Here is a 72,089-nt window from a genome sequence, read left to right on the forward strand (position 1 = left end):
TAATAATTGTGGTTATCAGGATAATAATAAATTAATTCAATAATTTTCTAGACATAATTTACGCAATAAGTGTAACAATTAATTTTGAGACGATATTTTATACGTCGACCTCTTCTGAACACGGTAAATTTTCATTCATTCATAATTTTTTTTCAAAGAAATAATTGACTTTTGTTTTTAAATGCGTAAAAAGACCTCCTTACTTTTCAAAATATCGAAAGCACAATGAAATTACAAAAGAAAACGTGAAAAGTCAATAAAAATGTATTTTTCTGGATCTGGCGTTGACTTTCACAGACTTTTGCTTACGCCACTAGAGCGGGAAAAAATAAGTTGATTTAAAAAAAAGCATCCCGGTAGCTGTTTTCTAAGTGCCACAAGCCATTTGTTAAGTAAGAATTTTGAGAAGTCCATGGGCACTATGACGTCACAGCGCTCCCCTCTCCTGGCTACCGTTCAGCCGCGCGAATCACGTTGTCTTTAACGAACGTTTATTTGGTCACTTCTTGGCTTATCTCGGCTCCTATTGGTCGGATCGAGATGCTTTTTTTTCTTAATTCATGTTTTTCAAGCACTATTTGATGCAATTGGTTTAAAATCTGTATATTAAAAAATTAAACTTCAAAATCTGAAATTTGCATAGACGTGAGATAATGTAATTACCTTTCGAACCATTTTTACAAAATTTAGATATCTTGACTTGAGCAGAAAATATAAGTGTTTGCGTTTTCGACTTTATAATTTTGCAATGGGCCGCCATTTTGAAATTCGGGGTCCGAATTGCGGATATTTGTTGAGCACCCCAACGGTTAACTTTTCCTGTAGTTTCATCCAATTTCAACCAAATTTGTTCTTTTTATTTAATTCCGAAAAGTTTGCACATTTTTTTTTCACTGTCAATTTTGCAATGTAAAAAATTGTTTGCCAGTTTTCGCAAAAGCCTATCTTTGTAGCAAATTTCCTCAGGAAGAAAATTTATAAATATACCTCATGTCGATTAGAGGCTTATTTTCGGAAATATGTGTAGATACCTAAGCGAAAAACTGAAAAAAGAACAATTATTTTTTTCGTTTGTTATAAGCAATATGACGCTCGACCTCTACAAATACACAAATTTAGGCTTTTATTCGGTGTATTTTTTACTTAATTTTAAGTCCATAAAATTCGAGATAGGCCCGATTTTTGAAAAAAAACCTATTTCGCCCGGATTATACCTATCTAACTAAAATAATATATGCGACTTCCTCAATTACTAGGGATAGTTTATGTGTGGCATGACCAAGACTGAATAAATCTACATTATATTTGTAAATGTTGTGGTATATTAATACTTTCACTTAAACTAGGAAAGTAAGGCTCTCATCTTGAAGAAAACTATACAGGGTGAGTCAAAATTCACTCCCCAGCGGCCGGATATATATTCTAAAATAAAAAATAAAAAAAATGTAGAATACTCTCGAAAGCGAGCCGTTTTTGAATAAATTATTAATTTTAGTTCAATAAATGCGCAATTTGCGACTGACTAATCAAGTTGGCCAGACAAAACTCTTGTTGACACGGAGTTACTTGACAGTGACATATAATATATATTTGACTTTTAGTATTTGTTTAGTTCAAAATGGCAGTGTTTGCTTTTACCAACAGAGAATACGTCAATATGATTAAAGCTTTAGGAGCTTGTAACAATAACGCCTGTGCTGCCGAGCGTTTGTACAGGGAACAATTTCCGAATCGCCATCATCCCGATCACAAAACAATCCAAAATGTAGAAATACGTACTGTGGAAACAGGATGCGTAGCTCCAAAAGGTTCTTTGTATCAGCAAAGACGTTGGTTTGTAAATGTTTGTGTATGTATTTACGGGAAAAGGATCATAGGTCCATATTTTTTGCCAAGAACACTGAATGGTGAAAATTACAGTAATTTTTGCGAGAACATTTTGCCAGGTTTGTTAGAAGATATTCCTCTACAACAACGTGCAACTATGTGGTTTCAGCATGATGGAGCCCCCGCACATGCCACATTACAAGTACAACATATTTTGAACCGCCGTTTTCCTAATAAATGGATTGGACGGGGTGGACCAACACCATGGCCACCCCGGAGGATGATGTTATTTGCAGGATTCATGAAGCAGTAGCGGAAATAAATTAAGCTAATTTCTGTTCTCTTGCCAGGAGTTTCTACCACAGATTGCAGAAGTGTATTAACGAAAATGGTAATATTTTTGAAGGTTAGCCAAAGCCAGAAGGATGTTCGTTTTTGCTATTCTTTATTTTGTATAGATTTAAATGGATTTTAATGGTGTTATTATTAAACAAAAAAATTATAAATTAGAATTTTTCTATACAAAATATTCCGAAAACGGCTGTGCTTTCGAGATTTTCGCATTCTACATTTTTGTTTTATTTTTTATTTTAGAATATATATCCGGTCGCTGGGGAGTGAATTTTGACTCACCCTGTATATAAGGCTTGCAAATATATTCTTTTATATCCCTTACTAATAATATTTCAAAAGTCATTAAGCAGTGGTAAATTTCCAAAATAATTTAAAATGGCAAGGGTAACGCCTATACACAAAAAGGATGATAAGAATTTGGTAAAAAATTACAGGCCCATTAGGTACTGTTTTAAACTGTGTGGCAACACTTTTTGAATTTGTAATTTATGAAAAGATATATAGTTTTACAAAAAATCTGATCGTGCCTCAACAACAAGGTTTTTTCCGTTGCAGGTCAGTAGAAACTAATTTAGTTTTGTTAATAAAATTTATATTGCTTTCAATGAGGGAAAACAGGTTGACACTGTATACACGGATTTTGCTAAAGCCTTTGATCGGGTAAATCATAACATATTACTATCCAAACTACATGCGCTTGATTTAAGTGACCATTTAGTAATTTTCTTCTCTNGTTTTGTTAATAAAATTTATATTGCTTTCAATGAGGGAAAACAGGTTGACACTGTATACACGGATTTTGCTAAAGCCTTTGATCGGGTAAATCATAACATATTACTATCCAAACTACATGCGCTTGATTTAAGTGACCATTTAGTAATTTTCTTCTCTTCGTGTCTACGGAACCGAAAACAATTTGGTTGTTATCACAGTACTGATTTTGAAACATATCTAGCTAGATCTGGTGTACCACAAGGTTCGAATTTAGGACTGTTACTTTTTTTAATTTTTATAAATGATTTACCACAGAGTATAACATCTGACTGTCTCATGTATGCAGATGATTTAAAACTCTTTACTGAAATCAATGATTTTTCAAAATTACAAAATGATATAAACGTAATTTATGACTGGTCCGTAGAAAACAAATTGCCCTTCAATTTAGATAAATGTAAAGTCATGACGTTTAGTAAAGCACGTACGCCTGAACATTATGTTTATACAAGGAATGACAATATTTTGTCTAGAATTTGTGACTTTAAAGATCTAGGAATTAACTTTCAACCTAATTTGAGTTTTAAAAACCATTTGAATGAATTAACTAATGCTTCATATACATTTTTGGGTTTCATTAAGTAAAAGAGTAACAGTAGACTTTAAAAATATTAATTCTATTTCATATTTATTTAATACTCTTATTCGTAGTCGTTTAGAATATGTATCTATTATTTGGAACCCTTCAAAACAGTATCCTAGGGATGCTCTTGAAAAAATCCAAAACAAATTTATAAAGTATCTTTAATACAAAATATATCATATTACTCCCGGATTTGCTTCCTATGAGCCATTGCGAAAACAGTTTAAGATCTGTAAGTTAGAAAATAGGAGAATTACACGAAAATTAATATTTTTACATAAAGTGCTGAATGGAGGTTATGACGCTCCTTATCTATTGTCACAAATAAATTTAAATATACGTGACCACCGTATACGTCCAACACAATTAATTTTTTATGTCAGTTCTAGTACTCTTATTAGTGATATGTGTAATATTTTCAATAGACACAGAAATAGCATATCTATAGACAATTTTGATACTACATTAATAATAGCTGTTTTACATTGACAATTTATTGATCAATTAATTCATGAAGTCGCTTCATCAAGAAATTGGACAAGTGTAATGCACCAAATCAGCTGTCAAATAACTTCATGAATTTATTCATCACGTTCTTGACGAATTAGAGCATGTTCTAGTTTTCGTCAATTTCTTCGTGAAGTTCGGAAGTACCAACATAACAGATTTCCAGCCTCAGATCAGTAATGAGGTTATCTTATTGGAATATGTAAATAATTGTGTGGCGTCGTACTAGTTTTGCATTGTTTTTACAGGTTTGTTACTTACAAACACTAATATTTATATAATATGTGTCAAAACGGTACCGCTGTTGTATCACTACAATTATGAGTGGAAAGGTGACATTTTTGAAATTTATTTGCTTCTTTGATTCGTTGGTAGAACTGATTCATGCGTCAAAAAACTTGACAAAGTCTGTAGCAGTGTAAAACCACACTGTTTACCAATAAATTCGTGAATTAATTCATGAAGAACTTCGTCAATTTATTCATCAATAAATTGTCAATGTAAAACAGCTATAACATTTAATAGAGTTATCCGTAATATAGATTTTACTTGAAATTGATTGTCCTGGTTCTATTTGCCTGGCTGCTCCCTTGCTGCAGTTTATTTTGAATTTTATTTTGTATTTTATTTTGTATTAGATAAGTTAGATATGTGCATGTATAAACAATTCTTTTCTTTTTCTAGAAACAGGTAATTAGGTTGCTTCTAATCTGTTTGTTTCTTATTCAAAATAAATAAATAAATAAAATTATTCGTTTTTTAATAAAACGCTGGTGCTATCGGCTACCCGCTTCCGGCAAATTTGAAAAGGCACTAATAATTCGAACCACGGAAATTTGTTTTGTCGAGATAAAACGTCGAGGACTGATTTGTTCATTTTCAATGATCTCCAAAATGTTTTTCTTCGATTTATGGAGAAATTAAACCGAAACGTGCCCAAGTGTTATTATTTACGGACTCAGCTCTCATCTCTCGGGCATATCTGTTAATAGTGGAAAATGTTTCCACACGAGTAGAATATTATCTCAGATACTCCTCCAGATTTCTTCTACAGTTCCCTCCACGAAGCAGTATGATAACTAGCTCGTTAACTTCTAGCCATTTCCAAAATTTTTACGCCATTAGAATAATATGTTTACCTATTTTTTATTATTAATAATATTGAACACGTCGTACCTTACCTAATCTCGTTTTCTTGATAACTATAAGTGTGTCTTCCTTAATCAACCCCATCCACACCCCAGTGAGTTCGTTGTTAGGTTACAATTTCTATTCTTATTTTCTCATCAAGATAATTTAAGAATCAGAGGTTTCTTTGATAATAAACAATAACTGCAGTCAGCCGACAGAATTGATGCTAATTCCTCACCGTTCATTTGCTAATTCATCGGTGACCATTTTTGCTGTGCATTTTGAATACATATTATTCTACACTACTTTTGTTTGTTAAAATTTACTATTTCGCCCATTTGTAAAGATTTTTTATATATAAATATGGATACTTAGCTATTTAAATCATTGTGAAGAAAAATACAAGAGAGAGACGATTAGAATTTCTTCATTGAACTTTATAGTTTTATAGTTCAATACAAGAAATCGAGTATTCGATTACACATCCTTGGATTATTTATTGTTTTAAATAAAAATTAAATGAAGATATTTGCTTAAATTGGTAAATATGTAGGTACTTCCACAAAAAGTGTATGGTTTAGTATCTTTGTAATAACTATATCATTGGTTTTCTAAACTGTAAAGGACAGTGCCGTTAATGGTGCAAACGCATCCCATCTTGCTGTATGGTTTGCCACAGATTTGGCATGTAACTAATTTGACAATAGGTACTCTAGCGTTAGGTTTTAATTAAAGTACAGTGAAGCTTCTTTTCTTACGACATCTTTTTGGAAGATTCCTTCCCGGTTATTTTTGCATGAAGTTTATCCAAATTCAGCTTGTCAGGCTTTCCAAAAAAAAAAAAAAGAAGTCGAAAAGAAGTTACCATATAAGTATAAATAGCTCCCTCTAGAAGCTTCAAACATTTTAATTTACCAACCAAAAAGTTCTTAACTATCAATTCTCATATCAGTTACTCCAGAACAAGAAATCGAAGTAAAATGTGTAAATTGGGACATTCTCACTGAAAAGTCATGATAATGATTAAAATAAAAGATTGAGTAAATCACTATTTCATGATATGAATGATTAGAATTGCAAATATAATATTTCATACATCATCAATAACAAACCAATTCCTAAAAATCGCCACTGTCTTTTAACTAGTACTATTAGATTAATTTCAAAGTATTAAAAACTGAAAAAGACAAATTTCACTGTCATTTTATTCGATTCACAATCAGTAAAATCTACAGTAAACCACCATATCTAAATAAATATGTACATAGGTATTACTTAATTCTGAAAATCACAGTATCGTTGTTTTTATATCTACTACTACCAGATTAGATCATTTTACATTTTCACTTTTAAAATGATTTCCATGAACTTTATTTTCGTCCTGATTAAATTAATAGTAACATTTAATAGAGTGCTTAAGGCATCATTAATTTTAGAGTACTGATTATAATTAATTTGTAAAAAGAAGAATGAATGACGCATTATCACTTGTATTGTTAAAAAACAATTTTATTTCCAGAAGTTGGGAATGTCAGTAAAAAGTTATTAGAATTGTATTATAATATATAATTTAAAATTTCATTGAATTAATTGGAAACCTGGAAAATTAAAATAATTTTTGTAAATAACACTATAAGAATGTCTTGTATTTAAAGTAAACAAAATAATGTTGCTCCAAACCTAGAGAAATAAAAAACAAATCATGTTCAACAAAAATTTCAACCGGGACAAAAGAAATTCGACATCACTGCTTTTCAAACCACAGAGCCGTATCCTTAATTAGACTACACTAATTTTTTAGTATCGATTGTTGGTATCACTTTGTATTAAATCTCAAAGTTCAATGTTGCAAAGTAAATTTTATGCACACCTATGAATCAAACAATTTTAATTTTATTTCAACATAGCGGTCTTAATAGGCATGATACAATTGTCTAATTGTATCTACTAATGGTAGACATATAAAATTGCCTCTTTTACTATTCCATGTACTTATAAATCTACTTAACAAGTTAACAAGTGAGGCAACTTAACGCAATTCATTCAGTTTTCTAACAAATTATAGATTTAGCATTCGAATAGAAGAAAAATGTCTAAAATATACAGGATGTGGGGTGTATAATCTATAAGAATTAAACTACAGCTTCTTAACGATATTTGTAATAGAAAAGTCTTATACGAAAAAGTTCTATTTTGCGTTTTTTTTTTTCGTAAATTAAAGTTCAATTGTGGATAAAAATATTTTCTGTGGAACGGTCCTGTCCGTGTGCTATACAATTAGTTACGTGCTGTAGACTAGCCTCGTGAACAAATCATCGTTGAAAGATAGAAAGATACTTCTCAATTTTTGCGGAATTTTTCAATGCAAAAGTAGAAACTAGGAAAAATAAATATTAAAAAAAAACTGGCATTTTCTTATTATAATAATTAATAGTAATTACTATCTTAAACGCATTGTTGTTATTGCAAGAGTTCACAAACAAAACCACATCCGTAAGCATCTGTAGTTGCCAACTGCGTGCACTAAACAAACTCCATTAAAATATGGAACAAAATTAAATAAAACTTACCATTTCTAGAGAAAATGTTGAAATTGATCCCCATTAGCGCGGATACAGGCATGACACCGACGCACCCAATTTTAACGAATATTTTCCCAAATTCCAGGTATTCCCCTAATTGTATCAGCAGCTTCAAGTTTACGGTTTCACAATTGTTACACAATTGGAGTATTGTAAATCAAAGACTTCAAGTGACTCCACAGATAAAAGTCCATTTCAGTCAGATCGGGTGACCGAGGTGATCATGTCACAGGACCAAAGCGTCCAATCCATCGCTGAGGAAACATTTCATTCAAAAGTGTCGGTACTGTGTGGAGGAGCTCCATCTTGAAGATAAAACATGCGGGCCCGAACTTGTAATGCCACATCGTGCAATAATTCAGGCTATCGGTTCTCCAAAAAGTCAGCATTATGTTGGTTCATCGGCCGATATGTGCATATTATGGAAATTCTCTTCATCATGGGTAAATGTCGCCTCATCTGTTACACAAACATAAGCAGAAAAGTGTACTTGATTGGCACATTGCCGTAAAAACCATCTGCAAAACCGAATTCGTTGATCACAATCCGGGGATAAAATCTGTTGAACTGGTTGCAGATGAAGATGCGATGTACAGTACGAGATGAGGTACCTACTTCCTGTGAGAGTCGTCGAGTACTAATTGTGGGATCTTCGTCAATATTTTCCAACACTGCATCTTCAACATTAAGGTTCACTTGCGGACCACGTTCTTCTCCTCGAGGAATAACATTTCCCGTATCTCGCAGCAGCTGAACGCACTGTATGATTGAATTTGCATATGGGGGGGTGACGTTGTGGCCATCGTTCCCGCTACAACCTAGTCGCCGCGAGCGCATTTTCTCCGGCTGCACCATACACTAACACCATATCGACACATTGTTTTCTCGGTTCATTTTCAAACTAGTTTATGCACAAACTAAAAAATTAAGCAAAGTAAAAAATAAGAATCTCGTTTTTAATGTAATCGGCACGCTATTCTTATTTTTTACTTCTTTATAAAAATTACACTGCCACTATCGTGGAATTACGAAATAAAAACTTTTGTCTGGAATCTTTCATTTTTTAACACTGATGATGGACGATATTTACTAATCAAGTGAATAATGAATTCAATACAAATACAAAATCAGTTGACTGCACAAATTTTTTAACAATGTAACCAAACCTTCTTTTAATATTAGGTACTAGTACTAGATTATACCGACATAAATTATAAGGTTGCATCTCGGGTCGCATAAAAACATTTCCAAAGTTTTTAATAAATAACATATTTTCTATTACAAATATCATTAGGAAGCTGTAGTTTAATTTTTATAGATTATTCACGCCACACCCTGTATAATTTGTAAAAAGTATGTTGTACCTACCTCACGATTCTGCTTCAGCACTAGACTATTTCTTATATGTAATAATATTTTAAACAAAGTATAATAACCAGCAGAGAAGTCTTTAGAGTATTTTATTGTAATAATAATTGTATACAAACTACAAATGAATATGATTTAAAGTTCAAGTAATTCGATATTTCCAGATAACATTAATTTTATTTTAGTTTTTCATTTTCACAGAAGTAAATATCGAAATTAGTTCGAATATTCACGATCGACTATAAAATATTATTTGAACTTCCGTGTACTAAAATCTTATCAACATTGGGCAACGCAATCATAATCAGTAAATCGATATCAATCAGATGAAAAGTTGTATAAATATGTACTCATCACCCCATAGTTCATATGTTCTGACAACAGTAGTGTACATAGCACAGATTATCTAATAATTTTTTCAAACCTTCTCAAATAAAATCGTTCGCCTTCAATAATGAACAAAATGAAGACTGCCATATATGTGATATCACTTTTTTAGTAAGTTTTACTTATTCAGTACAATACCTATACATATAATTGTTATTGTGTCGCATTATAGTATAAAAATAATTTATGAAACTAACAGGCAGTTATTTTTCCTACATTTAAGCGAAATGTAGCAGATATTTTTCGTACATATTGTACAATCCTATTTTAAATATGTTTTTTTCACTCCTGCGGTTATAGAAAAATTCCCATTCGTGTAAAAAAAAATCTATAAAGAAATTGATTTTAAAATTACCAGCATTTTGCTTCAAAATTGTTGCTTTACTGGTTCCTTTGAGCGTATACTATTTTTTCAGCATTGTGAATGCTGACAAGGCCAGACAATTTCCCGAGAAATTTTCGTTCGGTGTAGAATCATCGGCTTATCAAATTGAAGGTGCCTGGAATGAAGACGGAAAATCAGAGAACATATGGGATCACTGGATTCACAGTGACCCATCACACATAAGGAATAATGATACTGCCGACGACGCTTGTGGTATCTACAATAATGATATAAACGACGCGGTTTATGTAGAGATGTCACCTTTTCAGCATTACCGATTTCCTATACCATGGAGCAGGTGAGTTCAAACTTTTGGAACTTTTACTAACTCAACTAAATTCAAAACCATTATATTTATTTTAAACATATACCTTAGCTTTAAGTTATTCATCTAAAAGCAAAGGCGGAACACTTTGAAAATACTTATGTATATCTACATCCTATTTATCTAGTAAATCCTACAATTCCTCTTTAAAATAACTATTGGAATGGCCACTGTTTACATTTTATATATTTTACTTTAAATGTGATTTCTCTATTATCGAACCTGAACTTTTAAATGCCTACCACAGAATTATTATTAAACTTAATGCAAATTTTTATTTCATTCTTCCGAAGTTCGTTTACATGTATTTTCTTATTAGATGTTGTATGACATAATTGAACAGGTTGCATCTTTGATCCTTCAAATGATTGCAGGTTAGATTGCTAGATTAACTCAAACATTTACGGTCGGATTATCAAATGAAATTTCAATTTCCCAACACCAAATGTCAAATGCATGTCGAGATACTGGTTAACCCTTTGTGGCCTGAATTATCTCGTGTTTTTTAAAAGTATATTTTTTTAAGATCTTTAATTATTATTTAACTATTGGAAAGGGTATACAAAACTTATATATTATACAAAAAATAGTTTTTATTATATAGAAAAAACACAAAGATGTGCTTCCACTATGGAACCACAAGGAACATAAGTATATACATCATTTTTTTTGGAATGTGTAAAAACAGTACGATTTATCAGTTAAACAAAGTCAAATTTCGTCATATGTCGTGGGAATAAAACGGTTATTATTAGTTATTTGTGTTTCATATAAATTTGTTTCAAACACAATTTTTTTCTATGAGCTCCTTTGTAAACAAACAGAAAAATATCAGTTGGTGAATCTGCATGTTCGGGCATATTTGGTCCACTGATTTTTTCTAAAGGATGCGGGGTGTTAGCGTGTGCCGAATTACTAGTCCACTGATGTATGAATGTCGCCAAAAGAAGATCATCCTCACTGTCGTAGTCCAAAACTTTGCTTGTTGGTACTGGCAAATCAGGTCTATTTTCTGACAAATCTACAGTTGAGTTCATAATACACTCATCTGCATCAATTTCATCTTCCGATGGTGCCTCAGAGGTAATGGAGCCCGTATCGGAAGGTATCTCATCCAACATAACAAATGCCTCATCAGAACTCATAAGAAAATTAATTAGTATGTATAGCCTAGTAGTCCCAAATGGAACCACAATATATTTACTAAAAAATAAAAGTTTTAGCAATAAAAAAACATCAACATTTTGACACAAAACTGTACTAAAATGCATATTTAAAAGAATAAGATCATAAACTTACGTGACATGATGTTTTTCCCTAAGAAGAGACTATCTCTAAACACGTGCAAAAACCGTCGTGCGAAACTCACAAGCAACAACTGAGAAACGAATAAACACAGCGCGCGGCATTTGAATTAAGCAGGGAGGAATGAGGTCTAAAGAAGAATATATCATGTAGTTCCACCTAGCACTTACTAGGCCGATTCTACGACAAAGTTTGAACTGTGGTCCCAATAAAGCACCATTAGCCCACAAAGGGTTAAATTGTTTTAATCATTTTCTTATATGAACGATAGTTTGATTCATAAGTTTACATTAACTTTTGAACGAATATTAACAACTTCAACATAATATTTCTACATTATATTTATTTATGTATTAATAGGTATAGATAGAAATAGATAAAATATATGTCTCCAACCTGGAACAAGAAGAACTTTCTTTATTTGCAACGACATACTTTATAAAATATTCCTGGTTGCCCTCAAACCCTTAAAAATGTCTTTAAATTAATTTAAAAGTGACCACGGCAAAATACCTTAATGTTTTGAAATAATAATAACATAAAATAATTAATAAGAAGAATTAACAATCCAGCAGCCTTTCTAGAACGAGGTATTTCACAATCTAGATAAAAACTTCTAGTTTATCTTCATACATATGTGTACACTATATATTCAAATAGAGTCTATATAATATTTTCAAAACAGAAAGAAACTATATTCAAACTTTGAATTATTCTATCTATATCTATTATAGGATACTGCCAAGTGGATTTGCTGATGAAATCAACATGAAAGCTGTTATACATTATCAAAACTTGATTAAAACTTTATCAAGAAACAACGTGACACTAGTAGTTACCCTCTACTACCACGACTTGCCCCAATCCTTGCAAGATATTGGAGGTTGGACAAATCCAGCAATGGCCAAATACTTTGCGGACTATGCTCGAGTTTGTTTTCAGTCCTTCCCCAATGTTGAATATTGGATAACATTTAACGACCCAAGGGCCACCTGTAGAAGAGGATATGGAGAGGGAACTTTTGCACCAGGTATTAATTCGGATGGTGTCGGAGAATATTTGTGCGCCTATACCGTTCTGAAGGCACATGCTGCAGCTTACCATTTATATAAGGAGGAGTTCAAGGACTTGAAAGGTTAGTAAATTGCATGAAACTAGATCAACTTCTTGGTCTTCAGTCATCTGCAGACTTTCTTAAATTGGTTTCCACTCTACACTATAAAATAATTTAAATAATTAACAGAAATACTTAATAGAAAACTTAATTTAGATGAAGTAGAGAAGGGTAGTATCGCTATCTATTGTTAAGTATAGTTACTTTCAATAATAATGATTGTGAAGTCTAAATTATTATTAAGCTTTATAGTTTAATTTACTTCTCATCTGTTGTCGATTATTTTAACGGAAGATAAGTAAAAATCTACAGAATCTTCGTCTCCATTCTCTTGAAATGTCTTTTTCTTTAAATAAAATTAATAACACCTTTCTCTACTGATATAGAATAGCATTTCATTTGAGAGTTATGTATTCGTATTAGTTTTAATCAATTGACCCAAAAATATTTATTTGTCTGTAACTTGTTTAATATTTATCAATTTTCTAATGTTTTCTTGCAATTCATGTTTGACACTCTAAGTATTCTATATTATCTTACATTAGTGAAGATAAAAATAATAATATGTTTCTAACTTATGTATATAACTTCTTTATATTTTTAATTATTAAATATTTTTAATTGTAAAACCTGATTTACATATATCATAGACCTAGCTACATATGTATATTAGGCAGTTGCTGTATACTTGTATTTATTTTATTAACCTCATATTAATATCTCAATATTATAAAATAATAAAATGTTTCTTCCAGGTAAGATGTCAATGGCAATTGATATGCAATGGTCCCAACCGGCTTCAATCAATGACTCAGCTGCTGCAGAAAGAAGAAATGCTTTTGATGTAAATACGTTTTGCTTTTCTTATTTTAAATAAGCGGTTATAAAATTTGTTATAATTATATAGGAATAATGAAGGTATGGCGTGAATATTAAAAACAGCTAAATTTTATTTCAGTTTGGTTTGTACGCCAACCCCATCTATAAAGGAAACTGGCCCCAAGCAGTTATAGATAGGGTTGATTACAGAAGTGAAAAGGAAAATTTCACAAAATCTCGCCTCCCGAAATTCACCGATGATGAAATAGACTACATCAATGGTACGTCCGACTTCATGGCAGTAAATCTATTTTACACACATGTTGTGGAAGATATTGAAGAAGCTGTATTCGGTGATCCCAGTTATACGAAGGATATGAAAGCAAAAGTATATATAAATTATAATTGGCATTTGGCAATCAATGGGCAACCGGTACGTCTATATTTTATCATAAATACATTTGTTTTAATTATCATATTTGCCATAAAGAGTCTTTGTACGATACTAACAAAGGGTAACACATTGTTATTTTTTTACTTTATCTTGTGAACGAATTTCCTTCTGAATTTGACGATATATAATAACTTGATTTATGCCTCAATTTTTGTTAAAAATTTACTAGAAAAGTATCTATGATACTCCTTAATATTAATTTCAGCGCAGGAAAATTGTCAAGTGTAGCATGACTACAGTCAACATAGACATAATAGATAGGCAGGACCATATTTAAGTCAGATTCAGAAGAATATTCCTTATCAGATTAAAAAATAATTGACAGTCTCCTGCAATTAAAGTAGGTCATGAAAAATGGTGACTGTACCAATTTATAGTATCTTTAGAGCCATTAACGCCAATCCTTTGTTTCTTTAAATATGATGTAAAAGATATCATATACTTAACTAAAATTTGTCCCTGTATTATTTCATAGATTGTTCCTTGGAGTGCTAGAAAGACCTTAACTTGGTTAAGTGCATCTTTCAATAATCCTGACATATTCATTACCGGAAATGGTATACCAGACGAAAATACTTCCATGGATAAAACGAGAGTTAGTTATTTTCGGGTAAGAAAAATTATTATTACTTTCTAAATCTTATTTGATACCCATTTAATGATAATCGTTATAACTTCCGGACTGACAGCCATGTCATAGATTTAATTTTTTTACGTTTGAGGAGACATGATTGTCCTTTTCAGAAGAAACTCTGAATCTGAAGATTAAATTCTTTGAGAACACAATTTTCGGTTCCAGAATTCCTTCTAACGAAAGGAGCAAAATATCTTTCGAAGCGTCAAGAAATTTAAACCGACGGCCGGTCAACCAGTGCATTAACAATATAACAATTGTCATGAAATATAAAGTTATATATTGACAATTTTAGGATTATCTCAATGCAATACTTGATGCAATTGAAGAAGATGGAGTAAAAGTCTTTGGATATACAGCTTATAGTTTATTTGACAGTTTTGAATGGACTGATGGATACAGGTAAAATAAAATACTTAATATCACTAAACCTGTTTTTAAAATTCATAATAACAGCAAGTACTTTATATGGAACCTGTTATGTACATGGTATGCTACTTGCCATCAGCGCCAGTGTTTCGTTATAAACTTAAAGACACTATTTTAAATCAGTACCTAGCCATTATTCAGAGGACAATAAAGAATATATAAATCTACTCTTGCGACAAAGTAAATTCAAAATAATGTCATGGCTTGGATTGCGATTCTATATTTCATCCTTTCGATAGTGCATGGATTAAAAAATTGTTTAAAATTTTCAATATACAGGGTGATGCATAAACGGTGACCAAAAATGAAACCTCGTATTCTTTGGTGAATTTTAAAGGGAATCTTTTGTATGATGTTTTCATCTAGGACGCTTCCTTAAAAAGATACAGGGTATTAAACTTAAAAAAAATGTCTTTATTTTTTTTTAACAATTTAAAAAGTGGTAAGAGAAGGACGAAGCGAAAGACTCCCCTTAAAACTCACCAAAAAATAAGAGGTTTCATTTTTGGTTACCGTTTGTGAATAACAAACAATTTGTTTCATGAAGTAAACAAATAGGAAAAATTTATTTATTTAATTCTCTATCCGATACACTTAATATTCTTGCCAAGATCAACCCTTACTTAAAAATACGTCTTTTTGTTTTTAACGAGACGTCAATGGGAATATTATGTGACATACTCTGTATACATCAAAACCACATTAATAAATACATGTCGTGCATTAATATGCCATAAATCTCACGTCAACCGGAAACGAATATTACGTACTGCAGAGGTAGCTACTTTGGATGAAAATAAATTTAGATTGTTACATTAATATTTTCTTCCTTTAAATTTTTTTTTTTTAAATAATTGCGTCACTACTTCTGGGGTAGACAAATATGAATACAGGTTTACTTTTACTTAAGAGATGGAGAAATCTAAGGATACCCAAAACAGATTTGTTTTTTTAACCATATTGGTTTTGTTGGTAGATTCACCTTCGCGAGTGGAATATTGTTATTTACCGACAACCATAATAGGATATTGAAATCTACTCTTGATGATGCATTTTAGCGACATGAAATAGTAAATATGAACGACGTTTCATAAAATACCTGTTTTCCAAAATTTCTTCCGCAAAAAACAAATTACTGTTTTGAATCTTCTTAGAGATCTCCGTGTTATAGGAAATGAATAAATTTATGTTCATTTATGCTTACCCAAAACAAAAAAAAGAAACTATATGATTACATATTAAAGAAAATGAAATACATTTTCTTGAAGGTTCATAACATAAGGAGGCGAAACTATACCAATGTAACATGATTGATTTATTTTTTCACCCAAGCTTCCATTGGAGTACGGCTTATTCGTTTCAGGAAAACCTAAATGTACCTACTTTGTCTCATACCTAGGTATTATTTCAGCTACAAATTTGGTTTCTATTATGAATATGAAAATACTAGTACCAGACTTGATAAAAGTTCTCTAATATTTTACAAAAAGTTGATTAAAACTTACATCATACCCGAGGATGATACGACCACCACCACCACAACAGTTGCAACTACCACTCCTGATTCTGCTACAAACATTGTTTTGTCTCCTATTCTTATATTAGCAGCACTATTTATATTTAATTTATTTTAAATTTTACAATTATTATCGACCATAGTTTGGAGTGCACAAATGTATACAGTCCCTGTTGAATCTAGTCTAGTCGCCTTATAACTAAGCAGAGAGATTCTCATAATACTAGGCGCAAGTAATGAAAACTTAAACAAATGCTTTAATTTGAAATACTTTTGAGTCTGATAGAAGCTGTTTAAGAACTACATATCCTTTAAATATAAAATCTCTCTATAACCTAGTAAATATGTGTTCTTTAAGATTATTTATACTACTTTTTAACAAAAGTCTGAGTCAGATAAATACGTAGATAACTCCCATTCTCGATGTTTTCTACTTGTAAATAAAATTATGAAAGTTGTTACTTAGTGTAAGAATAGTTTAAAGTAGTTTTTTATTTAACTATTTAAGTAAATTAATGTGATAATAAAGAATTAGTTCTTAAGTTGTTACTGTCATTGCTACTATTTAGTACATTTTTTAAATAAAATTGTTTTACTTATTGTTTTGAATTTTATTTCAGACAAACCTTACTCCGAATCTACAATGATACGGACATTGTTAATTAAGTACGTAATCAGTAATATTCACCAACGAATATTATTCTCGAACAATGTTACTCAAATAAGCTGGCAGGTAAAATTCTAATGTTTTTTCAATTAAATTTAATTGGTTCCATTATTTCACCGTGCATTTTCTTGACTACACATAATTTTTTTTAAATAAAAGATCCAAAAAGCACATAATAAAAAATATATTGTTATAGCGAAAAGTGTTGTTAGAAAGCAAATTTTGCCACTACTGTTCAAACTTTACTAACATTGTTGATAAACACTGTTAGCGAGTAAGTCATTATTGCTTGCGTCAGCGTGGACGTGGAGCAAACTGAATTAGTTAGCGAACAATATTTTTAGTTTGGAAATGTTATTGTTTACGCCAATGTGGACCCGGCATTTAGTGTTTGTTAATGTTTCTCTGTAGCTCTGTATTTTCAACTAAATGTGTTTCAGGAATAGTTATCTACTCTCTTCTTGTATTGCATTATTGATACAAAGAAAAGAATTTGGCAATTATTTAGCTATTTTATATGCCAATACAGCTGATTCATTATACTGTAAAAAAAAAACGGTAAGAGCAATAAAGGTTCGGGGTGAATCCATTTACTGAAATCATTGAGTACATTTTCACTCAATATTGGGTATTTTGATCATTTTGCTCATTTGTGATTATACTTAACTAAAACTGAGTACTCAAATAAATTCTTCACGTAAACTCGTATTTGGTGCACTTGTACCTTAATCAGAGTAAATGTCCTCATTACTGAGTGATCCCACCATTTTTATATCTTTGTCTGATCCCATTGTCCCATTAGATTATCTCGTGACCGTGGCGTGGTGGATGGCAGTATGGCGTATGGTATGCTTTGGAGTTGGACAAGTATCGGTTTATCTGGTTATTCTAGTGAAAATTGTATTTATATGCAGTAATAATTACAATAATTAAAGACAATATATTATTATTGTTATATTTATTTTAATTTGTGTATAATATTTTTGTTATGTAGTATAGTATATAATTTTAGTAATGTTTAATGATTAAATATTCGTTTGGGCGCCTTTTGTTGTGTAGAATGTAATTTGTGTGTGTTGAAATTAATTTTTATTGGATGCAGGTTCTCAGTATAAAGTTACGCAATAACAATGACAAATTTCATCGAATTATACTTTTCTTACCTTGGTTTTGCTTATCTCTCCTCTGGTAGCTTTATCTTGCATAAATAACATTTTCAGTGTACACTTTATTACACTGTAGATAAGAATGTTTAGTAATCAATGATACACTGTCCCTCAAAAACACTTATTAAGAATACTAGCATGAGTTCTTATCTCAGAGAAGCGGTTCAATATTATTCAAATTTACTATCACTATAGATTTGAGTAGGAAGCAATGAATGAAGGCAAATTTTTAACGATTTTAACAATGTGACATTTATTAACTATTTATTTTAAAATCCGAACAATGTTTTAAAAAAACACAGAAACTAGATATGTTATGAACTTTTACATGAATAAATAACTGATAAATTTTCTTAACTCTACCTAATTTAATTTTGAAAATATTTGGTTAACCAATTTGTATTGTTTTAAAAGTATTACGAAACAAATTAACTTAAATTAAGAACACAGAAACTTAACTAACCCTTATACTATGCAATGTTCTAAAATATGATTTTAATTTCTATTCACTAATATTGTCTATGGTTTGAAATACAGTTTTTGATTTCACAAAATGTTTTTTTAATTCGAATTTGTAAACACTCTAATTTATGTTTTGGTGAGTATGCTTAGGCAACTGGACTTACATTTTCCATTATCTCAAAGTTGGAATGTCCAATATTCACTCTAACCTCGCTTTTTAGTCGTGGCTGAAACAGCTGTTCTCGTCTCTTGTGGATAGTTTTTTGTGGGTTGGTTGCGTCCTGGTTTTCTACGATGTTATTTGGGGAGCTACAGTATAACATGCACCCCTAACCTGTATCTGGGATCAACTAGTTTCTCTTCCAACTTGTTTACTTCGAAACGATGCTGTGTTGTTTTACGTTAAAAGGCAAATTTTCTGATTTGTCCTTTTTTTATTGGTCACTTGTATCCATGAGATATTGTTTTCTTACTGCGCACTTTCTCTCCAACATATTGCGATGTGATTTTATTTTTAATAAATTACGGCGTAATTTGTATTTTGTAACTGCGTAGTATTTTTTACGTCTCAAAACTAGTTTATAAGAAATTTCTATATGGAATTCTGAATGACAATTTTTATAATAAACTTCTAGCCTATGTGTTTTTCTGATACTATAATATTTGAATTTTCTTTTGTACTAATTTATTTAACGTTCAAAATTTTTAAATTGGCCTTTCTTGTGGCATTTTTCTTGTGCTTTTATGTTTCCACTTTGATCGTAAACTTTATCTTTTTGACATGTTTCTCTATTAAAATGTATTAGTTATATTTTGAATGATAATATTTTAATTTTGATATGATATACCTATGAAATGGGATTTTATTTTACTTTAAAAGTAATTCATGTCTTCATTATAGTCTACGTTATAATTTTATGAATTTTTTCTCTACCATTACTCTATGTCGTATCTTGAAATACAGTGTGTTCATTTCAACATTGTCTCGATTAATATTTGGTTAAATGAACGGATAGTTATATTGTTATCTATAATTACGTATTTGTAACGTACAATATAGTTTATGGCAATCTATTCGTCCGTTTAGTTCACTAATACCTTTAACCGAGACCTAAAATATTGACTCTTAACAGATCTGTGTAGAAACCACTGTGGCAACTTAGTAGTTTATGACTTTAATACAATGATATTTAAATTAAAGAGAATATAAATCAAGTCTGAGTAAAAAATTTCTTAATAATAGTTAAAATTAAATCTTGAGAAAAAGTCAACTCTAAATTGGTTTTATATACCTACTCAAAATAGAGTCAAAAGTCACTCAATTGATAGTTAGTAGTAACTCGGATTTGAGTAAAACTCATTTCTGATGCAATAGAAGTGAAAATTTCACTCAATCGAGTGTGAACAGAAATTGATATATTATTGAGTGAAAGAGTGATATTTTTTTTACAATGTACATAATTTAAAATAGTCCCCATAAAATAAAGTGATAAACTAGGTATGCAAGCAACTCGTCTGATACAATTGTTCGACCCACAATTTTGCGAATTAAAGAAACAACAAAGGATGGGATTTGTTTTATACAGAAGTCGTCAGAATTTAAGTAAAATATTTTTAAAAGCGCTCCAGGTATGTGGATCCGAATATTTAGTTTTTTTTTATTTCGATTATTTATTTATTTATTTTTTTGGAAAGTCTGTTTGGTCAATTCAAAAACTATTCCCTCTCGGTTACTTTTGCAAGAAGTTTATCTAAGATTAACTTATCAGTTTTTATTTTTGTGTTTCTTTTTAATATTTTTGCGTCTTCGTTCATCATGCTACTGTCACAATCTACAATAAAGTACAAAATCAAACAAATAATAACTTAAGTTACTAAGACATGATGACAGATTTTATAAAACTGTTCTATGATGTTCGGAAAGTTTACTATTTCCAAAAAAAACATCTTATTTCTGTATAAAATAAAAAGTTTAGTGGAAAAATATCGACAATTTAATTTTAAGTCTAAACTCACGCAAAAATAGTCGCCGATGTTATGGCGTCTACGTGACGTCACATCTATGTTTGTCAACAGTAAACATAAGTTGGTAATAGTTTGTGTTACAAGATTCATTAGTTAAACAAAAATACAGAGTTACCATAATAGTATATGCATTTTATTTATCCTAAAATTGTACTTTGGTATAATAATGGATACACATTATCTTTCCATAAAGTCCTGTTAAATACACTTGCAGCTGCCATCTGCACATAAAACTTCTGGGTCGGTTTTTCCTTTTCCCACATAATTTTTAAAGGTCTTCATATTCCTGGTACATTTAATTTCAATAATCCTGTCTCTCATATTCCATCAGGCGATCCTGCTATCAGGGAATAGTTTTTGCAAAGCATTATACCACATTTTTGTATCATGGCGGTTTGCTTGTATTCTATAGTTTTACTTTATCAAAAATATTATCAATCTCGCTCATAATATAAAAATAAATACGTTTTTTATAATTCATGAATCACATTTCATTAGATAAATACATAATTTTAGTGATTCTTGGTTACTGTCATTATGCCTAATTGTCAACTGTAGTCATAGTAGAATGAGCATTAACACAGCTGGAAAGAATAAGAACAGAAAAACAACAAAATAGAAGTAGCTTAGCTTAACCTATAAATCAATTACTTATTTTTTGTCCTTCTATGATTCTCTAAAAGACTCTTTTCCAGCTGTGCTCTACAAAATCTGTTTCAAAAAATTTTCAAAGATCCACACTATTCTCTAAACTATAACATTAGGTGCTTGTTTGTATTTTACACTTTATTGCGGGTTATGACAACGACATGACACATAATAGTTTGATTTATTTGGATGAACACAGATACCGAAAAGAGACGGACAATAATGGAAGCTGAAAATTAAACTTGGTTAAAAAAAATCATTTTTGAATTGACCAATCGGGTTTTCCAAAAGAAGTTTCCGAAAAGAAGCTACCTACTTTTAACCTTAGGTGACGTTATCGAAGCAATACATGTAGCGCACACTGACAATAAGAGCTACAGAAACATTCATAAATATATTAATTCACCAACCAGAAAGTTCTTTTTCAATATAATATATCTAAGTAGTGACATTCTGGGGAATTAAAATAAAGAATTGAGGGCATTATTATTTCCTGATGTGAATTATTAAAATCAAAACGATAATATTTCATACATTATCATCATAAACAAACCAATTCCTAAAAACCGTGGCTGTTTTTTAACTTGTACCATTAGATTAGTTCAGAGTATTAAAAAAGTGGCAAAAACAAAATTAACTGTAATTTTCTCCAATGATTAGAATCTACAGTAAACCAATAGATCTAAATAAATAAATCCGTAATTCTGGAAATCACAGTATCAGTATTTGTGTACCTACTTACTTAATATATGATTAGATAGGTAGGTACATTTTCACTTTTAAAATGATTTCCATGAAGTTTATTTAGGTACGTCCTGATTAAATTAATAGAAACTTTTGTTTAAGGCATCATTAATTAATTAGGTACAGTACTGAATATTCTTAATTAGTAAAAATTAAAAGAATGCATAACGTATTATTGTTATAATTTTTTTTCTAGTAATTCAGATTTTTAGTAAAGCATACAAGGTCGAGTTCCAAAGTAAACAAGTCTTTTCAGAAATAGGTATTTCTAGTGAGACCATCTATTGGCAATTACATCCGTCGGAAATGTAGATCCTTTATTGACGTACTGTCAAAATTTCACATTTGGATGAATAGAAGCGGAATTATTGCGTCTGAAGATTGGTTTGTGTCATCGGTACAAAACTAAGCATCGAAGCTTAGCTGATACTAAATTTTGTTTTAAAATTGGTAAAATTTGTATCGAAACGTTTCAGTTGATGAACTAAGTTTATGGTGATGATTGTTTATCTGGTGGCAGAGTTCATAAGTGGTTTACTTAAAAATGGTTGTGAGGACATTTAAATGATGAATATGTTGACCAACCGAAATGCATGTTCAGATTCCACCAAAACTGTGCGTGAATTCATCAAAGATCAACCAAAATCTTCATTGAAATTCATGAAATTGGAATTGAGCATCTCAAAAACATCAATTTATCCCATTTTAACCGCACATTTGGGCTACCGAAAAGTGTGTGCAAGGTTTGTTCCGCACCAGCTGACTGACGATCAAAAATTGCTCAGAATTCAATATTCGAAAGACGAAAAGAGGCGAAAAATGATAAAAACTTGCTTTACAACATTGTGACTAATGATGGAACGTAGTGTTTTCAATATGATCCAGAAACCAAGCGCCAAAGTGTAGAGTGGAAGGCGCCAGATGAGTCAAAACCCAAAAAATCTCGTTTGGAGAAGTCAAAAGTAAATACAATTTTAATTTGCTTTTACGATTTCAAGGGCATTGTCCACAAAGAGTTTTTTCCACCGGGTCAAACCGCTAATGCACAATTCTACATTGGCGTTTTAAAGCATTTGGTGCATCATATTCGGCCAGAATAATACGCTATCTCGTCGATCGACACTTGTGATCGATTTTTGAGTAGAAATGGGACTATATTGAATAAAATACATCCGTTTTACCAAAAAAGCTTTTTGTTGTCCTTATTTATTTAAGTTCTGTTTACTATGGAACGCACTTTGTATATTGGGATTGTTTTATAACGTATAATTAAAATTTCATTGAAATCACTTAAAATATGGAAAATTAAAATAATTCTTGTAAATAACACTATAAGAATATCTTGTATTTAAAGTAAGGTAAATAATATTGCTCCAAAGCTAGAGATGTAACTAACAAACATCATGTTCCCAATCTCAATTTTTAAGACTAATTCAAAAAGGGCAAAGGAAATTCGATCTCTTCATTGCTTTCAGAATCACAAGGAGATATTCATAGCTACAAACTACACTCATTTTTCAGTATAGAATTGATTGTTGGTGTCAGTTTTCATTAGATCTTAAAGTTCGATGCTGTAGCGTAAATTTTGATACTTTTTTATGAGAGTCGCTAAGTAATCCAGAAATACGTCCCAGTACGCACAATTATATGTCTATGAATCATACAATTTTATCTTTATTTCAACATACCAATATTTGCAAGTTTGGCAATTAGATTGTAGATATATTAAACTATTATTTTCCTATTTTATATACTTAGAAATCAAAAACAAGTTAAAGTTTGAACTAGGCGTCATGAAAATGTACAGAAATTTTTTAAGAAAATTGTCAGTTAACGCTATTTGTGAAGGCTGGAAGCAAAGAGTATTATTTTAGATAACATAAAGATAACATTCTACTTCAGACCTTTTGGTACATTTAGAGGATTCAATTCAAATAGTATATTATTCAACGAGCGTATAATGATGGGTATTATTCACGAGGTGAAGTTTACGGCCACGAGCCACAGGCGAGTGGCCTAAATCACCGAGTGAATAATACCCATTATACGGGAGTAGAATACTATACTTTATCCACGACTACTAAATATTTTTGTTGCAGTTTTTTTTGAAATGTTTCGAAAAACATGGTATGTTAAGAAACAGATATACGACTCGCACAAATGAAGTCGCTGATGGCTCAGTGTAGATGCTCTTTCCCTTCCAACCGCGGGTCCCGGGTTCGAATCCGGTCTAGGAAAATTCACTTTTTTAATTATTTTTTTTTATATGTACAGCACTGAATTGAACATATTTAGTGGTTTACACGATAAAATTTTAAAAACGGATTGTTTGTAGCAGAACAATATAATATTATAGCTAAATTAAGGAAGCATCTGACAGTAGTGATTAATGACTCATTAATCACTGCCGTGATTAATGGGTATTATTAAGGTCGAGCAAACAGACGTATAATGGGTACATTATACAATAGTCGTGGATAAACAACTTTATAGATACAAAACAAATGCCAACAATATTTTTCGACCTCGAAAAAACATTGTCACAGCATTTTATAAAAGCTACACATTTATTCAGTACATTCTATACCGATATTGTATCGCGTTATGTTATAAAGATAATAATTGTTGAAACTAATAGACAGTTATTACTATCTTATTCTACTGTTAACCGAAAAATAAACTAATTTGTAACATTAAATAGTTTTTCACATTATAATTTGTAACTGATATTTTTTGTTATTAAAAAAAATATTGTATAATTCCTGTTTGAAATAAGTAGGTACCATAAAAATCGATAAAAATTTGATTTTAAAATTACCAGTATTTTGCTTGAAAATTATTGTTAAATGAGTCACCTTAAGTATATACTATTTTTCAGTATTGTAAATGCTGACAAGACCAGAAATTTTCCCGAGAAATTTTCATTTGATGCAGGATCATCGGCTTATCAAATTGAAGGTGCCTGGAATGAAGACGGAAAATCAGAGAATATATGGGACCACTGGATTCACAGTGACCCATCACATATAAAAAATAATGACACTGCTGACGACGCTTGTAGTATCTACAACAGTGTCATAAACGACGCTATTTACGTAGGTATGTCAACGATTCAGCATTACCGATTTTCTATACCATGGAGCAGGTGAGTTCAATAATAATTTTTACTTTTACCAGCTTTTTACATGAATTAAAAAAAATACTCTCAGAAACGGTACCTAATTTAAATTTTATGCCAAATTTATATCTCATATTAGTCAATTCTGTTAAAAAATATTAATTAAATCTCAGAATTCAAAAATTTTATTTCAAAGAACTTTAACATATGTTGTAGAAAGTATAAGAACTGTTATTAGGAAAATATAAGATGTATTTCTTCACTCTCTCGATAGAACAGGTTAAAATAATGTTCATTCATGATACAAACCTATTTCCTAAATCGCATCGTTTCGGAGATAGAGGGCGTTCAAATAGAATTTTTTTTCCAGCTTTTCCCCCATAACATTTGAAGCACTCATCCGATTTAGGCGAAATTCGGAACACAAACACTCTTTATGATCTTAGATAAGCTTCTTAAGTTTGAACCATCTCTTGGAAATGTATTTTGTGTGCTACCCCCTCCTACATTATTTCAAAACTTATTAATTTCAATAAAACAGCTGCACACCACTTTTGTCTCAATAATTTTACAACTTTTTCGTCACTTGTTTTTTTTTTCGATATTTGGCCTTGTTTCTGAGATATTCAATGAAATCCGAGCCACCTTTTGAGAATAACTTATTTTCATTTGCTTGCACACAAGCTTCAGCGCGGCGTATTCAGAAAAATAGAGATTTTTTTGCTTTTTAGCAATATATCACATACTATAGTTATTTTTACAAACACAGGAGATACGGGGTGTTTTATTATATAAATTATATATGTTTTTCCTTTTTAATATGGCTGGCTATGAAAATACATATAAAACTATAATTCCTACTTTTACTAAACTTATATCTGTTGTAAAAATACAACGTTTATTTTAAATGCATAACATATACTCGTATGATAATATAATACTAACGCAATTTTAGGAAATAGTTGGATAGGAACAAACGGACCGATCAGATGGCCATCTAGGTTACGTGATTTGAGTCCGTTGGTCTTTTTCCTTTGGGGTTTTCTAAAAGACATTATATTTAAAATTCCTTTTTACTCTATCGAGGAACTTCGACGAAATATTGAAAATTCTTTTAATAATATTTCTAAAATACAGTTAATGACTGCTATCCGAAGCGTTGCCAGAAGATACGCGAAATGTGTGACAATTGAGCGATGACAATTTAAACATTTAGATGATGATGTAGGTACTTACTATTGTTTAATTTACGTTTAATATTATAACTTAAGTTGAAGTGGAATAAAAATTTGAAAACTGTCTTTTCTTATTTGTAATATGCATTTTAAATAAACTTCATATTTTTACAATAGATATGAGTTTTGTTAAAGTAAGAATTATAGTTTTGTATGTATTTTCATAGCCAGCCATATTAAAATGTAAAAAAGGATCGAATTTATATATAAAACACCTCGTATCTTCTGTGTTTGTAAAAATAACTATAGCATGTGATATATTGCTGTAAAGCAAAAAAAATCTCCATTTTTTTAGGTCATGACCAGCTACGATTTCCATTAAAAAAAATATAACTTAGGGTCATAACTCTGGAATCTTAAAACCTACTAAAAAATCTAATACCAGCATTCAATTCTACACCAAAGAATTAGTCTTGAGTAGTTTTCTCTTTAACTCTACCTTATTTAACAGCTGAGATACAGACATATTCAAAAGTGTCACAATAACTAGAAACGCCCTGTAACTCAGAAACAAATGAAGATAGAAAATTTCTGATTTGACAATTGAGTTTGCTATGAAAATCGAGCTCGAGAATGTGGTGTCAGATTTATCATATCTTTAGTAGTTTCTGAAATACTATGAAATCGTACCGAAAATGGACCAGCCTGTACAACTGCAATAAAAAAGCAGGATGTTCCATTAAATAATAAATAAACTTTTGGTTCGAACTGCAATAGTCCAAATTTCCTGAAACTTTGTTCTATACCATTTTCCTCTTGACATAAAAGTAAAAAAAGATAAGGACGGTAGAATGTGGTGTCAATTAACCTATACATATATGGTATATTCTGAAAAACAATCGACTTAACTTACATATAATTTACATTTTCAGAATCAAGACTGGATATTTTCAGATAAAATAGATGTAATTCTGAAATTCAAATTAGGGTTTCTAGAATAACATCAACCATTTCTAAAATACATATTGGAAAATTTCATTCCCAACGCGAAAGAAATAAAACTACTATTTCAAAGAAAATTGCTGTTCACCTGGCTTGGAATTATTTACGAAACAGGTTGCATCTGTGATCATTCAAATAATTTCTGATGTTACGTTAATTGCTAGATTAATTCAAACATTTATGGCCGGATTATCACATCAAATTTCCATTTCCCAACGCCTAGGTGTTTTATAAAAGACGGTCAGATTGCTAAATATTTAAAATCATTATCTGGTTGAAATACTGGTTCAAACATTTCGGTTGATTTAATAGTTTTAGTAAATGAAACGATAGCGGTAGTAATAAGTTTACGTTAAATTTTGAACGAACAACTTTAACATAATATTTTTACATTGTAAGTAAAAACAGATATTTCCAAACAGATGTATCCAACTTAATTGTGCCCTGAAGAGGAAAATCTTTTTTAATTACAAATTTATGAGAAAATGCAATCCTTTACAAAAAATCCATATTGTCTTCAAACTCTTTAAAATGTTATTACTTTGTTGATTTTATATATTTATATATTTATTGTAGGATATTACCAAGTGGATTTACAGACGAAATAAACATGAAAGCTATTATTCATTACCAACACTTGATCACATCTTTATCAAGGTTAAACGTGACACCAGTAGTTACCTTCGACTACCACGACTTGCCCCAATCCTTGCAAGATATTGGAAGTTGGACAAATCCAGCAATGGTCAAATACTTTGCGGACTATGCTCGAGTTTGTTTTCAGTTCTTTCCCAGTGTTGAATATTGGATAACATTTAACGACCCAAGAGCTACTTGTAGAAGAGGATACGGAGAAGGAAGTTTTGCACCGTGTATTAATTCAGATGGTAGCGGAGAATATTTGTGCGCCTATACCGTTCTGAAGGCACACGCTGCGGCTTACCATTTATATAAGGAGGAGTTCAAGGAATTGAAAGGTTAGTAAATTGCATTAATCTAGTTCATCTTCTTGGTCTTCAGTCATATGCAGATTTTCTTGACTGTAATTCTTGCATACACTATAAACGGAATAGGTAGGAATACGCATTTGCATTCACATATTTTTATCAAAAATAATACGAATTCTTTAAATAGAAGTATTTAATGGAAAAAATTGTTTTTCCATTAAATTATTTATAAGGTATTATAGAATAGGTCAAGTACTATGAAATACCACATTTATTTATTTTTAGTACTAATTATTACTACACTACAGCATATAACAAAGATAGACTATAAGTATACGTCACAAGATATAATTAAATGTACACACAAGAATATAACATCAGGTTACAATGAAAACAGAGGCAATTAATATACTACAGATGTAAAACACATACGCCTACTGCAAATCTATCCAGTATGACTTTTAGCCCATCCAAATTAATATCACATGTACCAGAAATCATATTAAAGTCATATTATAAAAAGGTGATTTAATGAATAAATCTGAATTATCATGTGGCAAGTGAAAAGTAGAGAGCTGGGGAGCTATAAAAGGTGTAAAATGATAAAAGTAAAATGTAAAGTAAACCTTAAGATCAGCAGCAAACATCAAATAGTGACGATCAACAATAGAACACAAGTCATTTATAAAGAGTAAAAACATTAATGGACCCAGATTAGAGCCCTGCGGTACTCCCGACGCCGCCAAAAAATCAGTAGACCTATAACCGTTGGAAGCAACATATTGAACCCTCATTACTCAAGTAAGAAATGAAAACATTTTGCAGAGATGCACTGAATCCAAATGCGTTTAACTTATTTAGCAAAATTTTATGATCAATGCGGTTGTCAAATGCATTTGAAAAGTTTATATAAACCAACCACATCTATCTGACCATACTGATCGATAACTTCATATAAATATTGCATAATACTTAAAAAGTTTGTGGTAGTAGATCTCCTTTATAAAGATATATTAGATTATACAAAAACTTTTCAAATACCTTAGCAAATTTGTTCAATATAGTAATAGGGCGGTAATTAGTTATAAATGCCGGAACCTCAGATTTCAAAATAAGACAGACCTTACCGACTTTCCACAGCTCAGGAAACGTTGAAGTTTTTAAGCACAAGTTAAATAATATTAGTAACGCATATACAAATATGTGTTTACTAAATAAGTACCTAGGTATTTGATCACTCTCAGAGGTTGCTTTGTTTTTAAGATTTAAGACATTTGAGAAGAAATGACAGTTTGACTATCTTTTGTAAGACAGTTACCTTAAAGAGGTTGGTTGCTTCTTTATCTCCTAACCATTGATCTGAATTGTGAAATTTGATCACTATTAAGATTTGGTGTTTAATTTGGTTCTCATCTGTTAGTGATGATTATAACGAAAGTAAAAAAGTGTAAAATTACTAATGTCAACTCTATCGAGTTGGAGTTTCGTTCTCTTAAATAAAATTAACCAAATCACACTTTTCTCTGTTAATGCCGAATAGCATGCCGTTTGAGAGTTATGCACTAGTAGGTACTAGTTTTAATCAATTGACCCACAAATCTTGATTTGTCTGTAACTTGTTTAATATTTATTACTTTTCTATTTTTCCTTGCATTTCATATTAGACACTCTAAGTATTCTATATTACCTTACTCTGGTGACCATAAAAATATTAAAAATATGTTCCATTATTAATATTTAAAGAACTTACTTATATTTTTAGTTTATTCATAAGCGTAAAACTTGTTTCGTATTATTTATTTTATTTACTCAACCGATCTATTTTTTTTTCAAATTTTTCCAAATACTATCGATTCAATTTGTGAAATATTCGCAAAAAATAAAAACGCAACATATATGCTGGAGTTACTGTATACTTGTATTTATTTTATTAATATGAGAAATTATAAAAAATAAATAAATTTTTCTTACAGGTAAGATGTCAATGGCAATTGATATGCAATGGTCCCAACCGGCTTCAATCAATGACGCAGCTGCTGCAGAAAGAAGAAATCCTTTAGATGTAATGTTTTACTTATTTTTTATCGCTTTGTGTTCGCTTTTCTTAATTTAAATAAGCGGTTATATGAAATTACACATACTCGTATATTCAAACGAAAGCGAAATTATTTACATATTTTTGTATATGATTTGTATCACTACAGATAAATACATAAAGGTTACTTTTATTTTTAAAAATGTTCAAAGTAATAAATGTCGTAGGCAATTATTAATTAAGTATTAATAATAAATAAATCTATTAATTAACAAATACACATATTAATATATTATAAATTACCAATGCTAAAATTAGTTAATGTTATAATATTTAGGAGTAATGCATTTAAAACATCTAAATTTTATTTCAGTTTGGTTTGTACGCCAACCCAATCTATAAAGGAAACTGGCCCAAAGCAGTTATAGATAGGGTTGATTACAGAAGTGTAAAGGAAAACTTCACAAAATCTCGCCTTCCCAAATTTACCGATAATGAATTAGACTATGTCAATGGTACATCCGACTTCATGGCAGTAAATCTATTTTACACACATGTTGTGGAAGATATTGAGGAAGCTGAATTCGGCGATCCCAGCTATACGAAGGATATGAAAGCAAAAGTATATATAAACTCAAATTGGAATTTGGCAGTCAACGGACAACCGGTACGTCTATCTTTTATTATAAATACTGTGGTCCCGTTTTTCAGGTTAACACCTCTGGAAGTGTGAGAATGCTATGGACTTTCCGCAAGCCAATTTCTTTTTTACAAATAGTACCCTGAAGGGAGGTTATTTTTTAGTAATCATTTTATTAATATAACAAAAGCCTGGCCTACTACGATTTTTTAAATGTGTCGTTTTTCCAGAAAATGGTATTAGGCATTTTTTATCAAAGAGATAATATTACCAAACTATTCTACACCCATCAAAATATCCATATACCAAATTTGAACAACAAATGTCTATTGAGCGCTTTTTTATGGGGTGACAAACTTCGAAAAATCAGACAACTAAAAATTATAATAAACAGGTCAAAGATTGCAATAAAAGTGAAAATAAGTACCAATCGGACAAAGAACAAATACAAACACTATAAATTTAACACTTTTAATTGAGGCCATAGTAAAAATATAACGTACCAAAAATATAGGTAATGAATTATACATATTAAGTTGTTAAACAATCTAAATTAAATTTTAGTTTTCTCGAACTATGGACTTTTACTTTTGGGGTTTTATAAAACAAAAAGTATATGAAACAGACCAAGGAATTTGGATGACCTAATGAATCGCATAAGACAAGCTTGTGCAGNTTAATAATAATTAATTAATATAATTAAAAGTATTAAATTTATAGTGTCTGTATTTGTTCTTTGTCCGATTGGTATTTGTTTTCACTTCCATGGCAATATTTGTCCTGCGTATTATAATTTTTAGTTGTCTGATTTTTCGAAGTTTGGCACCACATAAAAAAATACTCAATAGACATTTGTTGTTCAAATTGGTATATGGGTATTTTAATGGGTGTTGAATAGCCTGATAATATTATTATTTTAATAAAAAATGCCTAAAACTACTTTCTGGAAAAACGACCCCTTTAAGAAATCGTAGTAGGCCAAGCTTTTGTCACATCAATAAAATGATTAGTAGAATATAACCTTCCTTCAGGGTACTATTTGTAAAAAAATTGGCTTGCGGAAAGTCCACAGCCTTCTCACATTTCCAGAGGTGTTAACCTGAAAAACGGGACACACTGTATATTTCTTTTGATTATCATATCTGTCATAAACAGTCTTTGCACGGTACAAATTGGTATGTTTTAAAAAAATCTTTGATATGAACTGAAAACAGAAAGATACTTCTTTAATCATGTAATTTTACGAAATTGTTTTGTAACATGAAGTTTTCAAATTAGTTCATTAAATAATAAACGGTCTAGGACCTTACTTTGTAATCAAACATTTTTCTGTACCTATGGTTTTCGAAAACTCATAGCTTTTAAAATAATATATTAAAAAAAAATTATTTCTTGTTATCCGCCATTAGAGCAGATAAGTCGAAATACTTATTTGAATTAATAATAAACAAAGGGCGTAAAAGCGAGAGCAATAATATTTTTTATATATTATGTAAGCTAGTTAAAGGGTTTAAGACAGTGAATAATTACATAAAACATTGGTATACCTTAAACATGTTTAAGTATTTCTTTAATCCGTGGTATTATTTTGATATAAACAAGAAACAATATGAATTTAAAGAATATACATTAAACAAAAGTTGCTAGAGCTTTTGATGAGCTAAAAACGTGCGTAAAATTTTGGCATTTATTTCTGAGACATCCTGTATTTCATAAAAACATTAGCAAGTAATACATGAGTTGAGTTAACACATGAACTTTTTCATAACATTATATTATTACACAAAATTATATGTATAAAAATATAAATATAACATTCAAGATTTAACGTAGTTTCTTAGCATGGGTAGAAAACTGATAACGATGTATATTTCTCAATGTTACAATAATGTAAAATTTACTCAATTATCTAGAAAATGACATGTTTGCGTTCCGTATAAGTATTAGTCAATATGTATTAGTCAGAAGAAAAATTGTTATTTGTTTTCTTTTTTATAAAGCTCAATAATAAAATTCAATTTCCAAAGAAAGTGTTCAAACCTAAACATGTTTTGAATATACCGGGTGTCTCATAAAAAACGCAGCAAGTAATAACTCTGTCATGTTTGGTCCATTAAAAAAAAAAGAACAAATACTTATCGGTAGTGGTTCCGAAAATAATACATTTTTTTACAAAAAGTAATTGACTCGCTTCTGACATTAGGATGGACCTTGAAGAATGGAGATTATTGGTGGCAATTAATAGTTCTTTTGGGTCAATGTCACTCTTTTGTCTTTTTAAATGTAATGTACGAGAGACCCGATACGTACTACAATTTGTCTCTGTGTTATTTCATAGATTGTATCTTGGAGTGCTAGGGAGACGCTGACTTGATTAAGTTCATCCTTCAATAATCCTGACATATTAATTACCGGAAATGGTATACCAGACGAAGATCGTTCCAATGATAATACGAGAGTTAGTTATTTTCGGCTAGAAAAATTAGTTTTTTAAATTTTATTTGAAACTTATTTATGACAGTTTTAGATGTTTTGATGTTTGGTGACACATGGCTTTAGAAAAAAATTCTGAAACTGAAGATTAAGTCCTCTGACCGGCATTTATTGTATATCACTTAATGTGAAGACATAATCTCTGGTTTCAGAATTTTTTTATATTTCAAGAATAGCTTTTTTAAATAAAAATAAATTTAGAGTAAATTACCTTATTAAGAGATTGAGATCGCTAAGGATAGAGGAAATAGTTTTGATTTTTTCCCCATATTTTTTTTTCTGTTTGATATCTGTTTTCTGATATTTTGAGAAAACAGATATATTATGGAACCTCACTTACTAGAGATTTTGACAAAATGGAGATGTTGTATGAAACGTCACTTTAGTTACGAAAAAAAAGGAGTGTATTGGTGGTATGTCGCTTAAATCTACACAATATAACACAAAAACTGTCAATCTCATTAACATGCAATATACAGGGTGATTCAAAAAACCGCTGACAGACTTCTAGGGTAGATAATACATAAAAAATTAAGACGAAAAGTTTTAATAAACATAGGGTCGCAAATGCCTCCTGAACGAGATACAGGGCGTCAAAGTTTCTGTAAAATTAAACATTGTCTGCAATAATTCCAAAATGCCTGAACATTTCTATTTCAAATTTGCTATGCGTAGTAAGCACCTTAAGACCAATGTTTGATGTACTGCTCAAAATTTTATGAGCAGCAGTGTCGTAGAGACGGGGTCAACGTGACCCTTTTTTAAAAATATTTTCTACGCCACTGCTAATTTTGTCAAAAGGGCACTATTTTCGTGTAAAGTGTTCAATTGTCTATCGAATTGGTCTCTTGCAAAATTTGGATTAAAGCAACCATTTTTAAGAGAAACACCTTTGTAGAAAATTTGTAAATCCAATTTTATTTTCATTCATTTTAGTTTGTCATAGTAGGCTTGTGCTATTCAAAATAAAATTAAACATCGCCTGTCACTAATGTCAATGTGTACAAGTGAGTTAAGTAAACTAGATTATAAACTTCTTTTTGTCATTTTTACGCTTTAATTTTACAGAAAATTTAACGCCCTGTATCTCGTTAAGGAGGCATTTGCGACCCTATGTTTATTAAGACTTCTTGTCTTAATTTTTCAGGTATTACTTACCCTAGAAGTCTGTCAGCGGTTTTTTGAATCACCCTGTATAAGTTAAAAAAGGTCTACCATACAATAATTGGCGTGATGAGGTACATCATCCAATAACTTCACCCCACTTTAGTAGAAAATACTGTGTATAAAATCTTCGTAGTCTTCTGTTGTTGATTAATTGTAAAAGTGGCTTTAGTAGTTGATTGGAATAAACCTCTAGTTTTTTACGGTTCCATTTCTTTTATAACTTTGCTTACTGTGAATGTTAGAGTGTGTTGTATGCTCTAAATTTTTGGCTAGCTTCTTCTTATTAACCAGTGGTTTGGTTCTATTCAAGTCCCATAACACAGCGTCCCATATGTTCAAACCTATTAATCGGTAGTTTTGTCCTTTCTTGTCGACATTTCTGTCAGTTCCTTGAGTGTCAGAAAGGTTTTCCCAGGAGCTTCATCAGCACTCGCCAAGGATATGCAGAGAAGTTTCATCCGTCGAGTCACATGTTGGGCAGACCGGCCCCTCTACAAGCGTCAGCTTGTATAGATATTTCCTAAAGTGACAGTGTCCCGTTATAAGTCCCGTTACTTTCCTGAGCCGAATTTTATTCAAGCTCACCAACTCATTCGTTCTTTTCTGCAAAGAACTCTTCATAAATTCCTTCGCATGGCTTTACCCTGGCCTTCAAGCCCAATATTTTCTATGTTCTGACTCAGTCCATTTGCCCACAGCCCTTTAACTCAGCCCTCACTGGGAGATATACCACAGAAGGGCTCCGGACCAATGAACTCTCTCGGATCCCTTCCTAGCAAGTTTATCAGCTTTCTTATTTCCGTCAGTGCCTTTGTGTCCTGGCACCCAACACAATCTGACTGAATTAGTGGTAGCCAGTTCAGGCATTTGTAAACATTCCCACACTAGTTTTGAACTTACCTTACGTGTCAGCGAATATGTATATGAGTTTATGTTTATAACCTCCTACTTGGAATATGTACTGTGGGAAAACTTCCCAGACTGTAGCTTGCACTCCAACTGGGTCTGAGTTCATATATTCCTGCATCATCCAATTCACCTCAGTTTTGTAGAAAATGTTGTGGTTAAAATCTTCGTAGCCTTCTGTGATTAATTGTAAAAGTGGCTTTAGTGGTTGATTGGAATAAACCTCTAGTTCCCACGGTTCCATTGACCCTTTGATTGCTTTTTGAATGTTAAAGAATGTGTTTATGTGTGGTTGGATACGTTCCAACGTGCTCTAAATTTTTGGCTCAATACCATATGCCCATATGAATTTGATCTCTTTTGTAAATTAACAATTGATTGTGAAATTATTGGTGTAATTGATTTACTTATTAATTTCCTTTGTTTTCGGTTTAATTTGTATATGTTTCTCTAATATATGCCGTTTCTAATTCAGCTTTAAGTCTAAATGAAGCCGTAGCTACAAATCAAATATTGATTTCTTCTTGCTGTGTATGTTAACTGATTGATGTTAACGATCGAAGTTTTTTTTCCTAAGATAAAAGTTATGTGTGTAGATTTTGTTTTCTTGGCCTTTATTTTCCATTTTTTCACACACTCTAGTAGCTGTTGGATCTTTTTTGGCTTCCATTATTGCTATATCATCCGTGTAAGTTTTTTTTCCTAAGATAAAAGTTATATGTGTAGATTTTGTTTTCTTTGCCTTTATTTTCCATTTTTTCACCCACTCTAGTAACTGTTGGATCTTTTTTGGCTTCCATTATTGCTGTATCATCCGCGGAGGTGTATCTTGTTATTTACATACAGCTGTAGTAGAAGACTCAAATTCGTTCGTCTCAGAAACAATGCATTTTAGCGATTTGGAACAGTAAATATAAATTGACATTTTATAAAATGTTTTTCAAAATTTCCACTGCAAAAAAAAACTGTTTTTGGTTCCCTTAGCGATCTTCATATTGCAGGTAATGAATAAACATATGTTCATCTGCGCCTATCAAAAAAAATACTAAATGTATATCAAAAGGTAACGGAAATATTAAAAGAAGCTTAAGTATAAACAATTCGTCGAAGGCCCATAACTTTTAAGGAGGCAAAACTATACTAATATAATACACATTGTTTTTTTTCTCCCTTACATCCTGAATGTAATAATTATTGTGCTATTATTTCAGTTATAAATTTGGTTTCTATGGTGAATATAAAAATCATAAGGTCGGATTCGATAAAACTTCTCTAAGATTTTACAAAAAGTTGATTAAAACTTGATCGTAACATCATACCCGACGATGTTACGACCACCACCACAACTACAGTTGCAACTATCACTCCTGATTCTGCTACAAGCATTGTTTTGTGTCCTATTCTTATATGTATTAGCAACACTACTTTTATTTAATTTATTTTAAATATAAGAATTATTATCGAGCATACTTTGGACTGTACAATAATCTTAAATGGATGCAGATGCAGATCTGTTTTTAAAATCCGCTGCATTGTGCTTTTTGAAATGTTTAATTGCAGTCACTGAGGCGCACCGAGGTTACGGTAATTTACAAATATTTTCGGCCAGTACGAGGCCGGCCTGTTTTTTTATTGTCTACAATTGAACCTCTTTGTTCAAATTTAGCAACTNGAAGGCCCATAACTTTTAAGGAGGCAAAACTATACTAATATAATACACATTGTTTTTTTTCTCCCTTACATCCTGAATGTAATAATTATTGTGCTATTATTTCAGTTACAAATTTGGTTTCTTTGGTGAATATAAAAATCATAAGGTCGGATTCGATAAAACTTCTCTAAGATTTTACAAAAAGTTGATTAAAACTTGATCGTAACATCATACCCGACGATGTTACGACCACCACCACAACTACAGTTGCAACTATCACTCCTGATTCTGCTACAAGCATTGTTTTGTGTCCTATTCTTATATGTATTAGCAACACTACTTTTATTTAATTTATTTTAAATATAAGAATTATTATCGAGCATACTTTGGACTGTACAATAATCTTAAATGGATGCAGATGCAGATCTGTTGTTAAAATCCGCTGCATTGTGCTTTTTGAAATGTTTAATTGCAGTCACTGAGGCGCACCGAGGTTACGGTAATTTACAAATATTTTCGGCTGAACAGCCAGTACGAGGCCGGCCTGTTTTTTTATTGTCTACAATTGAACCTCTTTGTTCAAATTTAGCAACTAAACTTTTCACAATTGTTTCATTCAAGGCGTTCCTTCTGCCGAAAATATCACGTAATTTGCGCACAATCTCAGCTACACACTCTCCGTACCTGTAATGAATTTTAAAGATCTTCACTCGCTCGTCCGTCGTATAGCGCTCTATTTTATTATTTCTTTTTTGTATTTATAATGCTACTTGGAAAATTTTTTTATCTAGTCAGTAACAATAATAATTTAGCGTAGGAGTATCTTTGTCTCTAAGAATTTTAGATTTATTACATGTTTACAGCCAAAAATACATCATAAAAGAGCAAACAAAATATTATAAAAATAGCAAATATTTCTCAACCAACTCATTTTTCCTCTTTATTATTTTTTGCCTAGTAAGTTCGCCACATATCTGCTTATTTTTATTCCTTAATTCCTATAGTACCAAAGCCTGCCCTTATAAAATATTTTCTTAATAATCATTACCTAATTATTTAATATAATTTTATTTCTTCATTTGACAAGTACCTACTAATTGATGTGAACATTTTCAAAATATGTCAAAATAGTAGATGCAGATAGGTTCCTACACAAATCCTGCAGCTAAAAAAAATATCGAGATTTTGATAGCTGATAAAACAAACAGTGAAAGTATAAACTTATCCAACTTTTTTAGTTTTTAAATTAACAGTTACGTTATAATAAAAAATATATTTAGTTGAGGATTTTAAAGATATTTCAATCAATTTTAATAGAAACAGGTTTGTAACCTAAATTAAAATATAGATTTAATTGTAGTTAATAAAATTCCTAACATTTATATTTTTATATTATATTCAATCAATTTTGATAGAAACAGGTTTGTAACCTAAATTAAAATATAGTTTTAATTGTAGTTAATAAAATTCCCAACATTTATATGTTTTAGAAGGCCGCTACTTTTTTCATTTAAGGACTAAACACCTAGGATTAAAATTAAAAAGTTTCTCTTCTCTAAAATAACCGAGATAAGGGTGATCCCACAAAAAAAATCACTCAAATTTCACTCAATATTACTCAATAATGTATCAATTTCTGTCCACACCCGATTGAATGAAATTTTCACTCTATTAGTATGAGTAGGTACAACTGAGTGAAAATATTGCATCAGAAATGAGTAAGTTTTACTCAAATCGGAGTTACTGCTAACTATTAATTGAGTGACTTTTGATTGTTTTGAGTAAACCAATTTAGAGTTGACTTTTTCTCTAATATGATTTAAGTTTAACTATTATTGAGTCATTTTTTACTCAGAGTTGGTTTATATTATCTTTAAATTTTAATTTAAATATCATTGTATAAAAGTCATAAACTACAGTGCCACGGCCACAGTGGTTTCTACACAGATCTGTTTTAGAGACTATATTTTAGGTCTCGATTAAACTATAACCTATATTGTACGTTACAAATACGTAAATATAAATAACAATTTAACTATCCATTTATTTAATCGATACTTATTATATTGTCTTTAATTATTGTAATTAAGTACAATTTTCACTAGAAAACCAGATAAACCGATACTTGTCCAACTCATACGCCATACTGCCATCCACCACGCCATGGTCACGAAATAATCTAATGGGACGATGGGAACAAACAAAGACAATGCATATGAAAAAGGGTGGGATCGATTTCCTCTGATTTAGGTACAAGTGCACCAAATACGAGTTTACGTGAATAACTTATTTAAGGAGTACCTATATTTGAGTGACAGTACTCAGTTTTAGTTTAAATATAATCACAAATAATGAGTAAAATGATCAAAATGCCCAATATTGAGTGTAAATGTACTCAATAATTTCATTCAATGGATACACTCCAAACCTTTATAGCTTTCACTCACACATATTACCGGTATTAACTTGTTCATATTTCATTTAATATTAGAGATGGATGCATCAAACCTTATAACCGTAACTTCTAAATGAAAATCATTTTCATGTATTGATTCCAAACTAGTACGGTTAAGTGAGATATAACTTATTGCGTCTTACTTGTCAATGTCACTCAATATCTACTGGCCCTAAGCATTGCATTGTTCCTACTGGCAAAGAGCAACCTGCCATTCTGTAGATACTATGAGTGCATGATTGGCTTCGTACTACGCGAAATAAACTTTCTCAGTAATTATATTGTGGGGAACAATACACTGTGGGCTACAGAACCGTTGAGCATTAAAATAGACACATAATATCCAGTGGTAATTTATCAGTCCGTCATTGGTCGGTAGAATTACCAGATCCACACCTAAAACATGTCGGTAGAGAGATATCCCAATATCTAAATCGTTCATCGGTCATCCCACTTTTGGTATATTGATGACATATTATAAGTTCGAAACCCAATGCTGAATGGAGAATGTAGTCGTCAGACGTTAAATTATTGATCTTTTAGATGAGTTGGGCAAATATTTGGAAATGTTTTTTCGTGGAAATAGATTTGTTCAAATACAGATATTTAGTAAACACATCATTTTCTCTCAGAAGCAAGTATTCGGTATAATTTTTTTTAGATGGGAATTGTTACGTACTTTAGAAACATGTCTGAGAACTCTCAATTTTACACTCATTAGTCACAGACTAATTAGTGTAAAAATGTATCATTAATTTTTAGTTTGAATCTAGAAGCAATATTAACAGTGTGAAACAACGACTATTCCAACGTCGCTATAATACTCGTTATATTGCGGATACATTACATCAAATTACTTATTTTTCAAAGAATTTCAAATAAATGTTGCGGAAATTCACGTCAGTCGGCAATATGATAATGAAGCATAGGGGGGCTACAGATAATGAGTTAAAACGAACCGCTTGTATTATTGTTTGATCATCGATTCATCAAATTATTATTACAAATATTTCATTGTAATCTGCAGATAACATTTCATTTTAGTTTTTAGGTCAATTTCATTTGTTTATTTAGTGACCTGGTGGTCTTTTCGTGTCATTTTCGGGGAAATAAGTAGATACCTACCGAACTTAGTTCAGAGTCGTATTTAAAATTATCTTCTTTGAACCTTCCAAACTCTTATCACAGCCGGCCAGTATCAATCAATAGATTAATGGCAAATAATATTTAAGCAATCAAGATAAAAATTAAGTACATACTTATCACCTAGGATCATTTACATACATCGCAATACATAGCACAAGTTAATAGAGTCCTACAGTATTTCTGAAGTGAGTAGGTACAGCGTCCACAATGAATAAACTGAATCTTGCCATAAATATAATATCACTTCTTTGGTAAGTTTCATATACTATTATCATTATTTTTCATTTTATGTATATCTCAAATATAAGCTTCTGACGATCATTCTAGAAACTCTAAGTCAATATGAATAGTTCACTGATTTGTTACTAAATTCGTTAAAATAAACTCATTATTTATTAAACAACAACGTTAATTTTTCAGCCTTGTGAATGCAGAAGATGCTAGAATATTTCCACAGACACTATCATTTGGCATAGGCTCATCTGCTTATCAAATTGAAGGAGCCTGGAATGAAGATGGAAAATCTGAGAATATATGGGATCGTTGGATTCACAGCCATCCGTCACATATAAAAAATAATGATACTGCCGATGTCGCTGCTGGTTCATACAACAGTATCTTAAATGACGTATTTTATGTAGCGCTATCAGGAGTTCAGCACTACCGGTTGTCTATACCATGGACAAGGTGAAGTTAACATTTTTAGAACTGCTGCTATTGCATCGAAATATTAAATCATTATTTTGAGGTTTTTAAATTCAAAACCGGAATTTTAAGGGAGAAATGATAGAACACAAGTAGTGGCGTCTCTTTGACTTCACAGAAAGCATATAAAGTATTAATTTAATGAAAGAAACAATTGAGAAAGTAGGTGATAATATATTATCACTATCTATGACCTACTTTCAATTAGTTCTTAAATTAATTGTACCCCAAAACAACGAAATGCTTTATTATTCCTTTACTGCATTAAAATAAATTTTAAATCATCGACGATCTACATCCATGATTATGTTTATTTTAGGATACTGCCAACTGGATTCTCTGACAACATAAACACTAAAGCCGTTACGCATTATCAAAACATGTTACAAAACTTACGAAGTTTCAATGTAACACCAATAGTGACCCTGTATTATCATGATTTGCCCCAATCCCTGCAAGATATTGGAGGATGGACAAATCCAGCGATGGTCAAATATTTTGCGGACTACGCTCGAGTCTGTTTCCAATACTTCCCGAACGTTTATTACTGGATAACCTTTAACGACCCAAAGGCAACTTGTAGAAGAGGATACGGAGAAGGGACGTTTGCACCAGGTATAAACTCGGATGGAATCGGGGAATATTTGTGCGCTTATACAGTTCTGAAGGCACATGCTGCAGCTTACCATGTATATAAGGAGGAATTCAAGGTCTTGAACGGTTAGTATCCGAACTATGCTTTCCTTTTTGTTTGACTACAAAAAGGTAACGAAACTACTACTGCAGTAACAGACTTTAATTAAAAAATAACTGTGTCTCTTCTTCCAGGTAAGATATCTATGGCAATTGATATGCAGTGGTCCGAACCAGCTTCAACTAATGACACATCTGCTGTGGAAAGAAGAAATGCCTTTGAGGTAAATACATACTTAAGCACATGCACATGCTCCAACTGACCTGTCAGGTTTGTCTGCACAGGCACTTCTGTGCAAATTTATTACCAAACAATAATTTCAATTATTAGCCATGCCTTTACACTTTTTAGCTTCGTTTGCGGCTTTCCTTGTGTCAATGATTGAACAATTTTCAAGCTGGTTGCCACATCATCGGTTTGTATTTATTGATATCGCTACTCCTATTAAAACAATCTTGAAAGTAGGGATTAGGTCCTCCGTGTGATAATTATATTTTTCGAGCACTGATCTATGGTATTCCAGAGCACGGTTTGCAGTTTGTATCGTTCCATCCTTGATTTTGCAAATAAGTCGTTCCCTTTATCTGAACTGAAATTATCTCGATTCTTCTGGTAGGTACCTCCCTTTATAGTCTTAGACTAAATTTTCTTTACAAGAATTCTAGAATCAGTTAAGTTTATTCTATCCTTTATCTGTCTTCTGCACCGATACTGCTGATTTCTGAGTGATATTTGCGCTCCTTTAACCTCCTGTCTTCCTGTTTTATACTTATACTTTTCCACATGTATCCAAGATGCTATATACATCTTCGCATTGAAATAGATCGTTCTTGCAACCCGTCTTGGAAACTACTGTCTATTTGCCCTGAGGTGTTGTAGATTGTATTAATATTGTGTTTCCTTAATATGTATCCTATCTTATCAGTACATCCTTTAGACTCTGCGTTCAGATATTTATCTGCTGACTTTCAGTAAATGCTGTATACTGCCTGTATAGGCCGTCTGGTTCTCTCTGACAGACTGATTTAGTTCAAGAATCCTGCTGTATCCATGGGACATCATCAACATGTAGAAATTTTCCAGAGCTGAGGCAAGACGGAACCCATAGGTTTTTTTTTCAGTGACCTGATCCCTAAAGCAGAGGACAGTCCATCTTGTAGGTACATAATTCTGTCATATCTACTAAAGTCTCATCTTTGTCTTCTACGATGAGCTTTTTGAGGTTCTTCCAAAGATGATAAGTTAAATCTATTATTTTTTGTAAATTTTTATATTACAATAATAATTTTTATTTTATTAAAGATTATTAAAAGAAATGTGTATATGTACTATCTAAGGTTAAAATTTGTATAACAATTATAATGGAAAATAGTACTGAAAAGAGATTTTTTCAGTTTGGTTTATATGCCAATCCAATATACAAAGGAAATTGGCCCCAAGAAGTTATAGATAGGATTGATTACAGAAGCGAAAAAGAAAATTTCACAAAATCTCGCCTTCCCAAATTCACCGATGAGGAAATTGATTATATTAATGGTACCTCTGACTTTATGGCAGTAAACTTGTTTTACACCAATGTTGTAGAAGATACTAAAGAAGCTAAATTCGGTGATCCCAGCTACGCGAAAGATATGAAGGTGAAAGTGTCTTTGAATTCAAATTGGAGTTTAGCGGTTAATGGACAACCGGTAAGTAATATATATGAAAGTTTTACAGCAAAAAAACTTAGTATGTACCTGAAACATAAATATATGTAGGTTCATATTGCACCAAATTTCCTTTATTCAGCAAGATTTTTATATAGATGTTTACAAAGTTTGACAACCTTTGTAGTCGCAAATTAACTCTAAAACTCTTATGTGTATCTTTACGTTGTCTCAAAATTTGCGTAAGTTTTTAAGAACAGTATAGAATACATCTAAGCTTATATGAACATAAAAGAAAAAAAATAAAACATATTATAAAAACATGAAATAAATGTATGTAGATGCATAAACAGGGTGATTGTATATTTCATGTATATTTTTTTTATAGATTGTTCCCTGGAGTGCTAGAAAGACTTTAACTTGGTTAAGTTCATCTTTCAATAATCCTGACATATTCATTACCGGAAATGGTATACCAGATGAAAATCCTTCCTACGACGATACGAGAGTTAGTTATTTTAGAGTAAGTATAATTATTATTCGAAGGTTTTAATATCAGTTGATGGTGTATTTTCAGGACTATCTCAACGCGATACTCGATGCAATTATAAATGATGGAGTAAAAGTTATTGGATATACAGCATATAGTTTATTTGACAGTTTTGAATGGACCGACGGATACAGGTATAAAAAAATATGTTCATTCTGTTAAATGAATTAGTAAGTCTGTATGCATTCTTTTGTAATTTTTTAAATTGCATTCAATGATTCATGCTGTATAATTAGTATAACTACAAAGTAACTTGAGATGCACAGTTTTCGTTGAAATGCTGTAACCATATTAGTATATGTGTTGTATTAGTATGACTCGAATCTAATTCAAAACAGTACAATTTATCTCATAACTATTGTTTCAGTTACAAGTTCGGTTTTTATTACGATTACCAACTTGCCCCGGTCAAAGTGAATAAACATTCTCTTAATTTCTACAAACAAGTGATTAAAACTTTCACCATACCCGCAGAAAACATAACCACAAGCACCACAAATCCACCTACAACGCCTGATTCTGCTCCAAATATTGTCTTATACCCCGCTCTGGTATTAGCGACATTATTTTTATTTAAATTATTGTAAATAATTTTTCGTGAAGAAGCTTCACCAAGATATTATTTTAACCGGTAACAGAAACTCGGGTAATTGCATTCTTAACTGATCTTCACAAACGATAACTTCCTGATGGTGGAAAATAATACATATTAATTTTACAATCTCTGTTAAATTCGTCAATAGTTATTTAAGGATAGAAAATATTTTAATTTAAATTAAATTCTCTTTAAAAGATATGTTTTACATATTATCATTTTGTAATCTAAATAGTTAGTTATGTATTATTATATGTTTATTAATAAATTTTCTATTTTTAAAGAAGATTTTGCAAATTCTTGAGATCAAATTATTATTTCACTTATTAATTATTTTTTATGTAAATTAACGAAATTAATTCATCGAATTAATAAATGTGAATTAACTAAACTGTTTTATAATTATTTAGTTATTTATTTATAATAAAACGTATTCTACTTATTGTTTTTACATTTAAATCTTACTTACTCACTATATTATATGACTACCAAAACTATATATTTACCGCCCTAATACGCAGATCTATCAAGGTATCCCTTTGCCTTGCTTTATCATCTTAGATTTTTAATTCCTTTTGGACCTGACAGGAATGTTGAATAAATTCTAAAAATTGCTAAATGAGAATAAAAGATAGATATAAGTGACAGGAAAACAATTTCTCATATTCCCTAGATAACGTTAATTTAAGTTTCATGATTAAATGAAATTAATTTGTTTTATCTTAATGAAGCAATATATTTTTAGTTATTTTCGCAGAAGTAAGTAGGTATTGAAATCAGTTTCGATATTGAAAGTTAAATCTAAAAAGATATTCCAACTTGATTAAAATCTTATCAAGATTGGGCAGGTTATTAATAAATGTTTAAGACCACCAAGATAAAAAAATTATATAAATATTTATAGTTCTATTATATAGGTAGTATAGATAAATGTCTAATAAATTATTGCATGTAGAACTTGCTATAATATATAACAAAATCTTTTCTAGTTAGTTTTACTTAAAAATTAGGTATAAATTGGTACATAAAGAGCATAATTAAAATTATTTTTAAAGTAAATCTTTTATTTCATAACCTATTGCAATTTTAGATACTTTTAACAATAAAAACAAAGTAGCCAACAGATGAATCCATATGCAATTTTATTGGAAATTTTGATGATAATATACTTGTAAATGGAATAATATAATATATTTTAACACCATATTTCGCTGTTAAACTTCTAAAAATCTTAGATAAATTAAACATCATTGTTGCAAGGCAAAATTTACGGTCTTCCATATCTTAGAAATGTTTGTTCTAAAAGATTTTTACTCAATTAATTTTTTAAGGAATTAAGTAAATAATCGTAAAATACTAATCAGATACCAATAAAAACCATCAGTACGTACCTACACCAAGAGAAGCTTGTTCTGTTGTCCCATAAAACCGGGATGAACAAAAATACTGCAATGGCGAACAAATTTTCTTGCTTATACCAAGTTATTCTGAAAGATGCTAGGTGCGCAACTCCATTTTCATTAAGAAAACTTTTGAGAATACCTTAAGAAAATTTTTTGGAACCGATTTTGAATATAGGAAAAATTGAGAAAAATATTCCTAGTTGTTGTTGCTATTCGTGTTTTTTGCTGTAGATGTAAAAGATATCACCATGTACAGGATGTATCGGTACTTGATACAAAAAAGTTGAGTACAGCTAGATGAGATCAAAATAATATCAGTTCTTCATATATATTTTTTTTCATACGGACCTTCGTTAACAAGTTACGGGCCCTCAAAGGTGAAAATTAAAAAGTTATTTTCATTTACTGCCTCTAAACCATTAACTTCAGCATGCTGTAAAGGACCCCGCATTTTTCTTATGTAAAAGTTGTTTCAGTTAAATTGGCTGAAATTTTTTGTATGTTACAGCTCTTAACCTGTCGATCAAAAGTCTCCATTGGCACAATATCCTAAAGTTCATAGTTTTCGAGTTACGTTGACTTTAGAGCAATAACTCTGTATTCGAAGGGGTAAAAATTTTATTTGATATTTTTTGTTGTTTGCGCTTGCATTACCCAAGGTGTACCACATGGAGGTTGTAAAATCGGGCCAACGCCTCTTTGGGGTGACTTTTTTACCGAGTGCCCCTTACTCTATAATCTTAGTACGTGGGTACCTAATAATGATGGTGAGGTGGAAACTGCCATATTGACAGTTTATTTTGATAGTTTTCTTTCTTCTAAATTATTTTTTTAACTTACTTTAACTTATTATTGTTTTGTTTTTCTATTTCGTGTTATGTATAAAGTGTATATGTCAAATTTTGTTAGTGAGAATTACATTAGCAGACAGTAAGGTTTTCTAGGTACTTATTTTAAAAATATGTACGGTTCTAACACAGTGATTATGTCCAATTAAAAATTAAAAACAAAAAATGGTGGAGGCGCCGCTTGATGTGTACTGTGACAAAATCACAAATATTTCCTAAACTGTTAATTTTACCGAGTTGAACCAAGAGGATATTATCGTTGGCAAATTCTTCAGAGAACTTATTTTTGATATAGATAGATTGCGATCGCCATCTATGCAAAAATTCTGGGCTGTTAACCATTGGGCATAGTCCGTCCCTGGCGTTTTAGGCATAATGAAGTTTTACTTACATCATCAAAAACAAGCTGTACGCATGTGTTATCAATCACCAAATTTACACCATACTGAAGTTAATAGTTTAGAGACTGTAAATAAAAATAGCTTTTTAATTTTCACCTTGAGGGCCCGCAACTTGTTAACGAAGGCCCGTATGAAAAGAAATTATATGAACTGATATTATTTTGACCTCATCTATTTGTACCTGACTTTTTTGTAACAAGATTATCCTGCCCCACGATATTTCGTGGGGCAGGATCATCTGCCTATTCAATTCAAGATATCTGTAATGAAGATGAAAAATCTGCGAACATATAGGACCATTGCAAGTGTTAAGCGTCAAAGTCAGAGAAGGCAATTAATTGTCCAAATCTATGACGGACTTCGCTACAGGACATCTTCGGACTCATCAAGGTGGGTGATCGAACGTCGACCCTGGTACCGTGCAGTTAAGTAACCAAGGACGGATAACTGTAATACAAAATAAAATATACACAAACAGATACAAATACAATAAAATAACTTACATTGAATTTGTTTATTGTAAATAACAGATGTTCAATATATCCATTTCTAAACATTCAAAATATTGTTAAAACATTTCAACACATCGCTCTCGGCCTAGACCTCAATTCTAAAGCTCCAACCACCTGGGCTTTATCCAATCGTCGATGAAGATCCTACGAAAAAATTAAGCTCCTAGAAATTTCCAAAATCATAGGTACTCTCAGGAGGCCTACCAAACTCACAGAAGATTCCATATTTCAGGTATTCGCATCTAAGTTCAGTTAAAAGCCTTCAAATCCATGCCATCTCGAAGGTGTATAAAAGTGGAAAAAGGAAAAAATAAATCAAATATCGACCACCTTTCCAGGAAACTATATCTCATCTCTGATGAAGGACAATGATAGGAGAGCGAGGAAAATCCGCTTTGCCTCTTTGCCTCGCTAGCTGGAGACGGAAGTACCAGCACCGCAGGCAATACACGAAGAGCTTCGTAAAAACGTCGGTACCTAATAATGATGGTGAGGACGACATGGCGCTCAACGTGGGGCCACAGTGTCCGAATCGCCAAGGGAAACACGTAATACGAAGAGCCTCAATGACTGGTCAAAACTTACTGATTTTCGGAACATAAGATGTTGAAGTTTAAAAAAACAGTCGCAATGGACGATGGAATATGGTTCTCGCCCGCGCGCCTGCGTGACTTCATGTGCACGCCTAATCGCGCCGGGGGACCCTCCGGCGCTACTAACCGGGTTTACTACTAAATCTCCGTCAGTTGAAAACCTCAATTCCAGTTGAGGTCGTCCTATAGTCAAATCTGGACGAGAACTGTCAATATTGATTCCAGGTTGTCCATTCGACTGACTGAAGACGCCTTCTAGTGATTCTATAGAAGTGAAAGACTCCTGGAGTCTCTCTTCCTCTACATCCATCGTTGGGCAGGGCGTACAAGCGCCTACGTATTCCCTTGAGGTCATAATATAATGCACAATTGAGATTGTCTTAGAATTCGGGTAAACAGTATCACCCTGTATATAACTATTACCTAACGAGATTATTGCTTTACGACTTACTGTTTATTTCGTCTATAGTTCTATGCATGCACTGCTTACAAATCTCTAGCTCTATTAAAAGTCTTTCCCCACTAACTATTACTATCGTATTATTAGTTTCTTGACAAAAACCACTACTATTAGGAATCACTGATGATGGTATAAGTTCACAATTGACAAGATTTCTCCCACGAAAAGACACAAGTCTCCACAAGATGTATATTACAGGTAAGTACACAATGTCTTAATACCTGTTTGCAAGAGGACTCGTGGTCAAGTAAGTTTTTTACACCCGGTATCGCGCGATAGAGTCTCTTGGTCATTACTCTCGATTTCCACACGATGCAGTTCACGATCTGCAACTAATTCCAGCTCTTCTTTTACGTTTTCTTCCCATTTAATTGCAAATAAAAGTAAAAATTCGACAACTCTACTCTCTGCTGTCAATGCTGTCATCTGCTGTCGATTGTCTCGCGTTCTCGATTTTTTTTTATATTTACGTTCCTATATCTGCAATAACTCGCGATCGATACCGGTCCGCGACAATATAAATTCGAATTATTTAATAATACTTTATGCGTATGTATATATTTATTTTAGTATATTTCCAGTTGGATTCACTGATGAAATCGACATAAATGCCATTATGCGGTCCCAAAACATAATATACTTTTTACAATATTTCAACGTAACACCAATAGTTACCATTTGCTCTAATGATTTACCCAAAACACTAAAAAATGGGGACAAACCCAGCATATCTATTTCCGGGAACCAATTTATAAGTTCAATCTTTCTGGTATTCATATTCATCATAAATATATTAATGAGATTTTTGCATAATCATGAACAATGCAAGTTGTTCGCACAGTAGACAATTAAGTAAACACCCTTTTTCAAAATATGGGGAAGAGACAATACAGTATCAGTACATATTTAAAATAAATAAATTATACCAAAATATAGTGACTTCACGTACTCAAATCTTTCTATTACAAATATTGTTTTGGCCTTGCGCTTACATTTAATGGAATACATATTTTTATTTAAAATATTTTAAACCACAAAACCATAGCAAGCTTAGTATAAAAATTACTTCCTATCGTTTAATCATTTTATAAGTCACAATTTCTTAAATGCGTATATTCTGAAAATATCAATTTCATAGATAAAAATATTGAAAAATGGAACATATTCAGGGTGTTTAAAAAAATGCAATGTAACATAAAAATTTATCAATTTTTTTCAACAATTTTAGACATTATGAGAAATAAACTATTTTTAATTTAGAGTCATTAACAAAAAATGATGATGATTAACTTGAATAATAAAATTGCACCCCTATAATCAATTGTATACCCTATGTGTTTAACTGTCTACATAACTGTGAAAAGACAAGTCAGTGGCCTAGATACCATCCTAATTTAATCAAATTTATTTCACTTATACTTATTAACAAATTAGGACTATGTAACATTAATCTTTTAGAATTAGTCCTCTGTACATATGCAATAATAACATGCCTAATTGTCTATATAATAAATTTTATCTGCTTGGCTTCCTAAAATCTTATCAATATTAACTAATGTAATCGATAAATCTGCGACAAATGTTATTGACTGTAAATAGATAAGACTAATCTTGCCATAAGCATAATACAACTCTTTCGATAATGTTTACCGTTTTATACAGGGTAAACATTTGATGTAAAATTATTGATTACCTCATATATTTATTAGCCTTGTTGAATTTTGATCACTTTTGAGACCTCAATACGTGGGCTATTGTATATCAAAATGTTGATATGCCTAAACATAAATATATTTTTTTAAATAAAAAGTTCTATTTATTTTTATATAGGTAATCAAAGTCGATGCAAAATTTTCTTTTCAACAATATTACTATTTACTTTTACTACTGTCTACTTTTTTCTGTTATAAGCACACTAAGGGGGCGTTGAAATTGCAATTCACTTACAATACAAGCAAATATATATACAGGGTGTCTCGCTTAAAAGTGGAACAAGCCTGTAACTCGTCTACCGTTCGGCCGATTTGAGTAAACTTTTTTTTGTTGGACACAGCTTCAAAAAATCTAGCTCGTACATACGTCGAGTTCCTTGAAATTCGAAACCGTGGCTGACTACGATGCAATTTATATAGCTAAAAATCGGAAAGTCATATTAGGGATTTTTTTATCCGAAACATTTCCACGAATTCTTGATCAGGACCCCAGAAAACCCTACCAACCAAATTTTCGTTGCCACAGTATACAGGGTGTTCGGGATAATTTGGGTGTCTCGCTTAAAAGTGGAACAAGCCTGTAGCTTGTCTACCGTTGTGTGTATAATATTTTTCTCATAAAATTTCCGTTGTTTAGGNCATAAACATATTACTTTTTTGGTAAGTCTTATTTAAAATAGTGTGAATTGTTCAATAAATTTATTGAAAATATCGCTGTCGACTTAATTGGAGTAGTTTTCTTTGTATAACAATTTTCAACGTTCTAGATAATCTACATTTTCACTCCATGAAATACAGCTTACTAATTAAAGATAATATTTTCAAATGCATAATGTCCAACATTCTCTTTCACTTTTCAAAATTGCATTTACGATTTACTACGATATTTTTTTTTAATCCTACACTAAAGAAACTAAAATATATAAACAATTATTAATTTTTTTCTACACAAATTGTGTTCGAAATCATATTGAACATTCTCTTTCACTTTTCAAAATTGCATTTACGATTTACTACGATATTATTTTTTTTAATCCTACACTAAAGAAACTAAAATATATAAACAATTATTAATTTTTTTCTACACAAATTGTGTTCGAAATCATATTGAACATTCTCTTTCACTTTTCAAAATTGCATTTACGATTTACTACGATATTATTTTTTTTAATCCTACACTAAAGAAACTAAAATATATAAACAATTATTAATTTTTTTCTACACAAATTGTGTTCGAAACCATATTGGTTCACATTGTCCTGTACAGAATTGTTTGTACCCAATTTATATACATGAGTATATAAATGAGTACACAATTGTAAGACGAAAATTATACAGAAAAATAGGTAGATATATGCAGAAATTCTATTAAATTATTTCTTAGAGTGTACCTTCACATGTACATTTGAGAACCACTGTAAGGTAATATCTAAGGTAATCATTTATTCTGGCGCATCAAAGAATTGCCTGTTTGTCAATAATCATTTAAACAGTTGTTTAGAAAATTTAGAAAATTATTTAGAATAAGAAGTTGACTATATTATGTTCTACACGGTAAACTGTTCCACTGCTTGAATCAAGCGTACACAAATTTACAGTTAACATTTGTCTTTGGAACTTAAAAAATTTGAATTTCTTAAAAATTATTAGTTCGCTAGAAAGCCATTGAATTTAGAAACTGTTTGTCTTTTGATATTTTTTTCGTAAAACGTGTTTTTGAGAAAAATGACGAATCACGATATGCATTCGTTCACATTTTGACATTTTTCTCGAAAACATTGCGTTCTACGAAAAGAGTACTAAGAGTAAGTAAGTTTCAAAATTTAATGGCTTTCCACCGGACTAATAATTTTTTAGAAATTTAAATATACGACCAAATTTTTTTGGCTCCAAAGACAAGGGGGCCCACGAAAAATTGTCTTAAGGGGATTCCCCGCCAAAAAGCGCAGCACTATAAGATTCCACATGTCATAAAATCCCTACGTACCAAATTTAATGAATGTCATCCAATAGGATTCTGAGATATAAAAAAGACTATTCTTAGGGGCGGATTTCAGGGGGATGTAACTCCGAGAGAGGGGACAACTTGGCAAAAAATAAAAAATACGGGTCCCCTAAAGTTGTCTTAAGAATCTGTGACCAAATTTTGTTGCATTAATTTCGGGACACCCTGTATAAGTCAATTTATTACAGCGTTTTGAATAGCAATAATTTTGAACATCAGATTAATCCAAAAAACGTCTTAGAAAAATACTTTAAAATCTAATTTTAACCCATACTAAAATATACACCTAATCAAAAATTCTCATTTTAACATCTCGTCTCAATTTTTTTTTTAATTAGAAATGAAACATTCGTAACAAGTTGAAGATAGCCAATTATTCTAAGAATTCAATTTTGACTCTACATTATAATTATTACTCTTATAATTGTGAGAACAAATAATCAAATACCATAATAGATAGAGTTATGAACTTTTCAACATTTACAAATTAAAATTATACATTAAATTGCATATACAAATAAATTTAAATTTAAATAGTTGTTTAGGATAATAATTCATGAACCAGTTTGTTTAATGGCAATATCCCGAAAATAGAACTTAATCTTGTGCATGGATTGTTTTCCTTCTGCACATCCTAAAATCAGTGATCAGTAACGTAATTTCCTGAATTTTTCTTGGAAAAAGAAAGCTCATTTCTTTGTTAAAATCCTAATTTCACTCTAAATTCAACACTAAAATAATTTCACTCACAAATAACACTATGTTACTTTTTACTGTTTAAGACTTATCTTTAGATATTTTTTTTTCCAAGAAAAATTCAGGAAATTACGTTACTGATCACTGATTTTAGGATGTGCAGAAGGAAAACAACAGTAAAAAGTAACATAGTGCTATTTGTGAGTGAAATTATTTCAGTGTTGAATTTAGAGTGAAATTAGGATTTTAACAAAGCTTTCTAACACAATTTTTAGTTAGAAGAACTAAAATCTATGAAAATGAGAACATACTTAAAACACTCCATTAGTTAATATTCCACATTTCGGAGTAGTGGGAATACTAAGTTGTGTACAAAGCTGATGTCACACAACAAATACGTTAACTTCCTCGTAATCAAGAATCGATTTTAGTTACTATTACGTGTAGTATACCAACATAACACACATGTTATTATATTAGTTTACTCAAAAGTTGTCTAATGGTAGCAATCTAATGTAAGATCTATTTTGTAGTTAACAAATAGTTGATTACTAAACGAATATATTATTTGAACACAATTGGCTGTGGACTCGCGTTAACAAAAAACAGTGTTGATATTGAGTGAAAATTTACTCAAAATTTTTACAGAGGACCTACAAACTCGCTTGAGATATTGACATAACAATTTATTGTTTTTATTTTGGTATATGCTTACCTACTAAATTAGCTGTTGTACACAAATCAGGACGTGTGCACAATGTAGTATACATTAGACAATCAATTAAATTACGGTAATGAGCATTATAATTGTCATCAGTGTTTAAAGCAATGTAATCCATTTTCATTGGAAGTGATGTACCAATCATAATCCCACGGATGGTAGCTTCGCACCACCGCCAGCTCGAGCAAGTGCGTGAGCTGTACAATCTGATTAAAAATATGTTGACAAACATATTACAATTTACGAAGTCTATTCAGAAAATACCCAAACTTTTTTTTATTAATTTCATACATTATTTATCCTAGTCTCCTTCAAAGTACTCCCCTCTCCACACACTTTTCCCAGCAAGACAGTCCTGCAGAGCTTCATTTGAAATGGCCTTTAAAGTCTGCGACCAATTTACTTTGATGCCATCAATCGTCTGAAAACGCGTCCTTTTAGCACTGATTTTAATATCGGAAATTAAAAAAAGTTGCAAGGAGCCGGGTCTGGCGAGTAAAGAAGGTAAGGGAGGAAAGTAATCTGATTTTTGACACAAATTGCCGAATTGACAAAGCTGAGTGTGCGGGCGGATTGTCATGGTGCAAAAACCATGAGTTTTCTCCACATAACTCTGGTCTCTTTTTGCGGATTTTCTCACGTAACCGTTGTAAAACGCCTTGATAGTACACACGGTTCACTGTTTCACGTTGAGGCAAGAATTGAAAATGCAGAATTCCATTAAATAGTCCAGGCAAGTTAGACCAAAATCACCCAGAATACGGCAATTTTTTTCTGATGAACCCATCGAGTTGCGGTTTTCGGCATTGTCTTCGGAAAAATATCAGGAAAAAAGTCTATATATTACACTTTGGGGCTGGATCGAAACTGCATTGCGGATGCATAAAGTGCATCATGGAGTGCATCAATTTTTCCAAATTTTCTAAAAATGGTAAAAATTGACTAAAAGTTGTAGAAATTTGTGTGCACGTGTTTTTTGGCCCTGAAAAATATACCCAACGGCCCTGGGGCCCCCCAGGGGGGCAAGCGGGGGGCCTTCTGTAAAACACCGAATAGCTGAGTAATTGCCTTCTAAATTTCTACTCGGGGGTTTTCGGGGTCGGGGATTCCGAATCTGACACTGGAAAATATCCATTAATCTGAGCTTGTCTAACACTGAGAAAAATTGTCGTAGAATTGGAGAAGTCCTGGACAATCCGTTCCCAAGAGACACATTTCGTTAAATCAAAGAAATATTCCTTAAAACTGAAGAATATTTCATGAATCATGGATTTTCAAAAGAATCTCTTGGGCCCGTGCGACTGCGGATAATGCATAACAATTAGGCGACAAAATCCGATTGTCGACAATGCAGATCTTGTGGGTGCAGGAAGCATGGAATTACATGCACAACTGTTCCAATCCTGAAATAGTCGAAAATTGTGATTGATAGTGAAAGTGTTAGATAAACATATGATATTAGTTGTCTCACTAATTGCCTTGCAAATAAAAAGAAAATTGATTCTCAGAATAAAGTGGATTCTCTTCGACTCATTAATTTCCTGTTAGTTTTTCTTACCCTTCTTGTCTAATCTCTGTAAATTTGCGTGTGTTACAATGTAAAGATAAGCCTACAAGATCGTGGTTGGTAAGCGGATGGAGCAGTTTTATTACAAAAGTCTGCCTTTCGATGTTTTCCAGAAAGCCCACCCCACGGGCGTCGTGCATACTTTTTAGTGTCAGAATCGGAATTCCCGACCCCAAAAACCCCCGAGTGGAAATTTAGAAGAATTACTCAGCTATTCGATGTTTTACAGAAGCCCCCCCCTTGCCCCCCCCCTGGGGGCTCCAGGGGCGTCGGGCATACTTATCAGTGTCAGAATTGAAATCCTCGACCCCAAAAATCCCCGAGTGGAAATTTAGAAGGCAATTAGGTACTCAGCTATTCGGTGTTTTACAGAAGCCCCCCCTGCCCCCTGGGGGGGCCCCAGGGGCGTTGGACATACGTTTCACTGTCAGAATCGAAATCCTTGACCCTAAAAACCCCCGAGTGGGGATTTAGAAGGCAATTACTCAGCTATTCGATGTTATACAGAAAGCTCCCCCTTGCCCCACTGGAGAGCCCCAGGGCCTTCAGGCATATTTTTCAGGGTCAGATTCGGAATCTCCAACCCCGAAAACCTAATTTCTACAACTTTTAGTCAATTTTTACTATTTTTAGAAAATTGATGCACTCAAAGATGCACTTTATGCACCCGCAATGCAGTTTCGATCCAGCCCCAAAGTGTAATATATAGACTTTTTTCCTGATATTTTTCCGAAGACAATGTCGAAAACCGCAACTCGATCGGTTCATCAGAAAAAAATTGCTGATTTATTGTCTAATTTGCCTGGTCTATAAAGTCGAAGAAAAAACAGTGAGCATCACTTTCACATTGCATCGAGATTGCCGTGCTTTTTTGAGGCGTGGCGTGGAAATCCTTTGCCAATCCAACGTGATGACTGAACTTTTGTGTCAATGTCATAGCCGTAAACCCAGCTGTCATCTCCTGTTATGATCCTTTGAATGAATATTTCATCGTCATTGGATTGTTCAAAGAGTTGTCCACAAATATCCACAAGATTTTCTTTCTGGTTGTTCGGTCATCAAACGAGGAACAAATTTTGCTGCATGGCATGACCCAATTGAGATTCTAATCTCTCCTGTAATTTCCTGACAGAGGATCATCCAACTGGCTGACGACCACTTTTAAATCGTGAAAACCATTCGTTACATTGCATACTACCTAGAGCATCATCTCCGTAAGCTTGTTTCAAAAGTTGAAACGTTCCCTAAAACACACTTAAATAACAATATCACGAAAACTAAATGGCATATCAACAATCCAAGAACATGTGATCACAGAAGGGGTTATGCGCAACGCAATGTTGCCAACCGCTTATCACTAGATATCCCATTAGCGCATAATTAAAAAAGTTTGCTTATTTTCTGAACAGACCTCTTACACTCATACTATGTAATTACTTCAATCAATTTCAACAATAAAATCAAATTTCAGCAAACAAGTTTTACTCTCTAAAACTGAGTTAAAAGAGAGTTATTATTTCACAGAAAACTACCAACCTACTTATAAATAAAAACTGAAAACTGAAAACTTTTTTAGATTATAGCAATAGCAAAAGTATTGGTTATTTGCATATAGTAAAAATTGTTCATAATAACTGTAAGGTTCGAATCCTGCATTCCAGTTATACAGCTTCGAAAGCAGAGTTGTGGACTGTACTAATTTTAGAGGAATAATTAAACTCTGTCCGTTGGAAATATAATTACATTTATTTGTGCAATATAAATGTTGCTATAAAAACGTCTCAACAATAACTCAAATTTGCAATAGTTTACTGGCACGGGCGTCAACCTGTCTGCGTGAATACTCAAAACATACTAATTCTCCCTAACCTAGAACCTAGCTACTCTTCCCTTGCCCTCTCGCCCTGTGATGCGGTGCATGGCGAGACGACTACAAAAAAAAACCTTGGCATAGTTGAGGTTTTTATGGAGTATGAAATAAATTTGCCAATTTATACAGGGTCGTCCGCAATTCACCGGTCACTCTGAGTACATTAAAACATATAAATTAATACTAAGTTGGGTTTCTCCAACAATAACAATAACGTTGCGCTTAGCTGATTGGTAGTGCAGCTAGTATCGATGCATTTCTGCAAATTGAATAATACGATTATTTGGAGGAACACTATTTTAATTTATATGTGACTTGATATATCTCTGCATCTTTATTTCAGCATGGTAAATGCAGAAAATACCAGAATGTTTCCTGAAACGTTCTCATTTGGCACGAGATCATCTGCTTACCAGATCGAAGGTGCCTGGAATGAAGACGGAAAATCTGAGAATATATGGGATCACTGGATCCACAATAATCCATCGCATATAAAAAATAATGACACTGCAGACGACGCTTGTGATACCTACAATAATATCTTAAATGATGCGTTTTATGTAGCGATATCAGAGGCTAAGCATTATAGGATTTCAATTCCTTGGACAAGGTAAACGTTTACCATTCATTCGAGTTGAAATATTTGCATTACTTAACATTAGCTTGTCCGTTCTATTTTTTAAGACGTATCTTTACCTTAAAGCTAAAATAATTCAAATAAGTTCTAAAAATATTACTAAATTGTTGTTAAATGAAGTTCTATACACAACCCAATATAGACTAGGAGCCAGATAGGTGGTCAATCAGAGTGCAACGGCTGCAAACAACTTATTTTTAAGTATTTTGACCTCCTGAATCTAAACAACTTGGTCGGAAAGCCTGAAAGTGGTCAGTTTAATTATTATTAACAAATTCAATGTTTAAATGGCTGTCAAAAGTTTATTTTTGTAACTAGTACAATTTTTTATGCGTTAATAGTTACGTTTTCTTATAACAAACATATATTTTTTTTAATTAAAAAAATATTAACTTTAAACAAAGTTATTGCAAATTTAGTGCAAATATCTTACATTTTCCGTCTCCGCGTGCACCAATTTTACCATATCTCTGGTTCTATTGGACGGATTGAGACACACGACATCTCATTTTAAAGCTTGAACTTTATTTTACAGGATAGGTAAGTTCCATTTATAAATTTATTTATTTAACAATTAGTGGCAGCTTAGAGTTGTGAAATTTCAACGAAAATGCTGGTTTTATTTGTTTATAAGGCTTTATTATTCAACTTTGATGAAAAAACAAAAAAGTTACCGGATATTGTTCCTAGCATCCTATCTATCATTTCATGCCTTATAGTTAATAGTTTTCTTTATCAAAACCTGTGGAGAACCCGTAACAAGACCATAGTCAGATTACGAATGAAAATATTAATATATTTACAGAAAATATGTCGAAACATCGCCTTAATGTTAAAAATGTTGTCACCGCCGTTCTTGGTGGTGAAAATTCACAATATTTGGAATTATTAAAATTTAACAAAGAGCAAGGCTAAGTAGAGAATAAAATACCTATATAAATTTAAATGACACCACTTACCCGATAAACCTTTGTGTTGAGACAAGGCTTCCGTGGCATATTGAAAGGAGTTAAAACATATTACTTCTGATTTTCTTTTCTTTAGTGAAACTGCGACGTTTATCACTTAATATTAACTTGTGTAGGGAAAATGACCGTGCAACCTCTACTGTTGCCAACGGACAGTATGATAAATTGTTGAGTCATGAATTATATATTAATATATTTGCTGCTAACTTCTGATATGTACCAGATAAAACTTTACTTACGTTTTCCAAAATGGTGTTTCCTGGATTTTTTCCAACACTCTTTGCATTTTTTCTTTTATCGTACTACTGACTGGGCGTATATTATTGGCATCGTATATATTTTTTGTACATCATTCATTATATCAAATGGTTCATTTAGGGATAGTCCATGTGATTCCAATTTACGAAATGACGGAACTTGGGGTTCTCTAGTTTGTTTAATAGAATATTGAGATGTCTCCAAACTATGACAATTTTTTACTGTCAGGAGTCTCTAAGGTTAACAATTTCCTTACTGAGAAAAAAATGGCAATAAAAGTTTACATTTTTAATCCTAGGAGCTAATATTAATCCTTAGATTAAAAGTATTAATCAAGTTTTAATCCATAAAAGTTTATTCAAGAATATTAACAATAATTTCTGTTTATCCACATTGATATTAAATACACGGTTTGAACAAGTATTAAAATTAAAAAAGCCACTGAAACTGCCACTACCCTCAATCTTGGAATAATTCTCAAAGCAGTTTTCATTAATAGTTATATTATTTTCAGATGTTGTGAAATCAGAAATGACAACAGTGCCAAGTTTATCAATAGCACTATCAACTTTCAGTATTATTTTCGCAATATTTTCTTTATTCAAAATTGCGTCTTCAATGTAGCCTTCCGCCACAGTTCTCCATCTCCATCCCTCCTTGTCTTTTAAGACAAGTGAGGCCACCACAGCCGTCAACTAAAAGGGTAGCAGACGTTCGTCGTAATACGTGTCCACTGTGTACTCTTTCCAGTTGTCCAGCTTCAAAAATGTTGCCACTTCTTGCGAGACGGCGTTGATTTTATGAATACCGATCACCATTCGATGACACTTTTCACATATCTGAGAAATAATTTACATTCTACCAATCCGGGTGGACATAAAGCAACATATTTTCGATACAAACTTAAATAATTGTCTCCCAGCACCGTAAAAGAACGTGGTCTCTTGGTTTTTGGTATCGGAATTTTTTATGATTAAGGCGGATTTCACACCTTTAACATTTTCAATTGTTAAATTGACTAATTCATCATAACGGTATGCGCCTGCAACCCCCAATACTAAGACGACCTATAAAGAAGCTTTTCGTTTGACATCATGGAAACTATGCAATTAATGAAAAATTTCTAAATTTGTGGAAATTCTAAAAAAACGTCAATAGACGTACCTACAAAAAACGTTCGGGAGGATAAAGGATCACATCAACCTTTTTTAATTCGTTATTATTGCACATATCTCCATAAATTCATTATAATTACAATGCAATAAGTAACTCCATGTGTCAAATTTGAAGTTAATATCTCAAAAATCATGGAAGGGAAAACAAATTTGATAATTCTATTTTAACAGCCTGTATCTTTTAAAGAAACATTTTTGTATATAGAAAAGTGTAACGAAATTTTAAATGTTTCCATTGTAACTTGAAAAAGAGTCCATATAAAGTGCGCTATACACGTACGGCAAGATAAGGTTGGTACCTATGTCGCCGCTGATACTGATACTGTTTCTCTTTTTTTCATTAAAAAGAAATTACAGGTATACATGTCATGTGATACTATGTTATAAGCAGTCGTATTGGACGTATGTGATATGTCTAACTCAACAACTACTTAAGGAATAGGTCCATATGTCATTTGTAAGACACATTTACTTTAAGTGATAATATTGCAGAAAACAACTGCCCTACCTACCGATTAGTATTAACTTACACGAGCACTACAGAATCATTTGTCAGCCGAACACACCAGACACATACCGGTTTCGAACTTGTTAGTCCTCATTAATATGTCATAGGTGCGACAACCGAGGAATAATACAACTATATTATTTCTTAAATCCAAGATTGTAGTAAGTAAAAGCTCACTAGATGTAGCACTCAGTTACATCTTTTACGTTAGTTATAGTTAATAAGAAGTGGATCTTATTTGTGGAAGGGTGAAATAGGCGGTGACTATTAGACGTCTTCATTATAGCCATCTTTCTCTATCGCACGGATTTCTATTACTTTCTTTATCGCTCTCACGTAACGGCCGATGATCCATGGGGACTTTCCGACCCTGTTTGCATTATAAAAAGAGAAAAGTGTACAGGTTTTGAAATTATTTTGAATTGCCACATTATTTTCCTTGTCCCTGAGAAAATTAATATTTTGAAATAAAAAGTTGTGTCATATTCTGCAGAAAGTAGGTAGGTAGGTCATGAAGGCAAAAAAATAGAAAAATATTGTAAACTACAGTTTTATTATAACTTATACATTTCGGGAGGAAAGGGAAATATTTTAAGGACGTGTTCTGGAAGTGAAAATAAGTAAATAAATCCGGTTTTTTCTAAATATCTCGAAAACGATTTAAGATATTACACTGCCACTATACTATACACCAAAGCTCAGTGTAATATCTTAAATCGTTTTCGAAATATTTAGAAAAACAGAATTTTTTTAAATTTTACATTTATCAGAAAGGAAGTATTTCCGGGCCCATAATGTTATGAACTTATTTATTTATTTTGACATCATTTTATAAACAATGAAAAAACAAAACAGTCTAATAATATGTCCAACCTCCATCCGAATCAATAACGGCTTGTAATCTGTTTGGCATAGATGTAACAAGACGTCGTATATAATTCACGTCTATAGCGGTCCAAATATTTTGTATACGTTCCCAGAGCGTGTATCTCTATTTGGTGGAATATCGTCATACTGTTCATTCAACTGACGCATTACATAAGCCCATACATATTTTTTTTATAAGAAGTAATTTCCATTTTGTTTCATTCCAAAATATTGATTAGAACCCGAGTTATCACGGAAATATTATTTTTGGGGGTTAACATGAGGGTTAGTTTGCATCCGTTTAAATCCATTTTAGGCTAAAAGAAAAAATATTAGTCCTTATTAATATGTATTTACCTTTTTGAGATTAACATTGGATATTAAGCATACAATAATTTAAAGAATCACACGTTTACTGACGCACGCGCATTGACAATAGCGAACGAAATTATCTATCTTTGTCCTGGCAGTGTCGTAGGAGCTAAATAAAATTCAAAATATAAAAAGGTAAATAAATTTGTATCTGTCTAAAAAAAAAACGACAAAAAAATCGAAGGCAACTTTTCATTATTTTAAATAATCAATCGAATAGTATAGAAAAAAATTGTTTTAGTTTTGTTACATTATTAAAATTAACGAAATTAACGATTAAAAATTTGAAATTGTTATAACTTTCTTATTAAAAATTAAAAATTATATGTATTTCTCTGAAAAGGAAAGTTACATTTTTTAGAATAGATTGAATAAAAAAATTACAAAATTCATTAATTTTTCTGTTTGTTATGATTTTTTTTAAATTTCTGAAATCTTCCCTTAACTTCTAGCCTCCCTAACTCTGTTAATTGTAATAGTACAAGAAAAAGTCAAGAGGCCATTTTTATGTAGAATTGTATGCTTTATCTGATTTCATTGCGGGCACCTATACAGTGTTCATTAATGGCGTACAGAAAAAAACAGAGGCCCATTCTGTGACTAAAATTAAGTAAATTTTGTTACACACACGTAGGCTCTTAAGGCCGCCGTTTCCGAGCTGCAGGGTTTTCAAAATTAAAAAAAAAAATTAATTTTCTTAAATCCATTCAATCTAACTATTCGTAAGTAGGTAGTAGACGTTTCGCAATATTTATTAACTAGGATGAATCGATTTTTCTATTGTAATGTAAATGCAACTCTTTTAAAAGAAACAAGATAATAAAAAATACATACGGGGTCTGCTATAAGAGTTTGCCGATTAGTCCCATTTAAAAAATGCCAATCTACCAGGAAAGCATTTTTGTACAAAACTCGAAAAGTGTCAGATGTGACGGTAAAATATTGCCACACGAGTTTAATGGGAACGCCCCATATAGACAAGATGTTAAGCCGTCATATTTCGAACAAAATACGATTCAGATTGGAAACCTTTATCTTGCGTCGAATGTACATTATCGTAGATGACTATAATATCAAAAATAATTCGTATAATTCCATATTTTCATCATATTATTTTTATTTCGAGATCTGAACTAGTTTCACACAAACAAAAAAACAAAAAATCAGCATTTAACATTAAAAAAAAAATCAAAAGATTTTTTATTAATGGCAGTGTGGAATAAACGACTATATGAAATATATTTAGGTCGACACTAAATTTTTTCTTTTGAATTCCAAAACAATAAAATTTAATTGGAAATATTCGCATATGAAAATGTGTAACTCTTTGTTTGCTTCAGATTGTGCCTTGGAATGCTAGGAAAACATTAGCCTGGTTAAAAGCATCTTTCAATAATCCTGACATATTCATTACCGGAAATGGTATACCAGACAACAATCCTTCCAATGACGATACCAGAGTTAATTATTTTCGAGTATATAACTAAAAACTATTCAGCTGTAGATATAGTTTGAAACATATTACACATTTTTAGGATTATCTCAACGCAATACTTGATGCAATTATCAAAGATGGAGTAAGAGTTATTGGATATTAGTGTTGGCTAGTGAGTGTATGTTTCGAATCAGAGAGTCGACTCTTGGCTTCCTTAGATCATCTGAGTCGACCCCCAAAATATGTAAGAGTCGATTCCGATGATTCAATATGTAGGTAACGTTATCCTGATCGACCTGTGCCGACTTCCGTGTAGATTGTCGAGTCCGTTATAGTGTACAGCTGAACCACCAGGGCCGAGAGTCAGATGTGAGTCAGATTTGTTTTGCGATTTGGATCGGCGTGTACCTGTGCCCGTGATCACTAATATTTAGTGATTTGCAAGTCGTTTGATACTGATAGGGAGTAAAGAGTGTGGACAACAATGGCCGCAATCGACAGGAAAAAACGGTGGCAAACGGTTTGCGTTTGTATTTGTAAACGTTTGAGGAGAATATATGCTTTATCGTCGCATTTATTCGCATTTTTGTATGCATTGTAAATACAAATAAGTACTACACCCTTAACAACAAATTTCAGTGAAAGAACTAAGTACGTAACCCTTGACCCTTGACTGCAGTGAAAGAACTAATTTCAATTTTAGTCAGTTGTTTCAGTAAACAAATGATTGTGTAATCGAATTATCTGTCAAGCCCAAGATCGACAAAGTTCGTCAATCGGCCCAGATTCCGCTATTTCCGTCCGTTCCAAGACGGAGCCACCGTGATTATGCGAATTACGAACTTAACGATTCAATATCTACCATGGGAGTTGGGAGTCGGAAGTGTCGGCTCCCAGTTTCGACTCAACTTTGAAATGAATCATTTGATTCGAAACATCAAAATGAATCGTTTTGCCCATCACTATTGGATATACAGCTTATAGCTTACTTGATAGTTTTGAATGGACCAACAGATACAGGTAAAAATATGTATCTACCATTTATATAAGAATAATTCTATTTTTTGTATCTCATTCCAAAAGTTTGTGAACTATTTGGTTTGTGTAAGAGTTGACTAATATTGGTGAGCTCATTGTACCCCGCATCAAATATGTTTGTGTAGATCATATTTATTCGTTTATATTCAATGCCCAAGATCGGCCAATACATATACATATAGTAATTCAAATTGAGATGTAAGAGTAGCAAATTTCCTTTCTCATGATAATCAAATTACACAATTTAATGTACAGACGTGCACATCATACTAACCTCACAAATATTCCGATGGAATGGTGAGTTCGCTAGTTAAAATGGTACAAGTATGTATAAAAAAATGTTACTTGTAATTATCTCATAACTATTGTTTCAGTTACAAGTTTGGTTTCTATTACAAAGTTGAGGATAGTTCAATCAAGAGGAATAAGCATTCTCTGAACTTCTACAAACAGGTAATTCGTACTTTAACCATACCCGAAGGTGATATGAACACCACCACAATTTCACCTATCACCCCTGGTTCTGCTACAATAATGACGTGGTGTCTTACTCTTATAATAAGCACAATAGTTTTATTTGAATTATTTTAAATCCAAGAACCATTATGATTCACATATTTTGCTCATTAAGTGCAGTTACATTTTTTATTGCATCTAGTCGTCTTTATCATATATCGAGTATCGCAAATTCTGCTAATTGAAATTTTAAAATATCTAAAAATTTGTATAGGTATACTTTTGAATGAATTTGTGTTTGAATAGTCTTTTCAAAATTTTGTTCTTCTAAAATAATATTTTTTTTTAAGGTTTGAATTGAATGTAAATATTAAGTTTATATATCCATCCACATCTATCTCAGTTCCAATTTAGACTAAATATTTGTTAATGAATTTTCCAGTTACACGCAAAAACAATGTTTCGATTAATTGTTTGCTAGATTATTATATTTGTCGTTCCTGTAACATATTCATTTTTCCTGAAAAATGTTTTAATTTTCAATGCTTATAATTTAGTAGTACGTGTCCTTGTCTTCCATTCTTTATTTGTAGATTGATAGATAATTTATATTCATTGTAAGTAAAATAAAGTTAACAAACATTATAGGAAATATAGTATATTATTATGATGATTATTAATTTGAAATAAAAAAGTATTTCCTTATGCATGCATTTGATCCCTCCGCCCTTTTATATACATATAAAAAAAGAAACATATCACACAATAAAGAGTTGTTTGCAATAATCTTTTATTGAAATAACTATTTTAGGATTTGAAAGTACCTACTTAGTTAAATAGTCTTTTGTACCAGTGCCAGAAAAGAGGAAACAAAAAACATACATACATAAATAGATGAATTCAGGCCTTCTTTTCTTAACTCATATGACTCTCAAATGAAATATCTAAAAAATATTAATCTCAGAGTATCACTCACTAATCCAAAAAAGTCATTAAAATAGTTCCCCAGATTCCACTTTCTGAATTTCAGTTATGGAAGTTAGGTCATCAAGTAATTCATTACATCATTGACATTCTTAACTCATTTTGAAATTAAGGGGCCGATTGAAGAAGGTTTTTTAGAAGCAATAAATATCGTGTAAAATCTTATAGAAATATATAAGCGTTTATAGTACCTAGAAATTAGGAGCTCATTTTGTGTGAGGAAATAGACATAAAATGGCAATACCATCCATCCATTTAGGGATGTGACAAGGCATATCACATATACTTCCTCGCCTATGGCATACTGTTAAGAACTAATAAATTCGAAATCGGTCTATATATGGTGACTCTACTGATAATTGATCTTAGTAAATAGATATTGAGGACGTAATTTAATGCCAGTCGGGGAATATAGCCCGTGAACTAGTTGTTTCCCACAAAATGTTTAGTTAAAAAGTTCATTCGGTACGGTACTAGTCATAGCAGCTACAAAGTAGTGGATTACTCTGCGTCAGAAGACATGGACATAACGAAGATACGACATTAAATAATATGACATATGCTTTGTAGGTTATATTTTACCAATACTCATAACATTTCTGTAAATAGACATCCAAATATTTGAATCATTCTTCCTATGACATACTGACGAGCACTAATAAGTTCAAGATCGGTCTATATGGTGACCTTCCTGATGAATGATCCTAACTATTTGCGAGATATTGGGGGTAAGCCAGGGGAACAGTTGTTTCCCACAATAGCTTTATTTAAAAAGTGATCAAATATATGCCAATAATATTTTATGGATGTGATATTTTCGAGACTTAATTAGGATACTATAAAGACGTTTTGTGTTATTTGGGTATTAAAAATTATTATTTGTGACTTTTTTCATTAACGCAACTTACAGACAATATTAAATGGTATTTAGTTTATATGATCACCATGTTGTCCAAAACGAGCGAAAAGTGAAGATTTTAACAGTAAATCATCGATCATCTGGAATGAACGACGAACGTAAATAGGAACAACTCTACTTTTTCTCTCCGCAATGATTTCTTGATTACACACCACACACACACACACACAAACAACCATATTTGCTTCGAGAAGTAACCAGTTACGCTGGAACGTAAAACTGTCCATTTGTGAGACCAATATTCAGTCAGAAAAGGTGTACGGTGTACGCTATATTTTTGTAGGAATTCGTATCGTACCTCTGCATTTTAGGTACTACCATATTTCTATTACACTTGAATGAATACAAGCAATTATTTTGAAGTAGTTATGGTAACAACAGTATAACCATATCAACAAAATAATTATTATAGAAATACTACTACTTATAATACAAATAACTCAATTTATTGTACGTGAGACATGAAGAATTTGTTAAGAATTAATTAAAACCATTTTTAAGCCGATGTATAGAACAGGACTCAAGCTTTCCGATATAATAATATTATGTAATGTATCTTTCTCGTGATATTTAACAGTATTCAGACTCAATTCAACAATATCGTTAGAAAGTCACGCTATTTTTTTGGAGAGGTGTCGCATGTAACCTAAAAGTAACCCACTTGGGTGTTCATTAGTTTTTTTCACAAATCAAATCCACACCACCATATGTACTATCTTGAGCCCCAGTATCCCGCAATCTGAAATCGTAATATAGGTATCTAAAATTTCTGATTTTTAATCTGGTTTTAAGTTTTGCGTTTTATGTTGCGTTGACTTGTTTTCAGGGCCGTGCTCAAGACGAAACCAATTGAGAGTTTGGCTTATTTCTATATTTTGGGGGTGGTTTTTGACAATAAAAAAAAACCTGGAGAGTAATGGTATTTCTAATAACAGACTCGATTTCTTGCGATCCAAATACATATGGTGGCGTGGTTCTCATGCATGGAACAGGCCACTTTTGTGTACCTATTTGTGTTATATTAAATAAAGTATAAATTGACAATTTTTGTAATCAACACTTCCATTTTGTAACATTTTCTTTTTTGAAGGAACTGGTACTATAAATAACAACCATTTTGAAATATAAAGGTGACCAAACGCGAAAATTTCAACATTGCCTCAAGAATAACCAACCCTTTGGAATAATAAAGTAACAGCACTTAAAAATGAAATTTTAGGAGACAGAACCTTACAAGATATTGTGAACGAGCTGAATGTTGAAGTTCCTGCACTGCAACTTCATTTTTTCATTGAAACGCGTTCATAAACAAAAAATAAATTTCCAGTGAATTTACTAGGAATGATGTAGCGGTCATGTAAATGCGGGTTTAAACTAATCCGGATTAGTATTCTATTAAAAAATTACGCAACGTTCTAAAGAGTAATCTACGTGAAATAAGCATTAAAATAAGTTCAAATATACTTTAACCAGTGCAACACTCAATTTTTTCCCCTGAATCTTAATTTCGCAAAATCTTATCAACATCGCCCTGTGTAATCGATAAATCAATAGCATATATTGTTTAAAGTTATCATGATAGAGATATATAAATACTTACCGCGTTATTAAAATTCAGTAACCACATTTTACATTACTACAACAGAATTCACCCACAATTTAGAAATGGATAAAACGAGTATTGCTATAAATATAATGTTACTCTTTTGGTAAGTGTTTTATTTCTTTCATATATTTAATTGCTTCATATATGTTAACGGCCTTGTAATATAAAAATTAGAGCAGAGTCAAATGGCATATTTGAGTACGTTTTTCGCTAGTAGTATTATAACATTATAACATATTTATTTATAACATACGCTGCCCCAGAGAATACCCCATCTAGGGCAAGATAGTACGTATAAGTACATATGTATACATATGAGATTAAAAACAGACAATACAATATTCCAAAACAACAGGAGAACACAGAAAATTTAAAAAAATGTTACATAAAGTACGAAATTTCAACAATGCAACATTCACTTAATGTCTCAAACATTACAATTAAACGCATCTAATTTAAGTAAATTAAAACTGGAGCACGTTTCATACAAATGAGAAAATTTAAGTACACTTATTTGTTCGCGGGGTATTAAGGTAAGTATTTCGAGTGTACAGCGACGGAGCATAAAAGTTTATCTTTTCTAATATGTGGGGACAGTCAATTCCATTATTTAATAGTTTGTATAAAAACACACAGGAATTACATTTTCTTTTATTTTGACTTAAACCTTTTAAGAAGGTCACCTTGCGGAAAACCTCTATGTGGGTAAATATATGTTTCTTTGAAAAATTTAAAAAATCTTCCCTGAATACCCACAATATAATTTTTTGCACAGTACCTATATGAAAGGCTCCAGATAACTGAAGCATATTCTACAACAACAATTGAATAGGAATAGTAAAAAAAAAACTACATAAAGACAAGACTAATTAACAGAAAGTTGATTAACAAAATATTTTTCCACAGAACAGAAATATTAATCAACCAAGTATTTTTTCAGAGCCTTTTTGAAGCTATAAACAAAGGTACAAATTTTTATATCATTAGGTAATCTATTGAACATTCGTATACCAAGACAGTTAGGTGGGTTGAAAGATATATTACACCTACCAAAAACTATATTAAAATGGCAAGACACCCGTGTCTCAATTGAGTGAATCTGATTTCTGTGGACAAACTGATTTTTGTTGACAAGAAACATTTCATACAACTAAACAGAAAGCATTGTTAAAATATTCTTAACAGACGAATATCTGTCTACAGGATTCCCTAGCTGACATTCCGAACATACACCTAATTACACGTTTTTGAGCAACCAATACATTATCAGCGTGGCAAGGTGGCCCCCAAAAACAGATACCATATCGCAAACGCGATTCTACCTGGCAGTAATATAGTTTCAATAATAATTGATCAAGATCAGGACTTTTCTGATATTTCGAAATTGATATGATACTGAATTTAACTTCATTGCTAATTCGTTACATTGATTATTCCAAGTTAGACACTCATCCAGGGTTAATCCTAGAAATTTTACAAGATTTGTTTTATTAATTAATGTATTGTTAACATTAACATCAATACTATTACAAAGCTTTTGTCTATCGTGAAATCTTGTAAGGGTCTTATTGATATTTAGTAGTAATGAATTTTGACTAAACCACTCACTCATCCTGGATATCACTCTACCGCAAGTCTTAGATATTTTTTTATCCGATTTGTCTGAGATTACCACTGACGTATCATCGGCATAAAAAGTGAAAAACCCCGATCCTGAAAGTTCGTCTGTCATTAATGTATAATAGAAACAGGACAGAGCCCAGCACCGAACCCTAAGGTACCCCTGTAGTGACTTTTTAATTTCGGAAGTTACACTATCTATAGCAACATATTGATCTCGATCTCGAATAAAAGTTGCCATCCATTTCTGGGGAATGCCACGAATTCCATATTTCTCCAATTTGTCAACCAAGATGTCGTGATTTAAGCAGTCAAATGCCCTACTGAGATCACAAAAGATCCCAACAGGGCATTCTCCAACTTCTATAGCCCTAACAAACAAAAGAATGTTTAGAGTCGAAAATGACTCGAAGATATTTCAATTTATCACACTTTTTTTATACTCTGGTTATTAAGTGAATAATTAGATATTAGTGGATTAAGCTGTCTACTAAAAGTCATATGGTTGCATTTGCTCATGTTAAGCTGATTTGTTTCACGCCAGGACATTACAGATCCTTTTGAAGTTTAATTACGTCGTCATTACTGTGAAATGAAGTGAATAATTTTAAATCATCTGCATATAGTACCTACTGCTTCACGATATAATTTAGACGTAGTATCATTAAGATAATTATTGAATAGCAGTGGCTCTAATACAGAGCTTTGGGGCACTTCAGAAGACGCAATAATGTTGTTAAAGACAAAGTCGCAATAATGTTGTTAAAGACAAAGCCGCAATAATATACCAATTGGTATCTATTAAGATAATTTGTTTAACAAGATTTTATGCCTCCTAAAAGAATCAAACGCCTTGGAAAAATCTGTGTACTGGGTGATTCTCTTTTTATGATTAGGACTTTAACCACCGATAGATCTCATCAAAATAATGTTAAGTATAAACTTTTTCTTCCAAAAGCTTCCTTTTAGAGATTTTTTTTGGTTTTTATTTACTTTTTCATAAACTATGACAGCCATTTGTTTTATATTTAGTATGAAGTGAACGAATGAAAAGCTCTGTTGATTTTATAAATTAGTTTAAAAATAAATCAGTCATAGGCGTCCGCAAGGGGCTGTGATAACCTCTCTTACTATTTTTAAATTAAATGCTTGGTTTTTTAGAAAAATGGTATATGAGAGTTTAACAAATCTGTTTAATAAATATCAATAATGATGTCTACTGTATAAAAAAATATGCTTCTTGAATACCCAAAGTTAACAGACCAATTTTAAATATAAATTGATACACAGATCCACAAAAAAAGCCACCACTGAAAACTGATTCTGT

General features: G+C 31.6%; 5 protein-coding genes across 5 annotated transcripts in view; all 5 read left to right on the forward strand.

Moving 5' to 3' along the window:
- The first annotated feature begins 9,507 nt into the window (after positions 1 to 9,507).
- On the forward strand, positions 9,508 to 17,094 carry LOC108906611 (myrosinase 1). Its single transcript, XM_018709916.1, has 8 exons — positions 9,508 to 9,624; positions 9,930 to 10,196; positions 12,263 to 12,663; positions 13,398 to 13,486; positions 13,601 to 13,894; positions 14,391 to 14,525; positions 14,845 to 14,951; positions 16,390 to 17,094. The coding sequence occupies exons 1-8, from the start codon at positions 9,581 to 9,583 to the stop codon at positions 16,610 to 16,612; spliced, it is 1,560 nt and encodes a 519-aa protein (XP_018565432.1). The 5' UTR covers positions 9,508 to 9,580; the 3' UTR covers positions 16,613 to 17,094.
- Positions 17,095 to 23,082: 5,988 nt separating this feature from the next.
- On the forward strand, positions 23,083 to 33,497 carry LOC108906593 (myrosinase 1-like). Its single transcript, XM_018709898.1, has 7 exons — positions 23,083 to 23,108; positions 25,085 to 25,351; positions 28,078 to 28,478; positions 30,422 to 30,510; positions 30,857 to 31,150; positions 31,195 to 31,212; positions 33,462 to 33,497. The coding sequence occupies exons 1-7, from the start codon at positions 23,083 to 23,085 to the stop codon at positions 33,495 to 33,497; spliced, it is 1,131 nt and encodes a 376-aa protein (XP_018565414.1).
- A 7,579-nt stretch (positions 33,498 to 41,076) lies between these two features.
- On the forward strand, positions 41,077 to 45,305 carry LOC108906612 (myrosinase 1). The gene is made up of 8 exons (XM_018709917.1): positions 41,077 to 41,192; positions 41,362 to 41,628; positions 41,966 to 42,366; positions 42,475 to 42,563; positions 43,735 to 44,028; positions 44,375 to 44,509; positions 44,564 to 44,670; positions 44,904 to 45,305. Exons 1-8 carry the CDS (start codon positions 41,149 to 41,151, stop codon positions 45,121 to 45,123), a joined length of 1,557 nt encoding a protein of 518 aa, XP_018565433.1. The 5' UTR covers positions 41,077 to 41,148; the 3' UTR covers positions 45,124 to 45,305.
- Positions 45,306 to 58,287: 12,982 nt separating this feature from the next.
- Positions 58,288 to 65,850, forward strand: LOC108906594 (myrosinase 1-like). Its single transcript, XM_018709899.1, has 2 exons — positions 58,288 to 58,529; positions 65,552 to 65,850. Exons 1-2 carry the CDS (start codon positions 58,288 to 58,290, stop codon positions 65,766 to 65,768), a joined length of 459 nt encoding a protein of 152 aa, XP_018565415.1. The 3' UTR covers positions 65,769 to 65,850.
- Positions 65,851 to 69,170: 3,320 nt separating this feature from the next.
- The window catches only part of LOC108906609 (myrosinase 1-like), a 29,039-nt gene continuing 26,120 nt past the window's right edge, over positions 69,171 to 72,089 (forward strand). Inside the window, exon 1 of the mRNA XM_018709912.2 lies at positions 69,171 to 69,245. Coding sequence (XP_018565428.1) covers positions 69,202 to 69,245 — 44 coding nt within the window. The 5' untranslated portion in view covers positions 69,171 to 69,201. The remainder of the gene's footprint in view (positions 69,246 to 72,089) is intronic.

Source organism: Anoplophora glabripennis, unplaced genomic scaffold (assembly GCF_000390285.2).
Source record: "Anoplophora glabripennis isolate ALB-LARVAE unplaced genomic scaffold, Agla_2.0 scaffold278, whole genome shotgun sequence".
In the NCBI taxonomy this organism is placed as follows: domain Eukaryota; kingdom Metazoa; phylum Arthropoda; class Insecta; order Coleoptera; family Cerambycidae; genus Anoplophora; species Anoplophora glabripennis.

Excerpts from the sequence above, each read along its gene's own strand:
- LOC108906611 (XM_018709916.1), top strand. The coding sequence starts at position 9,581 with ATGAACAAAATGAAGACTGCCATATATGTGATATCACTTTTTTA. Across the intron at positions 9,625-9,929 it reads TATGTGATATCACTTTTTTA|CATTGTGAATGCTGACAAGG; the intron begins GTAAGTTTTACT and ends CTATTTTTTCAG. Across the intron at positions 14,952-16,389 it reads GAATGGACTGATGGATACAG|CTACAAATTTGGTTTCTATT; the intron begins GTAAAATAAAAT and ends GTATTATTTCAG.
- LOC108906593 (XM_018709898.1), top strand. The coding sequence starts at position 23,083 with ATGATCCAGAAACCAAGCGCCAAAGT. Across the intron at positions 25,352-28,077 it reads TTTTCTATACCATGGAGCAG|GATATTACCAAGTGGATTTA; the intron begins GTGAGTTCAATA and ends TATTTATTGTAG. Across the intron at positions 30,511-30,856 it reads AAAGAAGAAATCCTTTAGAT|TTTGGTTTGTACGCCAACCC; the intron begins GTAATGTTTTAC and ends ATTTTATTTCAG.
- LOC108906612 (XM_018709917.1), top strand. The coding sequence starts at position 41,149 with ATGAATAAACTGAATCTTGCCATAAATATAATATCACTTCTTTG. Across the intron at positions 41,193-41,361 it reads AATATAATATCACTTCTTTG|CCTTGTGAATGCAGAAGATG; the intron begins GTAAGTTTCATA and ends TTAATTTTTCAG. Across the intron at positions 44,510-44,563 it reads CGAGAGTTAGTTATTTTAGA|GACTATCTCAACGCGATACT; the intron begins GTAAGTATAATT and ends GTGTATTTTCAG.
- LOC108906594 (XM_018709899.1), top strand. The coding sequence starts at position 58,288 with ATGTTTCCTGAAACGTTCTCATTTGGCACGAGATCATCTGCTTACCAG. Across the intron at positions 58,530-65,551 it reads ATTTCAATTCCTTGGACAAG|TTACAAGTTTGGTTTCTATT; the intron begins GTAAACGTTTAC and ends CTATTGTTTCAG.